General features: G+C 39.7%; 1 protein-coding gene across 1 annotated transcript; it reads left to right on the top strand.

The window, feature by feature from the left end:
- The first annotated feature begins 1,205 nt into the window (after window positions 1–1,205).
- On the top strand, window positions 1,206–33,232 carry GPBP1 (GC-rich promoter binding protein 1). Its single transcript, XM_042825861.1, has 11 exons — window positions 1,206–1,275; window positions 12,570–12,689; window positions 17,892–18,015; window positions 18,456–18,679; window positions 19,365–19,431; window positions 20,218–20,402; window positions 21,212–21,352; window positions 21,769–21,930; window positions 24,452–24,636; window positions 30,377–30,479; window positions 32,759–33,232. Exons 2-11 carry the CDS (start codon window positions 12,627–12,629, stop codon window positions 32,915–32,917), a joined length of 1,413 nt encoding a protein of 470 aa, XP_042681795.1. The 5' UTR covers window positions 1,206–1,275; window positions 12,570–12,626; the 3' UTR covers window positions 32,918–33,232.
- Window positions 33,233–60,961: the final 27,729 nt, after the last annotated feature.

Here is a 60,961-nt window from a genome sequence, read left to right as displayed (position 1 = left end):
ATCCTTTTTTCTTTTTTATTTTATTTAATATTTTGGGAAAATGCTGTTTCCAATAAGCAATATGGCGGTATCTAGATAGCTGTTGTTTACAGATGCTTCTGTTACCTGGAATGAAGATGTGTTCCTCAGTTCAGATGTGAAATTTGGATTGTTCGTGTTCAATTTGTGACATAAAAAGTATTTATTTCACTTGGAGCTGATGGTTCTCATAGTGATACGTTCATGGAGTAGACAGCAGAAGAAGCTTTTGAAGAAAAAACAAACTTTTTGAGTGAGAGACTTGGTGGATTTTGAAATCTGTAAGCAAGAAGGATGGGTAGCTGATTCCTGTGAGGTCAAATCTATGTCAAACAGTTACAAATGTAGTATCAACAAGAACTTGGGATATTATCTCAAGGAAAACAAACTGGAAAAATATAAATCACGTGGAGCTAACACCTTGTGCAGTCCTCTTGGATTAGGCAAGTATTGTTTGTACATCAATTGTACACCTTACCAGTAGAATGTTTAAATCAGTGGCATTAACTGTCTGGAAGATGCAGTTATATTGTTTTTTCAATGTTGAAATAAGCTAGCAGAATCTAGTTTTTATTTGCCATTTTTTATAATTATTTTAATGTCTTTAAAGATTGAAGAATACCTGCCCTACTACCACAAGAACAATTTGTAAGTAGGAGTGTGATTTTTTTTTTTTTTTTTTTTATTCTTTCTGTGAGATTAAAATATATATACTTCTAGATAGAATCTAGTAAGTTAACACCTCCTAAACTTGAAAATGAGCTATTACACTTCTTGAACAAATCTGCTGGGTAGCTTGTCTTGCAGTTTTCTTTAGACATGTTTACAGTATGAAGGTAACTATGATGTAGTTTTGCTTTTTTGATAGTTTTCCACTACTTTTTAACTATGGAAGCCAATTCTTTACTACCTGTGCAATCTGGTATTTTAATGTATTGTTATGTTAAGGTTGTGTTCAGAGTAGTTGCCTGCTTTGAAATGGGAATGAATCTGATTTGAAATTGTAACATAACAAAAAAAGTAAACCCACTTTGGAAGGATTCAAAACTGAGATATATTGGCTAGCTAACAAATTTTACATGTTACTGTTAGATGTCCTGCTGCCGTCTTCCCCTCTACTAATTGTTTCTTATTGTAGGTGCAGTTTAAGTGTGGAAATTAATATATGTTCACTGTATTTTCTTTGCAGGTTTGCGTTCGGCTGAATTGATACTACTTAAAAGAAAATTAAGATGGACAGAACAACTTAATTCAAAAGTTAGTGGTAATTTTACTAAATAAAACTCCTCTTTCCTTCCCTGGTTAATTTTAAAGCTTGAAATAATTTAGGTAGGCTATAAACTCGGTGTCTGGTACAAGTGACAGATTTATTGTAGTCATTACCTTTTCAAAAGTTTGTCAGAGCTTCTGCAGTGCTGAAGTATTACTAATATTGAGCTCATAAAATGCCCTCAGTAAGGGCATTGCAAAGGTGTTTGAAAGATGACATCTTATAGGTGGTAGAGAAGTAGTTTTAAGCTTGGGAAATTGTGCCTCAGAATTGCCAGATTTTTTTTTTCCTGTAGCTTTTTATTTTGACCACGAATGAAAGGCTTGCATCTAAACAGTGTTCTCAGTATCACTTTAGTAGTTCTGTTTCTGTGTGATGTCTTCAGGATATCAAAAGTTGATTGAGCTTCAGCATTTTGTATTCTTTTTTGAATGGTGTTGCTGTTCTAATATTTTAACTTTTATTTCAGTTATGCTGTTTGAAAATACATAAACTTTGGAGATGAATAGGATTCTGTTTCAGTAATCTCTTGTGACTGGGGCTTTTCTGCATTGAGTCTTTAGTGTGTCTACCGATTGAGAGAAGGAATTGAGCCACGTGTGAAGGAACCAAACCAACAGAGAAGAATTTTGTTCGTTCTTTTAGTTGAAGTAATCTATGTTTTGCTTGAAATGATTTGGTGAATGGAAAGGGTTCAGGCTTAAGTGGCTGTTTCATTATATTTTGTCTATTATATGCCCACAAGCATAGCAGTACAAGTGGTTATTCTTAAGTAATACAATAAGTGATTTCTGTTTTATTTTTCAGGCTATTAATTTTCAGTTGTATGATAAACTTTTACCTCTTAATGGAGGGGTGTCACTGAAATTAAGGAGCTGTATCTTACCTCTTAGTATTTGCATCTTTATATTCTGGATGTTTAGAAGATTTAGCTTTTTAGCTTTATTAAATAATACCTCCACATCTTTCTGGGTGCTGGTAGGGCTGTTTTTCACAGTGTTAATGCTTGAAAAGTGCAGTTGGTCTAATTTGCTTGCGTGTATATTTGACGTAAATTCATGTGTGCTTTATAACTATGCCCTCGTAGTCTGAACTAAATTTGTACGAGGGCTGCTCAGAAGGTGGTTCCTCCCATTTTATTGTGTTGACTCGTGATGTCAGAGGTGGATTTTGGTGTTATGGCAGGAGAAGTTGAACCTTCAGTCTGAAAATCCATTCCACGTTGTTGCTGTGTGACACATGGCAGCAGAGGGGCAGTCTGACAGAATGGCATCTGACATGGGAACGGGTATGAAGCAAAGTGTTCTGGTGAAATCCTGTGTGTGGAAAAATGGCATTTGTCCCATCGGCATTCATCTACACTTACTGAATGTTGATGGAGCCCAAATAATGGATGTGAGGGTGATGTGTTTTAACAGTGGTGGTCATGTCCAGTGGTGCAGGGTTTTGTGAGGGTGGTGTGCAGGCTCTTTGTTCATGGCTGGTGAAAGGCATAGCTAATGGTGGTGACTGTTTTGTGGTAAAGAACTTGTTCTATCAAGTAGTGTTACTATGCTTTTTGTGTCTATTGTAGTTTAGAAGACATCAGTTTCAGAATGCCCTGCGTAGTCGGGTGAGGCCCATTGAAGAGACCATACTTAGCATGCTGGTCCACTCTAATACCTTCTTTAGGTTATTATTTGTGTAGTGCTGACAGTCTATTAAGTGGTTTGCAGGTGAATATGAAGTTAAGGTCTTTGCCTCAGGGAGATTATACTTTGAGCCTTGGCGTAAATGTAATTTTTGTACTAGAATAATTCTGAGCAGTTTGGCTTTTTTTATTCTGGTAGAATCCTGAGATTATTTGGTTTCTGTTGAGAATTTCTGTCAACAGTGGAGGCTGCTCTGCTATGTGGGGAAAAAAAAATGCTTCTTATGGGAGCTTTTAAGTGTAAGCAGAGTTGAAATGTGCAGCAGCACTTAAGTGGAGTTAAATGTGTAAAATGTCATAGGAGAACCGTGCAGATAATGTGCTTTTTTAGTACAGTGCAAGGTTGATGAGCAGTAATGTTATACAGTGACTGGTAATAATGCTATATATGGTGCTAACAGCTTTTTCACAATCATTGCCTTTATTTTTGGTAGAGGGTAAGCAAAGCAGCTGAAGGATTGGTTTCTGGATTTATTTTGCTCAGGTATTTTAAAAATGCTGTCTTTTACAACTTCTTTTTCTTCAGACTCCAAAGTGCAAAACCGTTCCAGTGATTTTATTATATTATATATGCTGTACTGAAAGGTGGTGTAACTGCTGTTAACATTTCTGCTTTTGGATTTTGAACCTTGCAGAGGGCAAGAGATCAGTGTTTACCTGAATTTCCACTGAATGGTACTGCAAGTATAGGATTTAAAGCAAAAGGAACCTGATTGCAGTTTACCTCCAAATAACGAAGTTAATCTGTGTGTGTATGCATATATAGCTACATATATTAGCTACAGGATGTGTATTGTGATAGGTGGATGGTTGTAGTTGGCTCTGCTTAAGTGGGCTGTGTTTAACATAGTGACAGTTAAAAAGCATAGTATTTTAGTAAATTATATTCTTAAATTCCAGATGTTTGACTGTTTTTGCTATAATTTTGACCAGCTTTTTCTATACGATAGGGGTTTCGCTGCTTTTATCTGTTTCATTCTGCTAGGACATTACAAAAAGTCAAAACTGTTTTTATTTATGGTGAAGTTGTTCTAGACTCAAATGTTTCTCACCAGCAATGGTGAAACCTTTTTCAGTATTGAAGGGAAGGGAAATATTTTTGCTTTGTGTACCAAGCAGACCTCCTGCAAGCTGGATCTCTTCAGTACCAGTGGGATGGACTGTTTTCTCTGCTTGCTAAATACTGGTTAGACAAGTTAAACAGGGCGCTCTTAAAATTGGGTGGGGAAGGTCTCTGATCTCATGCCCTATTCATTACAGTTCTGCTGAAGTTTTTTTCTCTGCCTTTATTAGAGAAGGTAGGAGAAAACTTAAAGTGAGCTTACTGTGGGACTGACTGGATGTACCTGCAAATACTGAGGGAGCTGGCAGATGTTGTTGCAAGGCTCTTTAATAATTATATTTGAAAAGTTATGGTGATGGGAGAGGTTCTCACAGAGAGCAGTGTTAATCCTCTTGTCAGAAAGAGGATCCAGGGAGCTACACGCTGGTCAGCCTCTCTTCAGCCCAGAGGATGATGGTGGATCAACTCATATTTCCAAACATACAAATGACCAAGAGATAACTGGAAGAAACGAGCATGAATTTATGTAGGGAAAGTCATGCTTACTCAAGCTAATAGTTTTGATGGGGTGACCAGCTTGGTGGGTGAAAGGAGGAGCAGTAGATTTTGTTTGTGTCTTTTGAGATGGTTCTTCCATTACATCCTCAAAGAGAGGTTGAAAAAGTATGTTAGGTAAGTGAATAATTAGGCGTATCTTTTGGATACGGGCTGAATGTGTAAGCCCATCCCATCAGGGCTGTGATCAGTGGCATGAAATCCATTTGAAAGAATTTATTAGCGTTATACCTTAGAGTTCAGTAATGGAGCCAATAATCCCTAACACATCCATTAATGACCTGGATGACAAGGCAGAATTTACCTCAGCAAATTTGCAGACAGTAGAAAACTGGGAAGAGTAGCTGTTAAAGTCAGTGTTTGGGCAGGCAGGAGAACTGGAGAGAAGAACCTCAGGAGGATCATGAAGGGAAAATGCTCTAGAAAAGAGTTGCAATGATGATAAAGGGATTGGAGTGTCTTTCATAAGAGGAGAGGGCTGAGAGTGCTGTAACTATTCAGCCTGGAGAAGAGAGGCTCATAGTCATCTCACCCATATGTCTAGTACTCAGTGGGAGAGGATGAAGAAAGGGGAACTAGATCCCAGCAGGGACCTGACAGAACAAGAGGCAACGAGGATAAGTAAACATTGAAAATTCAGTCTGACCACAAGAAAAAGCTTGAACTGTGAAGGTGGTCAAACACTGGAATGGAGTGTTCAGAAAGGTTGTTGCAGACTCAGTGGGTGGGCATGTTCTGAATGCAACTGGACATAGTCCTGTTTTGGATTACTTGTGAAAATTTATGTTCCAGGATAAAACATTTTGATGTTCAAAGGAAGTGCAACTCGATCAGTCTTTAGAACGCTGCGTGGTAGGATTTTTCAGAAAATACTTTCTAGATTCAGAACTACTAAGCCATTAAACTCATTCTTTTCCATTCAAAATTGTGTGAAGATGAAAGTATTGAGAGAGACCCACCTTGGTTAATGCTATCGAAAGGTCTACAGCCTTGTGAAACAAGGATTAAGGCAGCATGGCCTGTGTTGTTTCAAGTTGAAGTTCATAACTGTTCAAATAGACTGAAGAGTTGTGCTTTTCATCTGGGCACTTCTCTGGTCTATAATGGGTGCAGACCTGGGGAAACAAAAGGTAGCATTATATGTTTTAAAAGCTTGATTCCAGTGAGTCACAGAGTTGTTATAGTGTTCATAGTTAATTGTATTAAAAATGTGGTACTATGCATTTTGCTTGTTAGAGCTACTTAGACCATTCAGAAATAGTATCAAAATAGTTTCAAAAACTCCAAGCAGTTAAAATATTGTGTTATTTTCCACAGTCTTTTCAGGATTCTGTATCTTAATAATCATGCTTATTTTTTTTTCTTATTTAGCCTGTTTATTGGAAACAAGAGATAAGCAGGATATCTGTGCTTCAAAGCAATCAAATGGTGCTTCAATTACAACTGCTTCCTCTGCTCATTGCCCATCCACTTATGCAGCCAGTGCTTGAGAGGAATTTTCATGGGAGTCACTCTTCCAACTCCTAAAGTGCATTATGCACTTCCAGAGATGCCATTTAGCTGCTTCTGATGTTGTGTAATTAGGCAAATGAAGGAAAGAGGATTTCTTCCAGCTTCGTTTCCATTCAGCAGATACTTGTAGTACCAGAAATTCTGAATAAAGGATTATCTTTATGGTAGAGCCAGAATTATTTCAGTCCTCACTATCCTTTGCTACCTTGACATTTTTAAGGCCAAGTTAGCAGCTATGGTAAAGAAAATTATTTTTCTACGGTGTTATCAGGTGCAGTGTTAGACAGTATGAATTTCTAACACATGGAGAAACTCAGGCTATATCATAAAGGTTCCAGCATTTTGAGATTTACATTTTCACTTTAAAGCTTTGTTTAAGTTGCTTGCAGACTTTTATAGATGCCTGGCATGTCAGACCTTATTAGGCCTGCCTGCATGACTTACCCTTGTGCTCTGTGGCTTTTGCTGGTACGTTTGTTTTCTGGTTTGGCACTTCAGCTAAGTGAGTTTGTAAATCCACCCAATTCTGCCTGTAGTGACTGGTTGCCAGTGTATGGTTGCTCTGTGCTATTTGTCTGCACTATATTCCCGTTTTTGTTGTATTGTGTAGGGGTATGAGCTGGTCTAGCATGTGCTTACTGCGGTTCTGCACTGTGGGTAGTCTTTAATGCTCTAATGCTTTGTACTTAGAACTTTCTGCCATGTATTGCCGTCTGCCTGCCTATTTAGTGACATCATTCAGAAAAGAAGGAGAGTGAAGTCTCTAACCAGCATAGTTCTGGTGGAAGGAGTCTCTAATTAGGACGAATGGTATGAGAATGAGTAAGCATTCCACGTTTTTTTTTTTTTCCCACCAGTGTAAGGCGGAAATATAAGTATTTTTTTAAACTGCAAGAAATGAAACAAATTTTGTTAAAATATGAGAGCCTGTGTTAAACGTGTAGTGCCTATTTTGGATAGTTTGTTCAATTGGATTTCCACAGTCTGTATGTTCTGTGTTCTTGTTCTATGTGTTGACTGCTTGGAAGCTTTTAGATAAGAAGCAAGCTTTGGGAGCAAAATTAAAATGTTAGTAATTTTGACTGTTGGATAATTTTTTCTCAGTAATATGAAGTTAGAAGTTCCACATAGTGTGAAAATTGTAAGATGAAGCTCAAAGTATATATGTTGATCTGAAAGTTTTTAAGTATAGGCTGTCTTGTTTTTGTGCTATGATGAACTCTGCTATTGCAGAAGAAGAAATATGAATTTGTTTTGTATGCTGGTTGCACTCTCTTGTCTTCACATTTAGAAAAAGTATTTTTTAAATGCTATTGATTTGAAATAGCATTTTCAGACAGGAGAAGGTAAAAGCTTCCTGCAGGAGCTTTATTGTGATTACTGCCCAAGAAGGGAAAAATTGGCTTAATTATTACAAGGTTATGTCTGTGTACATGCATTGTGTAATTATGCAGTTAACGTATAACAGTTATTAGTGTCTGACTTCTAAACATAATAAGAATGGGCAGATTTAAATGTGTATCCGAATTCTCCTGTTTTTCTGGTCTTCAGAACTTTGTTTCCAGACTAAATTTATCATGACTGTTCTCCCTTGTACTCTTATTATGTTTTGGAATAAAACACCTTTTCTCTCAGTGGAATTTACTTGTTAGATATTCATGACCAAGTGCATCTTAGGTCTTTGTTTTATGAGGCAGAGAAAGCCAGGAAGTTTTTAAAAAGACTCTTGTCTGTTATGGCTGTATCTTGTTCTGTGATGACTTTAAAAGAAAGAAGAAAAAAAAACTAGTAGTTTAGATAAGACTGAGTATGCTGTTTTAAGATTTGATTTCTTTATTTAATTTGGTAAGCACAGGCTAATGATAGTTTTTTAGCTCTGTTATTTATTTACTTCTTCCCCTTCTCTCATGCAGAGTTGTGGTAATTGCTCTAGATGGTTTGGGGTTTTCTTTAGCCTTCTCAGAGAAGTCTTGACTTGGGATTTGCGCAGTTGCTTTTTGCTTCCCTTTTCTCAATGTGCGTTGCCTCTTCAAGCTTTCCTGAACATTGGTATAAGAGAAATTAGTTTTCCTAAAAAGTGTGTGTTTCCAGTTACTTTAAAACTGGAGAAAAATACTTTGTCAACAAAGGACGACTGTTTGTCAACTGTAATAACAACCAACCAAACAGAAACATTAGCAACAAAAAAACAAAACATCAGACCATTCCATCTTTTTTGGCTGTTTGTAGTTTACACTGGATACAGTTTGCTCATTTTGGCTGCTCACACTGCTCGGATTGGCTCCTGTAGGGAGCTTGCTTTAGCAGTTGGATTAGGTGGTCTCCAGAGATCCCTTCCAGCCCCTACAATTCTGTGATTGTTATTGACAATCAGTCCTCATATGTGTGGCAAAATGTAAGTTTTACAAGGTCTGGAATTCTGAATTTATGAGCTGCCTGTGGAAGGTTTCTTTTTTTTTTCCCCTGAATTCACTGTGTGGTTTGGATGTGATATCAGAAATTGTTGCTGATGTGACTAGATATTTTGAGCAGTCTGATTAAAGAAACTTGAATGTGTTTGAAAGTTAAAAGTATGATGATAACAGTATTTCAATATTTCTTTCTTTTTAAAATTGTTCAGCATTGCATTTGTGGTGGTCAACCAAAGCCAAGTTAGCCTTCATAGTACTGCTGTTAAAAGCAATGTTGTGTTGTGTTTGTGCTACCAGGAAATGATGAATTCATCACTGTGATCAATTTTGGGCCTAATTTTTTTGTTAGCTGAGGAAGTTCTGAAAGCTGTGGAATCACTATGTTCACGTTTGTGGAGCTTACCACATACATCTGCTGTCTAGTTAAAGTTGGGAGTACAACAGCTGTTTTGTCTGTGCAGGTGAGCTGTGGTTGATCTGCTGTGTGGTGTGTACATGTGGTGTGCTAGTTAGAGTTATTCATTGTCTGTCAGGGTAAGTAAAGCAGATCCTTGCTAATGCTTTTGTGGGTGTGTACCATTTATTTTAATTCTGTTTAAGTAATGAGTATTTTTAGTTGAAGGTAGAACAAATCCTGTATTTCTGAAATGTTACTGAAAAGTGAATGGAGTATCAGTGCTATTTACCTTAGAGGCTCCTGAGGCTTCGTAAATAAGCTCTTGAACAATGTTAAGCTGAAAGTATAAATCAAGTGAATTAGATCTCATAGGCCAAATATGTCTCTTCAGTATTTTTATTGATAACTGCAATAATGAAATATTGTATGCTTATTAAATTTATAAGTAGCACAACTCTAAATAGAGGTTGTAACTACCATGGAGGATATGGATTGCAGAAATATCTCTGACCACTGGGAACAGATTAAATTGTAACGGATTTGAATAGCAAGAGGAAAAAAAATAATATCTTGTCTGATCTTGTAGAAGAGCCATTTTAAATGATGGAAGAGCATCTCAGTGCTGGGGCATGTTACAGAAGAAAGTGTTAATCTTTCTCAGTTGTTGGTTTAACTTGTGAAAAAGCAACCTGCAATTGAATGTGAAAGCAACCTGAAATCAAATTGTTCGGCAACTGAAGTGATTATAAATCATGGAATCGCAGAATATCTTAGGTTGGGAGGATCTGATGGACCAGCCAGTTCCAATCTCCCTGCCATGGCAGGATTGCCAGCTGCTAAGTCAGACTGCTCAGGGGACCATCAGCCTGGCCTTGAACACCTCCAGGGATGGGGCATCACCAACTTCTTCCAGCAGCTCTGTCAGCACCTCACCACTCTGAGTAAAGAATTTCTTCCTAACTACTATCCTGAACTTCCTTTCTTTTAGTTTAAAACCACTCCACTTTGTTTTGTCACTATCAGACCACATGCAGAGTTGGTCCTCCTCCTGATTATAATACCCCTCCAAATAGTGGAATGCGACAAACAGATTTCCCTGGAGCCTTCTTTTCTCCAGACAGAGTAAGCCCAGCTCCTTTAACATTTCTTCATAGGAGAGGTGCTGGCAGCCCTCTGTCAACTCTGTGTCCCTCCTACCCCAACAGCTCTACTTCTTTCTTGTGCTGGGGGCCCCAGGCCTGAATGTGGTAAGGCCACATCTAGAATACAAGGGCAGAGCAGGGAGGGTCAGTCACCTTCCTTGCTACTGGCCACCACTCTTTTGATGCAGCCTAGGATACTAGGATACTGGCCTGGGCTGCATATGCACGCTGTTGTCTCATGTCAAGCTTTTAATTCACCAGTGTCCCCAAGTCATTCTCTACAGGGCTGCCATAAGTGGTTTAAGCATTGCAAGTTCTGCCTGAATCACCAGAGTAGTCTTTCTGGCTTTCCATTCACACTTTGAGATCTGTTTTCAGCTTAGCAGGAGTATCTTCCTGAAAAGTATCCTAAAGCTATTGAATATTTGCTTGATCATCTAAACAGAGTTCCTGCTTCTAATGAAAACTGGGTTGTCAAAGCTGGGCAGCTAGGAATGTTACTGAATTAAGCACAAATTCTTTTCATGGCAGTTGATTAAATAGTAATGTTTGACTTATGCTTGACTACTTTTCTAAAAACAGTTGCAATTATTTATTAAGAAAGAACAGTGTTAGTGCCTTTGTCCCACACCTAATGTCCGACTCACCAAAAAATTGGTAACACTTTCTGGATCCTTTTATATGTACTAACTGGTTTGTACTGAATCTCTTCTTGTTTCTTAAGACAGTAATTTTCTTGTCTGAAAATTATTTTGTTGTTTTTGTTGTCCTGATCTTCCAGGACTGATACCTCTTCTGATCCTTTCAAAAGATTTCACAATTCTGCATGTTGGAGTAGAAAGCTATATCTCAGGAAAGAAGGGGGAGATTTTTTTTTTCTTAGCCCGTTCATATTAGTTTGCTATTAATTTAGCTTGTTTTGTCTTTTATAACGTACACTATTTTTTGTTTTCTGTGTGGTTACTGATCATGATTAATTAGTATAAGTTAAAAAGATAAGCCATTTTTTGTAATGGTTCTGTGACTCTAGAACTTCATTGTTTTGTAGTCATACGTAATTGGATTTTTTATAATTTTTTAATGAAATTTCTGTTGAGGTTAATTTAGGAGAACACATTGGATGACTTCAGTACATTAATCCAAGACAAGTTAAGTGAGTGACACATACTTTCATACTTGTTTTTATTGTAGTCTAGTTGATTTGGAGCATCCTGCTTTATAATTTAACTATGATATCATAGAAACACCAAGGTTGGAAAAGTTCTCAGTTCTCACTAAGCCATATCCCTCAGTACAGCATCTAAATATTTCTTGAGCATAGATACCTAAATAAGGTTAGTATAAGGTCATGACATAAAATAGAATCAGCAACTCAACTTAGTGCAGTTAAACACTTAAAGGCTGCTAAGCTTCTTTTAGATGTTGGAATGCTCTCCTTTTTCTCTGAAAGTCTGAAATAGCCCAGTTCAGGCCAGAATGCAACAATAATTATTGGTTATTGTTGGTTACAAAGTTCAGATTCCACAGCTTTTAGTAAAGTTTACTCAAATTACAGCAGTGTTAAGTAACACAGGTCTGTGCATGCTGATCCACACTTTCTTATGCGTAGACATGAAATGCGTATCTCTGTGCAATACCTTGTCTCTCCCTGTTGTTACAGTTGCATTTGGATGTTAATCCTTTTTACTAGCTGAATTTCTAGTACTGCTTATCTGATACTTGAAACGCATTTTAATCATTGACAGTTTTACAGTATCTAGCTGAAGAGCCTGATTCAGTTAACTCTGTAATCCTGTCAGCATTTCATCCATTTCTTTCAGTGCTATAGTTCAGCTTTAAGTACTGTAATTTGTATTAACTTGCATTCTTCTATTTACTGAGAGATTATTTTTTTTTTTGCTTTTAGGTGGAAAAAGTACTCTTGGGTTTTGACTTAAGTCGTTATCTTGTCCATTTTCAAACTAGACAACCCTACTGGATTTTGACAGAATCTCTAGATACTTTGGCTGTGTTTCCATTCAGTCTTGAGAAAATACAGGGTTCTTGGTGACCATAGGCATTTTAGTCTTTTCTTGAGGAATCTTGACATGGTGGCTGATACTAATTTTGGGGGGCTAATTTGAAAAATCAGCTTCTTCTAGGAAGCTAATAAAGAAGCTCCTGCTGTCTGTTCTGGGCAGTACTAGAAAGTATTCTAATGTGATAATTTTTCGTATCTCTCTAATCAGACCTTACACAAAATCCTTTATCCTGTTTTTAGGGGAAAATGAAGGAATGTTATATTTTTATGACCTTTATGAAGAATTTCCTTAGTGTGACTCTTCAGTAATAACAGGATAAATATGATGTAATGAAGTAAAGCTAAGTAAGACTTCAAACCACATCTGTCTGAGAAAATAATACAAGAAAACATAGGAAAATTAATGATCAAAACACCACAGGTGTGATATTCATGTAAGATAAACATCTGAAAAGCACTCATTTCCTGTTTCCTTTTTTTCCCAATTACAGGGACTTGCCATGAGGTGCTAAAGCCTTGTTTCATTGATTTGGAGAGACTGGACCTAAATGGCGCAGCATGACTTTGCTCCAGCCTGGCTTAATTTTCCTACTCCACCATCGTCAACAAAGGTATGTCTTTCTGTAGTTCTGATCCAACAGTTTCATTAATAAACAGGTCTAAATCTCATAGCATTGGTCATTACGAAAATGTGTCTGTTCATGAATGTGGGAAGAGTGATAACAGGGTAATTCCTGGAAAGTCTTACTGTTGTAATTTAAATAGTTGAACCTTGGTTATCAAGTTTATACCTCTGGAGTTTCTGCTTGAATAGTGGAGTTCAAGGAATGAAGCATGTGCACAGATTATCAGAGCTGTTCTTGGGTTAAAATTTTTTTTATTGATAGTTTGAAATGAATGTATTGCTAGAGGAAATGAGATCAAGGCATGTCCTTGATGATCTTGCTGTTGGTTTTGCTTTGTGTCATATACATTTTAGAGAGTACTTTTTCTTATTTGATTAGTCAAGTGATTAAAAAAAATGATTTTGAAATAGATTTTCTGTAATGCCTCTTCAGTTGTTGATGGTAATTGTGCATCCTCGCTATGCCTGTTCCACCTAGGCTATGACTACTCAGTTAAAAAAATGCAGAAGTTAGCTTGAGAATAAGAAATAGCAATCCCTGAATCATTATGGTTTTTAGCTATTCTTGAATATATGGCACTCATATAAATGTTTCTTTTTTTCTGGCCTATCTTTCTATCCTTTCAAACTAGTGTTTATGCAGAAGTAAAGGCAGCACTGAGCATTTTAACCTCCTGTCATTTATTTTGTATTTCTATCTGTAGACCTGCCTTTCTTTTAATCTTTTGAAAGTAATGTCTGTGTCTGCATGAGAATGATAGTGCTTTGTTTTAATGTGTAAATTTTTTTTAGTATTTCATTTTCATGAAAATTTTAGCCTTTTTCAAATATGGAAATAGGCCTTTGCACAGTCAGCACTCAGCACTGGTTATGTCTCCATTGTGTTACTTAAGTACCTACACACATGTGCACACATGCATTTTCTTTTCTTTTCCTTTTTTTTTAAATTCTGTGTCCTTAACTTATGCCTCTTTGTATTATTTTTTTTCTACACAGAACTAGCAACTTCTTTGAGTAGTCTAGCAGCAGCTTTCAGTTGCTGTTAAAGGAACATCAGGCTTATCAGTTTTCAGATGTTCCTGTAATGTTTGTTTTTATTCAGCTTGATTACTGAAGTTAACTCTGTAATTTATTCTTTCCAGTGTCTGTATTTTCCACAGAAGTAATTAACAGAGCTTAGTTTAATGTCACCACAATAAAGCACTTAATCTCCACTTATTCCAAGAATGTACTGGAAGAGATTTACTTGCATGCTTACATTTATACCGCTGTATTGACATTATCGACTGGGGTTCCAGCAGCACACCAGTACTACGAAATCTATGTAATTATGGAATGGGTTGTCTTTTGTCAACTCCTTCCTCAGCTGTGTGTTCTGTATAGTTCTATACTATGAGAGTGGTGAGGTGCTGGAACAGGCTGCCCAGAGAGGCTGTGGATGTCCCATTCCTGGAGATGTTCATGGCCAGGTCGGATGGAGCCCTGAGCAGCCTGGTCTAATATTAAATGGGGAGGTTGGTGGCCCTGCCTGTGGCGAGGGGGTTGGAGTTTGATGCTTGAGGTCCCTACCAACCCGGGCCATTCTGTGGTTCTGTTTCTAAAAACTTGGTAGCTGTATGTTTTTTCTATTATGGTACTTCTGCTCCGATGTCTGCTGTGTTAGCCCTTCCTTCAGTGAAGAACATTTTGTGATATGTGATCCCTTTGGTTACTAAACACTTGAACAGTCTTATTTGTTCTACCCATGTGTAGTGTTTCATAATTTATATAATCAGGTTTATTCTGTCACTTCTATATAAGAGGGATTGCAGATGTGACCTGTATGGATTTTCCACCCCCAGTAATTCCTTGAATAGATGTTTTTGATGTTTCCTGTATCTGAACAAGGCAACTGCAGAGAAGAACAAATAAGAGAGATGAAAGATGGGATGAAATAGGAAGCGTCTCATGCAGAGATGAAGGATGGGATGAAATAGGAAGTGTCTCATGCAAAGTGGAGCAAGGATGAGGCAACAGTATCAGTAGACTTGAAAAGAAGGAACTGAGCTCTGCCCTTTCAGCTTATATTTCCCAGAAGAGGCATTGTGAGAAACTGTTTCTTGGGGAGGTTTGGGTCCTGCTGCAGCCTGGATTGCTAGGGCTGTTTCCTCATGCCGGTAAATGCTAGAGTTAGAAAAGTCAATGGAATGAAATTGGGAATATGAGTGTGCTTTCTGTCAACGGTTTATGGGCTGGTTTGGCCCAGTTCCATGAATGGGATTTCATGAACCCGCGCCTCCAGGAAAGGGAAACTGGGGACCCCAAAATAATTAAAAGCAGTAGGAATGATCTGAGGAGAAACAAACTAATTTACTAAATATGGTACTGGAATGCAAGGTAACACACTATTATACAATATAATTAGAATCCAAGCTAATAAATATGATAAGAGTGTCCGAAAGGTGGATAGGCCTCACCATAGCACTAAGGTGAGATGTGCAGTCTGGTTGAGCAGCAGGGAGGAGAGCAGATGAAGAAGGTGGCATCAGGTGACCTTGCCAGGGGTTATATCTGCTCTCTGACTGCACAGCCCCCTGGGGAATGTGGTGGTTCTTCTCTTCCAGACTGGTGCCCGGAACTGGAGCATTAACAGTTTGACTCCCAGAGCACTACATGGTGTTATGATGTGGAATACCGATAACCAAAAATCGTAAAACCAAAACAACTTCATTAATATGACTGATACAGCTCACATTCTGACTGAAATCCACTTCATCTGTTGATACTGATTTCTTCTGAATGATAATTTTTACATCATTTTCCTGTTACTTACATAGCAAAGTATACTTAGCTAAGTAGTCAACTACTGAAAAGCCTTAGTTCAGGCCTGGAAATAATATGTTTGCATCAGTGCAGTACTGTAATTGGGCTGACGTGAATAGTGAAGCCATCTTGAAATACAAACAAAGTTTTTCTGGAAGGATTTCTGTAAAATGCATCTGAGGCGATTGCAGACAGAAGGGTGACGTTTTTAATTTTTTTTTCCCAAGGTTAACTGTTAACTTTGTGTTAAAGCAGTAAGACTTACGCTTCAGAAATTTGTTTTGCTTTCTTTCTTGCCCGGCTGAATTGAGTCAGATAATTTCTCAGTTTACAGAAATTGCTGATAAATTTCCTTTTGATTACAAAGTTTATTGTGTTCTTTGCAACAGGAGTTTTGATAGATTGATATCTCCATCTTGTGGGGAAAATGCAAACTGCATGATCTTTGCACATAGCAGCTCCAGATGAATTGTATCAAGTATGACTTGAACAGTATGTATGAAGTGTTATCACTTATACTTTGAGTGTGATTGTTCTTCAAGGTTATTAAAAGAAATGAAACTCCGAAGGCGATATTAGTAGGTTATGTTATGTAAATTGACATGCAAAGCTATAGTCTAAAATGTTACCTACCGTCAGCAAGTGTGGAGCTTTTAGATTTGTAGTGGCTAATTCAAAGCTTGCTTATAACTGATAATGAGATTCCTTATCATTTACTAACCACATAAATCACTTGACAATTTTTTGTGGCTTTTTGACTGGGTGGTTGTTTTTTCCCTTCTTTTCTCTCCCACCTCCAAGTTTGCGAAGTTTCCAGGTCTCAAATGGAGATGGACTTCTATAAAATTTGATAATGCATGCTTCATATTTAAATATATTTATTGTTTATTTGAGATTGAATTTCAAATAGTGGATTTTGAACAGCGCCTTGAGTACTGCAATTGGTATTAATGGAAGAACTAGTGAATTTTTGTGTGCTGGTCCCTTGATAGAGTTAGTGGTGGGGAAAAAGTTCTTCAGGATACTTTCCAGAGTAGCAAAATCTCTTACTGTGGCTTCCTTTTTTTTTTTTTTTTTTTTTTTTTTTTTTTTTTTTTTCCCTACTTATTTTGATCAGTGGAATAATTAAAATGTTACTAGAACATGTTTAATGTTAATGGATAACAACTGAATTTAACTTTGGGGCTTACATTTTCACTCATGTTCATTCATGGCTGTATTATGATGATATTTTCAGTGTTTATCTTTGTAGTTACAAAAGTTGCACGCCATTTGTAAGTGATGCATCATATGGGTTAATGGTAAAAAGCAGAGCTGCGTTTGCTATTAGTCTGAATTCTGTAGTGTCAGTGTTAATGTTGTAATGCTCCTTTTGAAGTAATGACTCCTATTTTATTATGTTGGTTCATGATGTCAGAGGTGGATGTTGGTGGTATGGCAGTAGAGGTTGAACCTTCCTCCAGTATCCAGTTACATTTATGCTGTGTGACAGGTGGCAGCAGAGGGGCAATCTGATACAGTGATGTCTGATGTGGAAGTGTGGATGAAGCGAAGGTGTGTCATTGAATTTCCCCATGTGGAAAAAAGTGGTACCACTGGCATTCATTGATACTTGCTGAAGTTGATGGAGACCAAGCAGTGGACATGAGCACAGCGTGGCAGTAGGTGGTGTGTTTTAGCAGTGGTGATGGTGGCAGTGGGTCATTTCTGTTGGAGCAGATTTTTGTCAGTGTGGCTCTCATTAATGGCTGGTGAAACTGCATAGCTAATGGTGGTGACTGTTGAAAGAGATTGTTTTGTAGCAGAGGGTTTTCTCTAATAGTGTTCTTTTGGTCTTTGTATCTCTTGTGGATCTAGTGGCATATGGCAAGTGGTTACCATGACGAGAACTTCTTGTATTTATAAAGCCTTGCAGATTATGCTTTTTTCTTTTTCTTCACGTGCTTTCATCATCTCCTCAAATGTGTCACTCCCACTCTTGTCTAAGGCAGTGCTCAATTTTGCTTCAGTTCTTTCAGGTTATAAATTTTAATGTTTGCCTTCCATTCCCAACTATGATCTTGCATCCTTCCTTAATTTTTTAAAATTTTTCCTCTACTGTAACACATCACTTGTCTCCATTCTGCTGCCAAATTTAAATAAACACTTGCATTTTTGCTTTGTGTCACAATCGTGGTCCTTAGTGTTTTTTGGTATCCTGGAGTGGAAAACATATCTTCTGATTCTACTGGTTTAAAGGGTGATGACATAACTTTGAACATGCTTATACTTGAGAATTTTTGTATCATCTCCCAAAATCTTTTTTAAAATTGTATGTACTGTATAATACGTATGTTAGAGTTCTGATAATTCATCTCTTGTTATTAATCATATATTTTCTTTACAGTCATCGTTGAACTTTGAGAAGCATTCTGAGCATTGTTCATGGACAGAGAATCGTTATGAAGCAAATCGCAGAAGGCACAACTCTTCTGATGGGTTTGATGCTAACACTGGACGAGCTAATGGAGGTATAATTCAGATTTCATGAAATGTTTTAAATGCATTTACATCATTGCTTTCTAGCATTCTGACTAGAAAAAAATATCTTAGCTCTGTGTTAAGCGCTGTGTTCTGTAGTAAAACAGAGGCAACAGAAAGTTGGAGTTGCTGGTTGGAGTAGTCCATTTCTTTTAAGAAGGCTGTGGAGTTAATTCTTCGGCCAACAACATGTAAATGAAAAGCCAAGAAAGGAGGCTGAGTGATCATTACATTGGACTTCTGTCATCTTTTTCCATCACTGTTATATGAGTCTTTCCTGCTGGTTATGGTGAATGAAAGCTTAAGTTCACTATGCAGTTATGTCCCATAGTATAGATAGAGTTGCTTGCTTAAATTCTCTAACAGTTTTGCAGAAGAGGATTTGTTTTTCCAAAACTACTTATGTTTCTTTTAAATTCAAAAATCTAAGGGCATTTTGGGAGAAAAGAGAAGAATGGTTGGCGTTCGCAAGGCAGAAATGGTACAGAAAATATAAACCATCGTGGGGGATACCATGGCGGAGGTTCCCGCTCTCGTACCAGCACTTTCCACTGTGGAAAAAGCCAGGGACTGCATGAGAACAATGTACCTGATAATGACCCTGGGAAAAAAGAAGACAAGGAAGCACCCAAACAATTTGAGGCTGAGGATTTTGTAAGTTAATTCTAATTATAATACACAAGGTTACGTTGTTTCTGCAAGTGCCATTTTGTCCATTACAAGCTACTTCATGAGATTTCACCAGTTACAGATCATCATATAAGGGATCACCCTTCCCATAGGAAAGGGGATATGAGTCATTTGTCCACTTACTTGTTTCTCTTCTTACTCTCCCATTTTTATCATTGCATTTTTTTTATTATAGAGTGAAACTACAGCTGGGTAGTTTCTGAATTTATAGTCTTTTGCCGTGGTTTACTGTGGCATATGTATGTATTAAGGTCTATGAAATTACCTTACTTGATAATGTAAAGTACTAACAATGTGGTCTTTCTGACCATTTGGAATTATGTGTTTCAAGCTAGAATTCTAAGGTGTAAGAGGAAAGCAGAGCTTTCTCTTTGAAGAGCAATACACCTTTTTTTTTTTTTTTTTTTTTTTTTTGGATTTTGCATTGTTTTATTTTGTTTTCCGTGGGTAGTTAGTATAATGGTATTGACTGTTGCTTGAATGTTGGAGAATAGAAACAAGTGAGCATTGATAAATCTGGTGCTCAGAGGAAATATTCTGTCTCCATTTAAAAATCTTGGGCAGCAGATACTGTCATGATTATTTAATTGGTCCTAAGATTCAAGGCTTTTAAAATTTCATTTTAAATAATGATATCTTTTCCTTTCAGCCATCTTTGAATCCTGAATATGAGAGGGAGCCAAGCCAGAATAAATCTTCAGCAGCAGGTGTGTGGGGTGAGTATTTTTGATGTTGAATACAAAAATGTAAAAAAAATGCTTTATTCAAAATATGGGAATTTCTTTTAGGATATTACAAAAATGTGGATTGAAATTGAGGAAGTTTCAGTATTATTGCAGTGTGAGAATCTTCCTGTAGGAGAGGTAACACTTCCGTTTGGATATAAATCTGCTGGTCTCTAGATGCAGCCACAGCTGATATTCTTAGCCCAGAATGAGTGTGCATCTTTTTGTAAGGATGTCAAGAATTTGTCTCCCAAGAGGAAATGTGCTAAAAGTAGGTCACTGGTATTAGTGGTGTGATTTCTAGCTTTGTGAAGGAATGCTTCTTACTGATTAGAACTGTTGAAAAGATTGACGAGAAACCATGACATGGAGGTCATAAACTGGCTGGTGCTGTGTCTGGAGCAGTTTGCATGTACTCCTGTCGTGTTTATAGAGGCCTCAGTTTGGTATGTTTGGCTCTAAACTGAGCTGTTAATATGCAAATACTAATTCTTTGGTAATCTTAGAGGAAAATATAAAAGCCATACTTTCTTTTGAAGATGTGACGAAGAGGGCAAACTGTATTTTGAGGTACATCAAACACAACATAATCAGTTATTAAGAGGTGATTGTCCTTCTATATTCAGTGTTGGTGCACCCTAACCTTGAAGACTGCTTTCATGCCTATGGACCATATGGCTATCCAGTAACCTGTGAACTAGAAATTTAACACTGTGTATACATGCACGAGAATTTTTGTTTGTTTGTTTTTTTATTTTTGTTTTTTGTTTTTTTTAGAGTATCCTTTGAACCCTAAATCCAGATCTTCAAGGATGCTTGTCATTAAAAAGAGCAGTACAAAAGAACTGCAGATATCTGGATTCCCTGTAGTAGGAAATCTTCATTCACAGCCAGTAAAAAATGGTACTGGCACAAATGTTTATAAAGGATTGGTCCCTAAACCTGCCACTCCATCTGCAAAGGTGAGTCTTTGATGTGTTGGCATGAATTACATGTAATTCATGCTGGGAGGGGAAAAAAAGAGCACATTCAGAATTAGAGCTGTTTCACCCCTGAGAATTTTGTGGCTAAAGCATACTTTCAAGTATTGAAAGTATTGAATACTTGAAGAGCCATGTAGCCTAGAAGTAACTCGAAATGCTTTTTTTTTTTTTTTTTTTTTTTTAAATTCTACTGTAATTGAATTTCCATTTATTTCTCATTCACATTTTTTGAGAAGCCTGAGATTTGTCCACACGAGAATGATATTTTTAATTTATGAAATAGCATTGCTTTTTGCATGTATAATTTTAACAGAAAAGGAGAGCAATAACTGGCTTAAAAATACCTTCAGAATTTAATCCAATTCTTGATGTGGGTATCTGGTGTCATTCCAAAAGCATTTTTCCAGGTTCATCTTTCGGCTTTTGTCTGGGAATTTCTGTATTCCTGAGAGCATCTTTTGGAAAATGGATGGAAATGTTCTTGACTGTGCAGACTTAATGCATTAAAAACATTGATTGCAGCTGTTGAAGACTCTCATATTTCTTATCTTAATACATCAGATATGAGGGTTTTAATTATTTTTAGATCTAACTCTTTATATGAACAGCATAAACAGCATTTGTGAGAAGTTGAATTGCTCATAAACAGTCTCTGTTCTACAAGAAAACACGTTTATGTGAAGTTACGGTTGTAAACAGTTGTAATAGTTTTGCTTTTGCTTAGTCATTTTTTTGAGATTTTTAAAAATAATCCTCTTGTATTTAATGATTCCTTATATATTTTTAAGCATGCACAGTGGAAAAGCCAAGCAAAAGAAAATAAACTTGTGAATCCATTTCCTCATGAATCTTCGTGTGGTAGTGGCAATTTCAGTCCTTTCAAATCAGCTGCCAAAGCATTTCCTGTATCCCAGAATGCAGTGAGAGAGGTAAAGCAATGGCTGTAATTTTAATCGCGTGTATATAATTTTTAACTTGTTTGGTTAAATAAATGGATAAATAGATTTTATATTGAACTGTATTAAATAAATATATTTTTTGGAGTAAATGTGAGAGTGGGTATTGTGGAAGGTATCTTGATGGTCTTCAGATACTGCATGGTTTGTAGGTTTGGTTTGGAGTGAACATAGTGAAGTAACTCAACTATTAGCAGTGCTCTGTAAACTTGAGTCCCTTTGTCTGTGTGTGACGAGCATAAACACTAAAATAAAAGTATTTTCCCTCTGCTTTGGACTCTGGCTATACATGCGGTACTAGTTCCTGAGAAGCTTTGTGTCTTTTGTTCAGTCTTTTATAAATGATTGTACTTCTAATAGTACTGTTATTATTTCACTCCCTACATTAGTGTAATTGGTCAAATTCTTCATCCCCTGTTGACAAAGTTGGTCAGCCTCGTTTAACAAAATTGACAAGAATGCGGACTGATAAGAAGAGTGAATTTTTGAAAGCACTGAAACGAGATAGAGTGGAAGAAGAACAGGAGGATGAGAGTGCTGGGCAAGAGAAGGTAATTTTCTTCATACCTTGTATACCCAGCAGTAATGGGTTCAGACTGAAAGTAACCTGTATTTTTTTCCTCTGAGCGGTTGTTCAGTTGTGATCCTGGATCTCTGGGTGCAGGAAGGGACTTAGCTTTAGATGGATTTGCTCTGAATTCTACTTTCTCCACTGAGTCTTAGTGATTTGTTTTTTCTACTGCCAGATTTGTTGATAGATGTAAAAATCCCAAGGACATTTTAGCCTTTAGCAGCAATAGGATCATTAATGTTGGAAGAGACCACTAATACTACCTCCCTAGGCCAAACATCAATCCATGTGTCCGCTAAACATTGTCACTTATTGTGACATCTAGCCTTTTCTTGTAAACTTTCTGAGGTGATAACTGCCATCTCCCTGGGCAACCTATTTCAATAAAAAGAATAAAGAAACTTAATACACTAACCTAATCTTTCAGGAGGGCAGTATCTTGCATCTTGGCTGTTAATAATCCTAGAAAAATAATTAATGGAAAAACTTGGTTTTGCTTTTCAGATTATTTCCTTTTTAACAAGAATTCTTACATACCCAGAAGCTCTCTCTGTTCCTAATGTAGACATAGGAGCAGTATTTTTATTTATGTGCATTATAAGGGGCCTGTTTCTGCTTCCCAATTGATACCTAGGAAACCTATGCTGTATATGTTAATTTGTCAGGTTTCTTTCATGTAGGATCACTCCATGTAGTGCCTGGCTGGCATTGAGAATATTCATGTCTCAGCTACCAGGAAGTAACAAGCCGTAAGCAGGGTTAGCTTATGTAGTATGGGTATTAGTAAGTAATATGTTATTTAGGGTGAAGTGATTATGTGAGCAATAAAACAAAAACTGGTTTTGAAAAAGAATTATTTTGATTCAGAGATATGAAAGAAAAAGAAAATGTGCAACTGTGCTTTCCTCCTGAAAGTGAAACTGACTTTTCTGACATTGTTTTGATCTTGGGCAAAATAAAACTTGGCTGTATGTATCAGCTGTATCTTTTCATTAGACATTCTGTTTCTGTGCACTCTAGGACATCTGATGCAGTGGTGTTTAAGAAATGCAAAGAATTTTTGATTGAAGCTTAGAAAGATCTCGGGAAACAGTGTGAAATAGTGGAAATTACTGTGTGAACATGATAGGAGTTTGAGTTCCTAGAATTGCTTTGAGTTCTTAATATTTTCGTGGTACTTGAAGTTCAAATGTGTTTGATTGTCCCACTGTACACAGCTGTTATTCAGAGACAGTTTATTTGAGTGGAAAAAAAAATGTTTTTAGCAGTAGAAGTCATAACATCCTTGGACATTTGTATGTTACACACAGGTTGGAGTATTTAGTAATTACAGGTATCTTGTTGCCATTGATGTTTAACTAAGAAAGAAAGAAGTTGAAGTTAAAAAATCCAAAACAAACAATCATGTGCCAGTAAAACTTGTCCTACTTTCCACAGTGATGGGGACTGAAATAACGTGGCAGATGGTGATTGGCAGCTGAGTCATGTTTGGAGGAAGCTCTGTTGCCCCAGTACATTTAATACATTAGAGTTCTTTAATGTTCTCTGATAATCTGAGTTAAATTCTCCATGTTTATGATTCAACAGCTGACTATGTATTTACTGGGATATCTTTTAAATTTTAAGAAATCTTGGGTGTGCATTCTGAAGTTTCTGGAAGCAGCTATCACTGAGTGAAAGGGAAATGCTGCTTATGGTCTCAATCCTATATTCAGAAATAGGATTACTTACAATGCGAAGCTTGCTGATTGAGTGATTACCTGCTGCTGTGGATAGTGGTGTTTTATGCCAGCTCTGAGGCTTTTGTTGTCAAAAAGGGGCTAGCTTAGATAATGATCATGCTCTGTTCTTATAGTTGCTAAGACTTCTGAGGCTGTTTGGCTAATTACTGAGTAAGAGTTAGAAATTGCTGGAAGAGTAGAATACGAAGAAGCATTTTAGGTTTGTAGGATTGAAGAACTTCAACAAGCCATGTGAACCCTAACAATTCGTTTTCTTAACAAACTCTCTTCCAAGTTCGTATGTCATGGCTAGTAAGTTACCACTGTAGTAACAGAGTGAGAAGTATTGTGGGTGTAGTCTGAATGTAGGGAGTCTGAACATGCAGAAGGTGAGTTTTCTGGTTGATACGTGGTGGCTGTGACCTACCCTTTAAACCAAGTCCTTTGTGCTTTCAAACTCTGCCGACTCGCACAATATTTATTAAGTTAGGAACCCTATTTTTAAGTTCAACAGATAACTTTCATACATTTACAAATAAGCTTGAGTTTTTAAGACATGTTTAAAACTTTGTAGAAAAGCTTGAGGCAGAGCATGGGACTTGCTTTCTACTTTACTAGTTCAGTGATATAACCTAAGAGTTGTGTAGTGTCCATGTATTGTAGTGCTATTGAAATGTAATTCTCCATTTAAATTCAGCAGAATCACTCAACTGCAGCACTTTCAGAATGCAATTTACTTTTGAACTATGCAATACAAATATATATATTATATTTTAACAGGATGGCGACTCCCTTAACTTGCATAAAAGCAACAGTACTCATCACAAGAGAGATATAAACCAAAACTTTGAAAATGAAATTTCACAACAGAATGGCAATGCTTCAATTACATCTCAACAGGTCATTCGATCTTCAGCTTTTCCTCAGGCAAATATTCTTTCAAGCTCGCTTGAGGCAGAGCATAGGTATGTGCTTCTTACATAAAATGTTTTTTCGTCGTAAGTAATCATGCCTTGAATTCTTACTAGCTTAGAATTCAGAATCTGATAATTGAGAATACAAAATGTATTTTAAGCATACTGTGAAAGATTTAATTTTAGTAATACTAATTTAGCATGGAATTACTTTATTTCTACTAGGCCTTATATATATTGTCATCTTTAACCTGCTTTACTAAGAATTTATTTCCTTGTAAAAAAAATAAAGCAAATGGATCTGCTTATCTCTGAGGAACAGTGCATGTCATTCCTATCTCTTCTAATGATGCTTTAAATGCTGCATATTATATAAAACTCCTTGTCACTAAATAAAAGATTATTTTTATAGCTGTTATGATGCAGTTAGTGGGATTGTAAGACAGTGCAGTGGAAAGGGAAAAAACTTCAGAGGATTGAAGTTAATAGTAACATGAGAGAGATGAGAATAGCCCTGCTGGAAAGTCATAGCACAAGTCTGGAGATGAGCTGGTTGTGAGCTCTTTTAAACTGCTTCTGGTAACTAATGAAATACACAGTCTTTTTACAGTGACTGTATGTTATTCCTCTCCCACCCATTGGCTATGGAGACAGAAAACTTGGGCTGCTAATGGCTGCTGGCAGTAATTTTTGACTAGAAGATTGAAGTTGTAACTTCAATCCGAAGTAACTCTTACTGGTTAATTTAAATTACTTTGAATTGCCTTCATAAGTTTTCTAGGCAAGCCTCTCTGTGATATTCCAGAGATATTGTGCCTCTGTACTCTGTACTAGGCTCTTGACTGTGACCTGTGGAATGTAAACAGGTATTACAGTAAGCCTTTTTAGAGGAAATCTGAATTTGAAGTGACCAACTCACTGGAATCTTACGCATGTCTAATAATGAATTGGCACATGTGCAAAATGTGTTTTGGGTTTTCCTTCTGCTACAGAAGGCTTCACAGTGCTCTGATTATCCTGCTTATCCTGCTGGTGCGAAGTTTACTAAACTGAAGTGTAGTTTTTTAAGTGTAGTTCCTAATGTTGCTTTAAAGATGCAGTGGTCCTGTCAGCTTTAGATGATGTTGCTTAAGTTAATTAACTACTGTCCTGAACTTTACTTTTATTAACAGAAGCAGTGTAGCTATCCACTTAATTATACATAATACTGCTAACATTCTAGCATGCTTGCAGTAAGACTTTATAACAAATTATTGTTGCTAAAATGATATCACTGAAAGTATTTTTTTGTATGTGTATACAAGTGGATATATTCTGTCATAAAAGTTTCAGATGACATATGTATTATTTGTTCTGCTTTCTGATGGTATCACTTTTCCTAGCAGTCACATTGTCTAATTGCCTCTAAACAATACAGAGGATGCGACTTCCATTATTGTCTTGTTAACTTCTTTAAGCAGATTCAGTAGTGCTGTTCTCTCCCTCTTCTACAGTTCTGGACTTTTAATGTGGTTTTAATAATGGTTAGTGATATCATTTTAGTCACTTGCGCATTTATTCACTGCACTTGTGTTGTATTTGGAGCTGGAACTTTTTCTAGGCAGGGTTTTACATCACGCATCAACTTGAATCATCTTACAACCTCTGTTTTAATATATTCACTGTTATCCAACTAAGAGTGTCAGTTTCCTGCACCAGTTCTGGCATATGGTATTAGAATCCTTTTTACTTTTTGTGAAACAGTGTTTATTTCCTTTAAGATACAAGGTTTACATGTGTTTGGTTTGCCTGAAGAAGCTGCTTATCCTTTTGGCAGAATCTTTTCAGTGAGAAAATATGTGAACATCATTAAATGCCACAGTGTCTTCACCGTAAGATAAACCATGGGTGTCCAACCTTTCAGCTTGCCTGAACCACACATATTGAAGAGGAATTGTCTTGGGCTGCATATACGTGGGTTGCTCGAAATGTAATGTCTCCTATCTATTTCCATGGAAACTGCAGCAGATACAATGAGCACAGCAACTCTGTTTGATAAAGATCTCAGCTACAAAACATATTTTTTTAAATGTAGTCACCATGATTAGCTATGTGTTTTTGCCAGTATGGCATGCTTGTCAAAACCTGCACCAGAGCAGATGGTCGTTGTTGTCACTGCTGAAAAGCACCACCTACTGCCTCATTGTGCTCACATCCACTGTTTGGTCTCCAGAAATATCGCAGAATCAAAGAACTGTAGGGGCTGGAAGGGGATCTCTAGAGATCGTCAAGTCCACCCCCCTGCCAAAGCAGGCTCCCTAGACCAGGTTGTGTGGATGGTCCAGGCGGATCTTGAATATCTCTAAAGAAGGAGACTCCACAACTCCGCTGGGCAGCCTCTTCCCATTCTCCATCACCCTTACTATGAAGAGTTTGTACGCACATTTGTGCAGAATTTCCTATGCTTCAGTTTGTGTCCATTTCCCCTTGTCTTGTCTCCACTTGCTGCTGAAAAAAGTCTGGCCTTGTCCTTTTGCCTTCCACGCTTTAGGTGTTTATAGACATTGATCAGATCCCCTCTGAGTCTTCTTTTCTCAAGGCTGAACAGATCCGGGTTGCTCAGCCTTTCCTCAGTGAAGGGGAGATGCTCCAGGCCCTTTATCATCTTCCTGGACCTCTGCTGGTCTCTTTCCAGGAGATCCCTGTCCTTTTTGTACTGAGGAGCCCAGAATAGGACTCAGTACTCCAGGTGAGGCCTCAACAGGGCAGAATAGATTGGGAAGATCACCTTCCTTGACCTACTAGCCATGCTCTTTTTAATGCACCCCAGGATGCCATTGGCTTTCTTGACCACTGGGACACACTGCTGGCTCTTGGCCAACCTGTTGTCTACCAGGACACCCAGGTCCTGTTTTGAAGAGTGCCTCCGCAGCAGGTCATCCCCTGACCTGCACTGGTGCGTGTGGATATTCCTTCCTGGGTGCAAGACTCTGCACTTGTTTTGTTAAATCTCATTTGATTCCTTCCGCCCAGCTCTTCAGCCTGTCTAGGCCTTGCTGAATGGCAGCATGGTCTTCTGGTGTATCAGCCATTCCTCCTAGCTTCGCATCATCAGCAAGATTGCTGAGGGTGGACACTATCCCCTCATTAATGACATTGAGATGTTGAGCAAGACCGGACACAGCGTTGACTCCTGGAGAGCACTGCTAAATACAGGCTTCCAACTGGACTCTGTGCCACTGATCACCACCCTCTGTGCTCTGCCAGTCAGCCAGTTCTCAATCCCTCTCACTGTCCACTCATCTATCCCACAGTTCCTCAGCTTTATTATAAGGGTGTTGTGGGAGGCAGTATCAAATACCTTGCTGAAATCAAGGTAGACTACATCCACTGCACCCTCTCCCTATCTACCCAGCCCTTAATGACATTGTAGATGGCTACCAGGTTGGTCAGGCATGACCTCCCCCTGGTGAACCCATCAGTGGGTGCTGCTGTTTCTGTGTGGAGGAATTCAGTGACACGCCTTAGCTTCATTCGCATTTCCATGACATCATTTTGTCAGACTGTCCCTCTACTGCCATCTGTCACATGGCAACAAAATGTAACAGAATATTGGTGGGAAGGTGGTTCAATCTCTACTGCCATACCATTCACATCTGCTTGTGGTGTTATGGCCAAGTATAAAAAAATATGAGGCATTACTTTTGGAGCAGCCAAAATATGTATTTGTATATATAATATATAAAAATATTTTCTTACTATATATATGTATATAGAGAGAGAAACAGTAAGAAAATAATTTATAATATTTTTTTTATCAAAACATTATGGAAAAAAAGAGGAGTGAAACCTTAAAACAAGTGGAATATTGAATCCTGTTTATGTAAAACTAATGCATCAGGCTGGTTGATGGAAGTGGTTGCAATTCTTTGTCAGTTCTCAAGGTCTTCGTCAGAGATTTTTGATGAAATTTTACTCTTCCAGTGCGTTGTCCTTAAAAATAACTGTTCATAAATGTGTGCACTACCGAAGAGCAATGACTGAGTAAGGCATGACTCTGAAGTGAGGGAGATTTTTCTTTGTTAAGATAGAACTTAGAGGAAAGCCTAATAATGAGACATGATCCAATTTTTGAGTGGAATATTTGATTGCAACTCTATGTAGTTTATTTGAAAATTAAAGGTAGTCTATTTCTGCTGGCTGAAAATGGGGTCACAAACATAAATTGATGATTGTTTTGGCAATCTTGAAACTGCTTTCAGATTCCTTTCACTAATCAAGAAACATCTGCATACTTCTTGCTGTTCACTGTGTTTAGCCAGTGTATAAAAATGCATTATTTTGTGTAACTTGAGTTGGCATTGCACTGCACCCCTCCATGCCCTCGTTTCAGCCCAGACAGCGCTGACCGCACACTGTTGTTTTCTTGTTGCTGGGCAGTGGGTGTGTGCCTGGGGTTAGGCTGGCCTACTCAGCAGGGAAGGGCTGCCACTGTGATGGCCTGGGGCAGGGAGCAGGCCACATGCAGCCTGTGGGTTGGACATGCCTGTGATCAACCCTGTTTCCACAATACATTCACATCTAAATGCATTTTCTATGTGCATGGTTACTCTTGTCCCATTTTTGGCACTGGCTGAAACGTTTGATTATTTCATCCTTGGATGCCTCAAATGAAGGCACACTCTGAAGTGTGTCTCTATTTCTTTTCCTCCCCGCATCCCAAAACTTGTTCGTAGTTGTAGTCACGTGGAAGGACATCAGCAGCACTTCTCATAGCTGTTCTGTTATCCAGGAAGGAAGTCTGCAGACTGTGCCTCAGTGTGAATCTTCTCTTAACACTATTTTTGAGGAGGTACACTACTGTTCCACCAGAAATATTTTTTTTCTTTTCTATCTTAGGTAGATGTCTCGCCTTAAAATGAAGGTATCACTTTCTTCCATCTTGAATCTTAGGAATATGATGAATATGATAGTGGTAGCCAAGGTCACTTGGTTGTACTCAAGTCATTTCCCTTGGATAACGTATCTTGAGAACACAGATTGTAGTTTGATGTGCTGTGAAGTCCACAGTGTGCCAACAATGGATAAGCATTCAAGAGAAACCCCATGCATCAACAGCTGAATTTGTGCATGTTCCAAATTGTTTTCTCTTTTGCTGTATTTATTGCTGCAGTTCTGGTGAACACCCATCCAATTGAAACAGAATAGGAAAATACATAAATAAATATCTGTTTTTATGTGTGTATATATATATATATATATAAATATAATATATAGGTATATATATATGTTTATATTTTAATGCCTGATTTCCATTAGAGTTTACTTGGAAATTTTGTCATCTTATGCTAAGTGCAGCTATGTCTGGGAGCGTTGTCATTGATTAGAAATGATCCCGGAGTGAGGACATTTGACTTCTGTGCCAGCATGTTCACTAGGTTTATTGAGGGAGCTGCATTTATTTGACACGTGAAACCTAATGGCAGGAAGTGTAGTGCTTGACACATGCAAGTGATGGAGAAGATATTCACTTGAAATTAATATTTTATCTATAAAACACATTCTTAATGCTTAGTTTTTGCAGCTTTTATACCCGAACATACAGTGGCATAACAGAATCAATTGTGAAGAATCTGGTAACTTCATGCTTATAGTACTTACCTTAAATTTTTACATAAAATTGGGTTAGAAATCTGTTTTAAAAAATGGTGAACTAATACATTCATTACACATTTTTACACTGGTATAGGAAGAGCTTGAACTGTTTTTGTGTGTGTAGAAATTTCCTCATGTTTCTTATTTTATTTCTAAGGTTGTTAAAGGAAATGGGCTGGCAGGAAGATAGTGAAAATGATGAAATTTATGCTCCACTAACAGAAGACGAGATGAGGGAATTCCAAGTCATTAGTGAACAGGTAATGGTACACTAATGTCCCGTTATGAACTTACAGTTGCCCACTCTAAGTACCTAATCTTGAGGAGAATCTCTAGTAGTTCTGATGGTTAGAGATGATGCCATTTCAGCACCCTTTTTCTTTCTTTTCTTGCTTCCTTTGCCCTTTCAGAAGTTGGTTTAAAAAGATAGGGAAAGCAGTACTTATTTTCAACATTGCAAGTTGCAGGCTTGCACAGGACTTCTAGCTCTTCAGCTCAATCTGAGGAAAAGAAATTTTCAGTCGTGGTTTTTGTGCAGCTTCCTTGTCTTGCTTCACTGGAAATTGCCCAATGAATTGCATTTTCCTCAATCTAGACATTCTACTTTTTTTTTCCTGAAAAAAGGACTGTGGTCACAGGAGGGGCCCTACAGGAGGGGCTGCTGGGGAAAACATCTGAGGAAGTGGATGGGAAGAGGGTATACTTGATCACTGCAGGAGCTTGGCTTAGTGCAATTGAAGAAGTTCTTGGTTAGCTGGTACTTCCGTCTTCAGTGAAAAGGCTCTCCCTCAGGTTTCCCACACCCTGGTCTGGGGAATGGGGGACTTCCCTTTAGTCAGGAACGAGGAGGTGCATGAGTGCCTAGGCAGTACTAAGCTTCCGCAAGTCCATGGGACCTGATGGGGTGCATCCACATGTGCTGAGGGAGCTGGCGGAGGTCATTGTTGAACCACTCTCCATCATTTTTAGATAATAGATAGTCTTAGATAACAGGGGAGGTCCCTGAAGACTGGAGGATAGCCAGCGTCACTCCAGTCTTCAAAAAGGGCAAGAAGGAAGACCTGGGTAATTATAGGCCAGTCAGCCTCACCTCTGTGCCTGGAAAGGTGATGGAACAGCTTGTGCTGGATGCCATCTCCAGACAACTGGGAGAAAAGGAGGTTATCAGGAGTAGTCAGCATAGGTTCACCAAGGGTTCACTATGATGTTGTCACATGCTGGGTGGATGGGGGAAGAGCGGTAGATGTAGTCTACCTTGATTTCAGCAAGGCTTTTGTTACTGTCTCCCACGACATCCTTATAACAAAGCTGAGGAAGTGTGGGATAGATAAGTGGACAGTGAGGTGGGTTGAGAACTGGCTGACTGGCAGAGCACAGAGGGTCGTCGTTGGTGGTGCAGAGTCTGGTTGGAGGCCTGTAACCAGCGGTGTTCCTCAGGGGTTGGTGCTGGGTCTGGTCTTGTTCAACATCTTCATCAATGACCTTGATGAGGGGATAGTGGCCACCCTCAGCAAGTTTGCTGATGATACGAAGTTGGGAGGATTGGCTGACATGCCTGAAGGCCGTGCTGCCATTCAGCGAGACCTGGACAGGCTGGAGAGCTGGGCAGTAAGAAACCGGATGGGATTCAACAAAAGCAAGTGTAGAGTCTTGCATCTGGGGAGGAATAATTGCATGCAGCGGTACAGGTTGGGGGATGAGCTGCTGGAGAGGAGCTCTGCGGAGAGGAACCTGGGTGTCCTGGTGGACGACAGGTTGGCCATGAGCCAGCAGTGTGCCCTAGTGGCCAAAAAGGCCAATGGCATCCTGGGGTGCATTAAAAAGAGCGTGGCCAGCAGGTCGAGGGAGGTGATCCTCCCCCTCTACTCTGCCCTGGTAAGGCCTCATGTGGAGCACTGCGTCCAGTTCTGGGCTCCCCAGTACAAAAAAGACAGGGATCTCTTGGAAAGAGTCCAGCGGAGGGCCACAAAGATGGTGAGGGGCCTGGAGCATCTCTCCTATGAGGAAAGGCTGAGTGAACTGGGTCTGTTCAGCCTTGAGAAAAGAAGACTGAGAGGAGACCTGATCCAGGTCTATGAATATCTAAGGTGTGGGGGGCAGAATGGCGAGGCCGGACTCTTTTCAGTGGTGAGTGGAGACAGGACAAGGGGAAATGGCCAGAAACTGCAGCATAGGAAGTTCTGCACAAATGTGCACAAGAACTTCTTTACAGTGAGGTGACGGAGCACTGGAACAGGCTGCCCAGGGAGGTGGTGGAGTCTCCTTCTCTGGAGATGTTCAAGACCTGCCTGGATGCCTACCTGTGCGACCTGCTGTAGGGAACCTGCTTTGGCAGGGGGTTGGTCTCATTGATCTCTGGAGGTCCCTTCCAACCCCTACAATTCTGTGATTCTGTGAATTTTTCTTTATATGCGTGTATAACCAATAATGCTCTGGATGCAATGTAGCCTATAGATTGGATACAGAGAATGCTGAAATTCAGTGGATTGTTGTGTTTAGTTCATCCTTTCCCTAAAAACATTTTATTTTCCCATTTTAGTTACGAAAAAATGGACTACGGAAAAATGGCATTTTGAAAAATGGCCTCATCTGTAATTTTAAGTTTAGCCCCTGGAAAAACAGCACTTTCAAATCTGCTCTGGAAAATGAAGATTCTGAGACAAGCAGCAGTGATACATCAGATGATGATGATGTATGAAGATTTCTGTAACATCTCTAGAAGCTTTTTTTGATACCAGGAAAATATGGGGATGTGTTGTCCAAAAAAAATATATGTGTAGTAACATGCCCTGCTAGAGGAAGAATGATGGAACTGCACTCTGAAGAAAGCAAGGAATGTTGTGTTGGGTGTGTTGAACATTACTATAATCTCTTTGTAAACAGATGTTGTAGAATGAGGACTTGGGTTGACCCAGCATTGACTGTCTTCATCGCTGCAGCATTTCTGACTACCAGTGGGACAATGTAACAATTCAGACTTTCTCATTTAATAATAAAAGCAAGAATAATTGTGTAATGTCTTGCAAATCTTCTGTCTTAAAATATCCACATCTACAGAGATAAAACAGGCAGCTTGACACAGTGTTTGGCTTGCCAAATCATTTTTTTCTTATAGTGGAAATTTTTGAATTCACTTTATATGCGAAAAGGGCAAATTGCGTGTCTGGTAAAATGAGCAAGGGGCACTAAAACTCTTTTCCTTATTTTTTTTTAGTTTTATTTTTATAAGTAACCTTTAAATTGAAAGCTTTATAGGATATTGCAAGACCCAGTATTCTCACATTGAACAAACTCTTGTGGGAAAATAAGCACTTTACTATTTAAAAGCAGAAAAATTATTACACTGACTAGATTTTGTTCTCTACATGCAAAATAAACTGATATATATAGAGTATTGTCTCAGTGCTTAGCATCAAGAGTGTTGTTTTCAAGACTAGTAAACTTTGTTTGGATTTATATTAAATGTACACTAGTAGTAATCACTGCATTTCAGAATGACAAACTGTTCTTATCACTAGATCTTGCTTTTGTAGCTACAGAGGTGTGTCTTTAACACATTTTAAAGCTAGTGTTATTTCTAGTTCATGTAGTTCATTACGTTTCCTAAAAGTATTTTCTGCAAGGTGGTACAGACTTTGCAGCATTAATCCACAAGCACAACCACTCTTGGTGATGTCATGAATATTTATAACTCAATTTATGTATAGACATTTCTTCCTTAAGATATTTTTGAATTGTACTGCTTTTTATGTAAATACTTCACAGTTTTAAACTCTAAAGAATATGTATTTATGAAAATGGGATTTTTTTTTTCCTTGGTTACCCCTTTTTAGGGAAAGACATTTTATAGGGTGACATCTAACAATTCTGGGTCATGTGCTTTTAATATGTGCCTATTTAGTTAAAATAAGGTATTTATTTAGGAAGTTGTTTTCTACTTTCTTCTTTTTTTGGAACAGTCGTGCAAGTGTTGGAGTAGTCAGCTTTGGCTCAGTGTTTTTAAATAAGTTGTTTTCATGTGCAAATTTAAGAGGATAATTTTTTTGAAGAAAAAATTGCTGTATCAATAATGATATATTTGCTACTTTTATGCCTTAAGCATCTTCTTTTTCTTTCCCTTGTCCAGCGTTTTTTTAAACCAACTTTGATACCTTTGTAAAACTTACTCACTTTTTGGTTGTTGCATCTGAACAGCAGGATCTACTGTCTATCTTAGCTACTAAGTTGCATGTGAATATACTTACTTCGCTACTATTTTTTTTTACTAATTTTATGCAAATTGGTACATAGACCAATTTTAAATGTTTTCTCTACAGTTTAATGACAAACATCACTTCTATAGTTAATGCTTTCAGGAAGGAATTATTTTGGCCTTTCATGCTAGTGCAGGAGCTGTTATCAAAGATCTGCATAGCCCTTACTGTAAATAGTTAGCAGCCTGCTCTGTTAATTCAGTTTACACCTCTCTGCACTAAGAGGTGGAAGTGGGGAAGCTTTGATGTTTTCACTGAGGATTTGGGTTGTGTTATGTTCACTTGCAGTGAGTGAGTAACACATTGGCTTTCTTTTTTTGGCCCTTTAAGAAGTTCTTTTGGTAGTCTTGTCTTCTGAGGAACTCCATTTTCTATTGGTTTTACATTGTTCTGAGAAGTGTCATTTGAAACAAGATTTTTTTGTATTTTACTTTCATAAAATGCATGAAAGCATTTGTTTGCATTGCCTGCCTCCCTTTTGTGTATGAGGATATAAAGCAAAATGATATTGGATTCTCTAGTACGTAACTAGTATGTCTCTAGTATGGCTTTGTTCCTCTCCAGGGCAGCTAAACTATCCATTCCCAGGATACAGCCACTGCTTGTTTCTTTTGCTTAATTAGCTCAATGCCAGCAATAGTGTCTCCTCTAGTAGCTTAGCTGTGACTAAGTTTGTCCATTTCTTCATCAGGTTCTCTCAAGATTTGGGTATTAAAGACTTTCCACTTGAGGGTTTGTCAGCACTGGGCCTAAAATAAATCAGTGCTGCATAGAACTGCTGAATGGCTTGCTGTAATTGCCTGCCATTTCTCTGCCCAGTCCTTTCTTTATTGGCAGAAAACCTTATCTTGACACTCCACTGTTTTAAAAAGGAAGACAGTTAAATCACTCACTGTTTTTCTTATCTGTTGATGAAGGCATGCACTGTCTGCTGTTACAAAGGGTACATTTTATAGCAGGGCGCTGAAACTCCTTTACATCATCTGGAACCTGCAGACCTTCCTTACTGACTTGTACACAGCATTCTCTCAGCTAGTGAAAGAAGCTGGCATCTGAAGAGAGTGTTGTTTGCAATGAAGTAATCCACTGATACATATTGGACCCAATCAGGAATCTAAGGTAGAATTTTGCTGTTCTTTATTCCCAGTCTTTGAAAAATGTAATCAAGCGTCATGGAAATAAAATGTTATGCTTTTGTGCAATTACCTCCGGAGGGGAAAAAAGAAAGGAGTCACTTATTTGTGATGAGGTCCTTAACTTTAGTGGTTACATTTCAACTGATGGCTGCTAGAAACTGAAAAGTGTGTTAGTCAAGGCTGTCTTTGTTTTTCCGTGTTCTTGCTGCTAGGCAGTGGTTGAATCAATTTCCTCAGCTGCATGAAAGTTCTGGTCTGATTAAGGATTATAGCTGTTGAGCACCAAGAATTATTGACTCTTTAGGGTGATAAATAGGCTGAGGGTTAGTCAGGTTTCCTCATGCTGTTACAATAATCAAATGAACTGTACTGCAGCTTGAGCAAGGTTGTTTTGTTCTCTGGATTTGGGCTTGGGCTTGATCTCTGGCTTGGGGGCGGTGTGGCTGGAGGGCTGCGTAGAGGAAATGGACCTGGAGGTATTGATTGATGCTCGGCTGAACGTGAGCCGACAGTGTGCCCAGGTGGCCAAGAAGGCCAATGGCATCCTGGCCTGCATCAGAAACAGTGTTGCAAGCAGGAGCAGAGAGGTGATTGTTCCCCTGTATTCAGCACTGGTGAGGCCGCACCTCGAGTACTGTGTCCAGTTTTGGGCCCCTCACTGCAAGAAAGACATTGAGGCCCTGGAACGTGTTCAAAGGAGGGCAACAAAGCTGGTGAGGGGTCTGGAACACAGGCCATATGAGGAGAGGCTGAAGGAGCTGGGAATGTTCAGCCTGGAGAAGAGGAGGCTCAGGGGAGACCTCATTGCTCTCTATAACTTCCTGAAGGGAGGTTGTAGTGAGCTGGGGGTCGGCCTCTTCTCTCGTGTCATTAGTGATAGGACCAGGGGGAATGGCTTCAAGCTACAGCAGGGGAGATTCAGGCTGGACATGAGGAAGTATTACTTTTCAGAAAGGGTGGTCAGGCACTGGAACGGACTGCCCAGGGAGGCGGTGGAGTCACTGATCCTGGGGGTGTTCAAGGGAAGACTGGATGTTGTGTTGAGGGACATGGTTTAGTAGGAGCTATTGGGAATAGGTGAACGGTTGGACTGGGTGATCTTTTAGGTCTTTTCCAACCTTGGTGATTCTATGATTCTATGATTTCTCTGTTCAGCCTTCCCCAGATTATCTGGCTAAACTTTTGCTAGACGGATGCTTGCAGTAATTTGTAAGGTGGTCTGGCACTATGTGAAGCATTGGTAGGTATTGACAGCTTTCTTCTACCCCGGGAGAGTTTGTATTTAAAGATTTTAAAGCAACTTCTGGGGCTTGTCTTTTGGAGCTTGTGTTACCACCTAGGAAAGACCTTCAGGCAAGGATGGAAAAAAAATTAAGCCAGTTTGTCAGTGTACTGTACTGCTCCATTACAAATTCAGTGCTTACCAAAGTCTGTTGCCATTGCATAATGGAGATGTGAGATCTCCTTGAGTCTGCAATAACGTGTTTCTAAAATCAGGGACACCTGAGAGCCATCTTGCTTACTTAGGCTTGTTTCTGTATGCATGTTCTTTGGACGTTCACTTTGTACACAACTACTTAGTCGCCTGGCAATAGCTGGTTCTTACAGAGAGGTAAGGTTCCCTTCTGTACTAGGAAGGGCAAATTTTCTTTTGTTGTCTTTTTCCTATACAGATCACTGAGGACTCTGATACAGCTTTGAGATGATATGAGTGTTTTTCAGCAGCTAGTGTGTGCGTCTAGAGAAGCATTTCCATGTTAGACTGTTGGAATCTGGGTCAGTAGGAGAGTTGGAGTTTCCCTTAGGAGTTGTGAGGAGGTACACAGTTTGGCTGATGCTATGCAAGGCACTTCTGATTTCAGCTTGGGAGGCAAAGAAGTACAAACTGTCCACTTTGCCAGGAAATGGTGAAACTGACAAACTGATGCAAAATTTCCAAATGCTTGATAGATGAATTTGGAGCAAGCCGATTGCATGAAGTATTGCGTTTTTCTTTCTTACCAGACTGGCTGTGCACTGTTCTCAATTGTGTAGACATGTAAGACATAAGACATGTAGAATCACAGAATGGCTTGGGTTGGAAGGGACCTGAAGCATCATCAAGCTCCAACCCCCCCTGCTGCAGGCCACCAATCTCCATATCTAATACTAGACCAGGCTGCCCAGGGCCCCATCCAACCTGGCCTTGAACACCTTCAGGGACGAGGCATCCGCAACCTCTCTGGGCAGCCTGTTCCAGTGCCTGACCACTCTCATAGTAGAGAACTTCTGCCTGATATCCAGCCTAAATCTCCCTTCCTTCAACTTAAAACCATTTCCCCTTGCCTTGCTGTTATCTACCCTTCAACTCTGAAGAGCTGTCTCCCCTCCTGTTTGTAGGCTTCTTTTAGAAACTGGAAGGTGACAATGAGACCCCACAGTCTTCTCCAGGTTGAACAAGCCCAGCTCCCTCAGCCTGTCTTCGTAGGGAAGGTGCTGCAGCTCTTTGCTCATCTTTGTGGCCCTCCTCTGCACTCTCTCTAGCAGCTCCCCATCTTTGTTGTATTCTGGGCCCCAGGCCTGGATGCCTCCAAGAGGGGCCTCACAAGGGCTGGAGACATGCTGAAGAATTGGGTGGAAAGCAACTTCATGAGCTTCAAGATGGACAACGTGTAGAGTCCTGCACCTGTGGAGGAATAACTGCACACATCAGTACAGGTTAGGGGCAGACCTACTGAAGCTGATATCTGCAGAGGACCTGGGTGTCATGGTGGGCCACAGGTTGGCTGTGAGCCAGCAGTGTGTTCATGTGGCCAAGAAGGCCAATGGCATCCAGGGGTGCATTATAAAGAGTGTGGCCAGCAGGTCAAGGAAAGTGATCTTCCTCCTCTACTCTGTTCCAGTGAGGCCTCATTTGGAGTTCATTTAGTGTTCAGTTCTGGGCTTCTCGGTTTGAAACAGGGAACGACTAGAAGGCTGCAGTGAGAGGCTTGGAGCATTTCCCATATGAGAAAAAGCTGTGAGACATTTTTGTGAGAAGGGATCTGTCTTGCTTCTCTCACTGTAGAGTTGTATAGTATAGATCCTTGAAATTTCCCAGAGGAAATGTGATGTCTGTATAAATTCACTCAGCTTCAGCAAGATGGTGGGTTTTTTTTTCTTTTTTTCTTTTTTTTTTTTTTTTTTTTTTTCTTGAGAAATGTTTGCAGCGATATCCACCTTCCATCTGATTTCTCTTGTTCTTCAGAGTCTGCATTTAGGATTCTGTATTTGGGGAAAAAAAAAGGAGATGTGTATTATAGCATTTCCTTATGTATGAAAAATGATCTAGCTTTGAGTGACAGGATCAATACGTGCACACATGCACATGCAGTTTGAATGTAATAGAGGAGGATGCTGTAGGAAGGCTAGTGATTATTTTACACCATTTTTACCTGTTGGTGTTATTGATGTCCCTTGTGATGTTTATCATGTTCTTTACTGTCCAGACTGAAGGGCCGCTGCCTCACTCACCAGATTTGCTTATTTTCCTGTTATATTTTTTTAGGTAAAAAGAGATTCCATTTAAATGGGTATGAGCTATCTGTAAGAGCTAATTCGTACTGTAATCAGTTTACAGAATCTAGCTGCTATTTAAGTGAAAAAAGTTACCAAAAGTTGGAAAATACTTCTGTCTACATTGGAAAACTATTTCAAAAAGAAGCTTGAGAATGAAGGTAAAACACACAGATACTTCAGTGAGTCTGCCTGAGTCTCTCTGCTTTTTTTTTTTTTCTAATTTTTCCCTTCCAAATTGGGTATCCACAATAATATTTGTACAGAAGAGAGACATTTGCTTAGGTGAAGATGATGGATTAATTATTCTGAAAATGTGACTTGGAAATAGACGTGCTCCAGTTAATTAGTATGATTTCCTGATACGTTTTTTGTTTGGTGAAACTCCTGAGAAAATGTAGCCAGCATTGCAGGCAGAATGGGTGGTATTTGGTGGTGGTTGTGGTGACCTGGTGCTTCCACAGTACAAGATAGATCTGCTTCCATCCACTTTTCTGCATGATTCTCAGTTCTGTGGGACCAGTTTTCCTGTCTGACTGGGCTGCTGGGGATACAGCTGTTGTGTGGCAGAGCCCAGCATGCAGGCTGAAGGCAGCTGGAGGGAGTTCTGCAACAAAGGAGGGAAAATAAATGCCTGTGGTAACGATAAATGGGAGCAGGCACAAGCTAGTCTTCTGGGGGAGAAAAAGGTCTGAAATAGGTTTCATCCTGATTTTGTTGCTGTAGGAAAGTCTTGTTTTCTGGTGCCAGTAAAGTGTTTTTCCCTGCATTGCTAATCCTGTGTTAGATAATCACAGCCAATTTTTTCTCCTCGTATTAATCTCAAATTATGCAATTGCGTTGTAAGAAAGTCAAAATCTTGGGTGGTTTAAGTAGAGGCTTGGAGGGGTTATATTTTTTTTTTTATTAAATAAGTATATTTGGTGCTTTATATGAAAAGCACACCTGTTTTCTGATCAGCATATACCATTCTTAAATTTACCTACTTACATTTGAAACAGCTACTCCAAATGAATCTGTAGGAGACTTAAGATGGTAGTTCTTGGATTAAAGGTACTGTATGCTTAAATTCTCCCTAGGATGCATATCTGTCCTTGCCTCTGGAAGAGGTAGATTGGCTCAGAAATCTGCTCAGACCAGCTCAGTTGTCTATGTGACAATTCTGGAATGACTCTGTTGACAGCTGTAATCCAGAGCTATGAAAACTTCCTTGAACAAGTAGTTCTAGAAACTGCATTTAAAAAAAGAAGAAAAAAGAAAAAAGAAGGCAATGTCATTGATCTGAATCCTTTATTATTACCCTTAATGACTTGGTTAGAACAATGCATAATACTGTGAGCTACCCTGAAGAGTATGGAGGTAAAATGATTGGTTGGTGATAAGTGCCATAAGCATGTTTGCAAGGAGGGGAGTTGTTTTGTATTTTGTGCTCAGATAGGGTGATGCATTTAAGTTAAAAAGTAGTGAGTAAGGCAGGTCTTTTCAGGTGGATGGTATGTGCTTATGCCATTATGTCTAACCACTAACTTATGCCTGCAGGGGCTTGGAAGTTGCACAGGCTTGTGTTTCCTGGCTTTCTGTGTATTTCTTACTCTGCAGGGGTTTGACCTTAGTTTTCCTTGAGTAACTTTCTGTTACTACTTAACAGGGTTGGTCCTTGATCCTCATGTTAAACCAGTTTCCTACTGTGCAGAGGCTGCTCCAAAAATAGTACCTCATATTTTATAATGTTGGGCCACAGTGTCAGAGGCGGATGTTTGAGGTATGGCAGGTAAGGTTGAACCTTCTACCAATATTCTATTATGTGTTGTTGCTATGTGACAGACGTCAGCAGAGGGCAGTCTGACAGAATGGTGTCTGACATGGAAGCATGGTTTTGTCACTGAATTTCTCCATGTGGAAAAAATGGTGCCCTCTGACATTCACTGGCACTTCCTGACTGTTAATGGAGACCAAGCAATGGATGTGAGCATTGTGAGGCAGTAGGTGGTGCATTTCAGCAGTGGTGACAGTGAGTCACTTCTGTTGGAGTGGATTTTTGTGAGTCTGGTGCGCAGGCTCTGGTTCATGGCTGGCAAATCTTCATAGTTAATGGTGGTATCTTGTGTTGAAAAGAGTATTTTGTAGCAGAGAATTTACTTGGAAGAGTCCTAGGATTGATCTGACCTTGGCCAGGCCAGGACTGAGCTGGTGACCTTCCCCTTCCAAGTGTTTTTCTGTGTACCTCTGCATGGTAGTTTTCTGTGGGCAAACAACCCTACCTTTGCAAAAGGATGGAATTCTGCTTTGTGGGAGTTCTGGAGGGAAAAGAGCCTGATGTAGTCAGAGAGAAGAGGAAAGATGCTGCTAATTGGTTTTGGGATATCTGATCCCCAAGAGAAAGATGCTGCTCAGTGCTTTGTCACCCAAACCCCCACTACAGTTGCCACCAAGGGTGTGAAATACTAGAGTGATGGAAAGAAAAGTGTGTGGCTTCACGTAGTGCAGAAGTGGTTTTGCTTAGCCGAGAGATCACTTACCCATCAATGGTCAGGTTCCAATTTTCTTAACTTTTACGTAATATCTTCTAGTCCTTTAACAATTCTCACACTATTCCTAACTATTAACTTTTCCTGGATCTCAGAAACTGCACAGATTCTTTCCCTGTGTTTTACTGTCTCTGGCTTCTTCCTTATTTCACACGAGCTTTAAAGCCCTCTGTAATGTCACGTTCCCATCCATTGTGTCACTTTTCACTCGGATTCAAGAGGATGGCACTTGCCTTTGGCCAGTCATGCCAGTCTGCATCACTCTCACAGTCAATTTGAAAAGGGCATCCTTATGCTTTCCTCCATACTATCTCCTGAGGTCAGCAAATTTACGTCGCCGTCTTCTGTCCTCGAGGCGTTATCTGACAACCTTCCACAAACATCCCAGAAAAAAATGAAATGAAGCAAAACAAGAAGCCTTGAGGAGTCGGGCTGCTCTAACCTCCGCCTGGCTCTCAGACCATACTGCATGTTAACACTCTCTGCTTCCAGCGCTCTGCCTCCATAAAAGCAGTTCTTGCCTGAGGCTGAAGTCTGTGAAGCTTCTGGCCCGGAGCACGCAGCCTCCAAGGCTGCTGCGGCGGCGCAGCAGTGCCCGTGAGCTCGGCAACCAGCAGAGGGTGCTGGAGGCCCGCGGATGGCCCTCATCGCGCTGCCAGCATTTCGCCTCCTGCTGTTTTTCTGAACCCGTGAAAATCGACATTCTGTGGTGGTTTCTTTTCTTCTATTTTACTTTTATTTTTTGTACTCACTGTGCGGAGGTGATTGTACTGTTTAAGGAAATGCTCTACTTTGCTAAAATTATGGCTAGAGTTGTTGTTAAGCAGAGCAGCCTGCGTGCACTGGTGTGCTGTAAATCAAGGGGGCGTTACATTTCTGTTGTTTTAACTACACAAACTCTGTGCATACCTGAACATTTGTTTAAAGACAAGCTGAGGGCAAAATCAGCTGTGTTCTCCATCCCGATGTGATTTTTTTTTTCTTCAGTGCATCTGTTTAATAACTGCTGGTTGCACTCAAGTGCTGCAATGATGTTGTTTCCAAACTTTGCACTTGAGTTTCGGAAAGGCTGATGTTTTCTGATCCAAACACTTCCTACTTTCAGTAAGGCCTGTGTGTCTCATTTCACAGTAGGACAGTCACTCCTTCATTAGAAAAATGAAATGCAGAACCGAAAGGTTTATTCTGACAGTTCGGCATGGAAAGCTGATACTAGAGGAGAGCAAAGAAATAGTTGAGATGTGCTCTAATCTCCGCATTTGCAGATGGAAATTATCATGGAGCTGAGCTGAGATGGTAAATGTTTGCAACTTGCAGCTGACTTAAGAGTTCTCTCTTTCAGTGGATTGTTAGAAGATCTTTATCTCCCACAATTCTTGTTACCACTGTAGGGAAAGGGTTATTTCTCCATCTGCCCACCTCTCATTTGAGTTAAAGGTGAATATTTGCTACACCTCTGAAGCAAAACCTTCATTTTTCTCATCTAAAATACGTCTCTTGAATCAGAAAATAAACTTTCACTCTTCTAAAAACCTACCGAACAAGAAGTCAACTCACCAGCAAATGTATTTTAAAAGAAGTGCTCTACCTTCATCTATAAGTGCTTCTTCAATTGCTCCTTTCTGCCTGTGAGAAGAGCTTGAGCATTTCTGTCATCCCTTCGTATCAGCAGCGATATCATGCAGTACTTCAAATCTAAGGATCTCTCCAGATTATGACAGAAGTAGAATGGATTGCAACTTTTGCAACAACTTTTGCGCATTAGTGATCACAGTGATGATACCTGAGGAGAACTGTGCTTGGAGGATGATGTATCAGTTGTGCTGCTGCAACCGGGCGGAATCATCGTGCAGTAGGCCTTGGAGGAAGTCAAAGAACACCACTCCCTGAATATTATTTCACAGTCCGTAAGTCAGGCCTAAATCATTTGTTTTGTCTAGGAAAAAGCATCTTGTAGTATTTCTCACATTACAGGTAAAAGCAGAATACAGAGTAAGAAGGGTCAGGCTTCCAGGGCAGTATTGGGTGTGAAGGCGCTTCTGCTGGATGTGCTTGCCATTCTCTGCTTTCTGGAGGAACTGGGCAGCAGAGCAAGGAGAAGCACTGGAGCATTGAACAACCATGTTACAGCTGTGGGGTGTGTAGGATGCAATATGTTCCACAGGTGAGAGTTTTGAAGTAGGAAATGTACCTTCTGCTGAAGACTTGAGCTTTTTGCTTGTTCAACTTTTTGTAATCCTCTGTTGGAGATGGAAATCTGTTTAAACAACCTTCCAAGTATACTAAAATGCCGCTGATTTTTAACCCCACAGAAAGCTCTTTAAAGCCAGTGTGTACCTCTGTGCATCTCTGTGTGCATTCAATCATATCTGTGCAATACAAAGACTACAAGGCCAGTCCTGCTTCAATTCTTTGTTTGAACCATCTCGTTGTCCTGTAGATGTTTCATTGATAAAGGGAACATTTGTCAGATTTTTACAACCATTGCTATAAAACTCAGGCCCAGATATCCAAAGTTATGTAGGTTGCTGCAGCTGGTGGAGCCTCAGCCTGTATGGAAGGCACCCACCTGCAGTACGTGCTACTGTGTGTATGCTGGACATCTCCCTCCAGACACAGAGTGCCTCAGAAGAGTCATAACAAGTCAGAGCCACAAATGCTTGCTGCTGATTAAAACTGTCTCTTGCTGAAGCAAAATGTAGTTGCTCTAGTGGAGGCTCAGAGCTTACAGGTTGTTTTCTGAGTCTGTTGTGCGTGGACTGAAAATATCTGAGTGAGGACCTGGAAGAGCCGATAAGGGGTACTTGGGCTGCCTCCTCCCTGTGCCTCCTGTTCAATAGCCCATAGATGACACCTTCAGATCTGTTCTACAAATATTTCTTCAGTAGATGCATCTAGTGATGGTCACCTTTCTCAAGATATCAGGTCACCTATTATCTCCTGAAAATGTCAAGTAATTCCCCACAAAGCAAGGAGGGTGGTCTATTCCTCTGCTGCGTACTCCTCCAGCTAGGGAAGCACGGCAGGGCAGAAGGCTGCTGTAGGGAGCTGCTGCTTCCAAGTGCATGCGCTGTATGTGTAACAAATGGTTCTGCCTTTTATTTATTTTCCCAGGAAAATATTATTTTTTTCCTTAAGCCCGTAACTTACATCTGTGTTTGAGCAGTGAATTGGCTTACGAAGCAGGGAAATTCTGTGATTCTATGAAATCAGAAACAGTCTTTCCAAAGGTTATTTACCGTCTGTCCAAAAAGCACAATGTGTAATTTAGAAACAGAGGGCTCTTCTTGCAGCATTTGTACATACAGATTAATATATTCTGGGGTTAAAACAAACAGAGTGCAATGAACCTATCATGTTTATTTGTTGATTTTATAGATGTTACAGTGGGCATGGGGTTACCTTTGTGAAACAAAAGCAGCAATCGAGTCTTAGCTTTTGTATGTGGTATCTTTTCTAAACGGAATGCAAATACACTTCCTATTATTTAGCATTACTGCTGGTCACAGAAGAAAGAAAAGTGAAGGAAAGACAAATTACCTAACCTGTGTTGCGGTAACTCATTACCTGCAGATATTAAATCTCCATTTTGTTCCCTTTTTATTGAGCTATGAAAATAAGATACTTCACCCCTTATTGACTTTGAGCATATTTGTGTCCATATTGATTTGAGCAATTTTCACTTTTCTTCCTGCATCTCTCAGGTTATATAAGCTGCACAGCTCCTGTGCACCAGATTTGATTTTCATCCACGCAGAGACAGCTTAATTAAAACATTTTTCTTTCCCGCTCCAAAGGAGCTCAGTAGGAAAAGAGAGATTTTCTTACCAGAACCATGTATATATACAAAGTGGAGATTTTCTTGGACCTGACACCAGCTGGCAGTATTCATCTAAGCATGCTGATTTGCATTTTATGAGCTTTAAATCTCTTTATCCTGTATTCAGCTGTATTCTGATTCTACTTCCCTCAACTTGAACACTAGGTAGAGTCAGTCACATTTTAATATTCCTGAGTTTTATAGTGTAACTGAACTGAGGTTATACAGTTGTCATCAACAGGATTGGAAATGGCCAAGATTTCACAGCCACATAACGGCTGAGATTGGCAGGGACCTGTGGCTGTCACTTGTTTTAAGCTCGTCTCAGAGACACCCAGAGGAGGTTGCCAACAACTGTGTTCAGGCTGCTTTTGAATGTCTCTAAAGAGGGAGATCTTAAAGGAATGGGCAGTGGGTGCAAAACTGCCACTATGACTATTGCCTGCTGAGGCAGTGGGCTCCTGGTTCCTGGAACAGAGGTCACATCCAGGTCCATGCTCCAGAGACAATTTCTGTGGTGAGGCCCAGCACACAGACTCTGGCTGTGCCATCACGGTGTGAGGGCATCCAATTTGTGTGGCTGTGATGGGGCTGTGCATGGCCCTATGAGCTCTACATCATCATGCTGCACTGTTGTATGGCGAGTATGACACCAAAGCGCATTCCATCCTGCGCTGGACTCTGCTTTCAGAGCCTATTCCCTGCTGGAGGTAGGTGATGGTCAAATCTGCTAACTTCTTCTGATCAAAAATTTTCCCTCTTGTTGCTGCAATACGGGAAGTGTAAAAGCACGTGTATCTGAGGAATAGAGTCTTAAACTTCTGTTGACTTTGCTGCAGCAGTTTAGTTGTAGTGTCCCATTTATTATTGCACACAGAAGTCTAAAAAGCCCTCCTGACAGCTCTGGGGTGTCCACTTCATTTCCTTCTCTGCCAGAACAGAAGCCACGGAAGGGCTTGGCCTTAATACTGGATTGCTTCTGTGGAGTCTTTGATACGTGCTAGGTGCTAAATAACCACTGACAGCAGTGAGCAAGTTGTGTGTCTTCACTGCTGTCTATCCTTCTCCATGTATTCTTCCAGGCTATGGAAAAAAGAAAGCACACTAAATGAAAAGGAGAGGAAAGCAGAGGAACAAGTCTTTCTTTGTCAGAATGGAAGGTTTGTAGGAAAAGATTTTAGAGGCTGAATGCCTGATGCTTGTCTATCTCAGAGGTGGCTATTTTGCAGAAGAAACTGCTTTCTAGTGTTTATATGTCCTACAGTATTCTGCTGTTGGCAGTGGAAGAATCAGTGCTTAGTAAAGGAGGGTGAGGGAGAAATGATTTTCTGAAGGAACTGCATACCCCTATCCAGAAGGGTGGTACCAGCTACGGAGGTGGTACCTTTGTGATGATGGATGAAAGATGAGTATTTAAATTCCTGGAGATTCTTCAGAGTTTAACAGTGAACTCAGAGATGGTTTTGCTGAGACAAACAAGGATTTCCAAAACAAAAACAAAAACAAAAAACAAACAAACAAAAACTCAAATCCAAAATAAAACAAATAAAATTACCAAAGTTTTGGGAAAGGTTTGGATGACTGTAATTGGCAGCAGGTACAACATTTGAGTTGTGTGTTTAATCTTGGCATTTGAGTGGTGGCAGCACCTTAAAATCTGTAATAGTATATTTAATACTCTTAAAACAGTGGATTAGGTAGAGTTGTTGTCTTCAAAGAGCTTGCACACATTTCTTCAGGTCTTTTCTCCTGGGATTTAAGTACATAAAGGATTTTGTGTGCAAGATATGCTACTTGTTGAAAGCACCAATGCCTGACCTAAAATATTGGATATTACAGAAGACCAAAGGAAGAGTAAAAGAACAACATAGCTGACAAGCCCATTAATGCTGTTTTCTGCTGTGCCAGAGCTTGAAGAAACCAAGCCTTCCTGGCATCCCCACTTGAATGCTTTTTCCACCATTTCTCATAGATCGCACCATCGAAATGAAGTCAGCCCTAGGATACAATATTGCTTTGCAAAGACGCTGTAGGCAAATATTGGAAAGTGCAACCCAGATGATCACAGGGGGAGCTGATGGCAGAGCTGGAGGCAAAGGCTCTTCTGCTGATGAATGGGTTTTTCTGCCAGCTAAGTTCCATCTCATCTGTGGGTGTCTTGTTGTGACACTGGGGGAATGTCACCAGGTAAACTGACCTCTGAATGGCGATGTATTTGTTATTCCTGTTGTCCCTGTTCTGATGTCTTGAGCAGAACTATAGTTTTAGGTGGCTTCCTTCTGATCTTTATCTTCATTCTGGCCAGCTGCTATGTGATGATTCAGTTGGACGTTTCTGGCTCAGAAAGCTTATGAACTTCCTTTTTAGTAGTGCACGAGTACAGTTGTGATTAAGTCTTCCTACTTACTAAATGTAGACTCATAAAAGTGAAATATTTTCACATTTTTTCCTGCATGTAGTATTCGTGGTTGGGCAACGCTACTTTTAATATTGCAATGTAATGTCTCTGTTTCATGTCACAGTTGAATGGAGTGGATAACAGACAGCAAGATATTTTCCTATCCGGGCTGGCCTTTCTCTCCTTTCATGCATTATCTGAAAACAGATCAGAGTTTCCTAATCACTTTGGCTTTCTGTGAATATCTATAAAATATGATACATATATATATATATATATATATATGAATGTACTTCTGTGAAATATCTATAAAACTTGGATAGAATTACGTATAATAGTTAGCATTTATTTGGCCTCTCAGAAAAAGAGAGATCTGAGCTTTTCGCAGTTAAGATCATGGTCTAGAAAAGATGGAAAATGAACAGGCTGAAGTTCTTTGCATGGGCAATTATTCTTATGGATGTGTGTCTGGTGCCATGAGCGCTGCACAGGGGAAACTCTGCCCTGTGTAATTCTGACAGCTTCTTTTCATCGCAGTCAACCAGAAGTGCACACAAATTAATTAGGCCTTTTTAAAAAGTAAGTCCTTAATTAGGGCCTGTTGCTGTAGTAATTACATCCAGTTCCTCAAGGGCTTGTGAGGTAGTTGCTGATTTAAGGACATCTTTGTGTTGGAAGTATGTATATGAGGGAGTATTTGGAAAGCAGTAAGCAACTCTAACCTTTTCAGAGGACATGTTTATTTGATTGCAACATAAATCACTGCAGCACTGTAAAATCAGCAGTTCCAACAGCTGGGAAAGGTTGTTCCTTGTGTGTATTCTAGTATACACAAGCTATGCTTAGGTTTTGAAGAGGATACTACTTGGGAAGTTTTGCTATATTTAAGAGTTGGTGTCAGCTTCTAAACTGATAGCTTATCTGGAAGCACGTGCATGAATTTCATGTGATGTGCTCCAGTGGGAACAGGGGACAAGTGCTTCATGCATTGTTACCTGGGGTTTCACTCATGGCAAAACCACAACACAAGAGGCTGTAAATCGTGCATGTGAAAGGTGAAGTTCAGTGTTGAGATGAGATTTCTAGTAAAGATTAAATATGAATAACTCGTAGCTCATCAGAAAGAGATTAGTTCCTACCACGCTTGATGTAGTGTTTGCTGTCTTAATGCTGAAGTTAACTGCCAGATCCTGCAGGACTGCTATTTTGTGGTAGAAGGGAAAATGATTTAGATTACTTTTCTCATCTGCAGTTATTTACCCAAACAGCGACATAGCCTCCCCCAGCCTCTTTTGGCAGATGTCACTAAAGTTCATTGTTGTTTCTTTTTCCTTCACCTTGCAAGCCTGGCAGTGCTGTGTCTTCTGGAGACTTGTGGGAGATGATGCAGAAGGATTACATCTGTTGTTATTAAAGACAATCATCAGGTTTCAAAAGAAAGCTGAGTGTTTTCCATACCTTAAATTTAAGTTCCATCTACGTCAAACTCTTAATTTCCAGGAAAGATGAAGACCGCGCTCTGCATGATTATGTCAACATTGGATTTTTTAACTTAAACACTATTTGGCTAAATGCAAAAGCCCTAGAAGAAACTGCTGACCTTTTGCATGATTACAGCCTCTGCCCTGCTGAAGAGCCATAAATGAATCATCCTGCAGTGAAATGTAAACAGGATGCTACTCTTCCATTGCAGCTTTGTTTACCAACATGTGCTCATGTGAACTGCAGTGAAGTTAAACTAGATGACAACAGCAGTTTGTAGCAATGCAGGAATCCAGGGTCATAGCTGTGGGAATGGGTGTTGCTCCCCTTCTCCAACCCTTTACTCCCAGTGCAAACTAAATGCAGTTTTCATCCTCATTTGCCAGATCTGAATAGTCTTATTCTGAGGGTAGTTATGATGAGAGTTAGCAATGATGTCTGAAGTGCACAGAGCGTGTGAATTGGAGCTATTCCTCCTGTTCAGGTTTCACCTGGAGCCACAGAACCCAAACAAGTCTCACAGCAAAGTAAGAGTGGTTGTCTCTCTATTCTCCTGCCAGGATTCTTTCCCACATGAAAGAATAGCAGTAAGATGCCAAAGTAAATCCTAAAAGTTCAAAGAACACAAAACTGGGGAGCCAATATACCTGTATTGGTTTGTTTCATAGCCATACAAGTTGGCTGTGTCTCCTATATTATTTCTGTGCTTGGTGTGGGTGAAACCATGGAAATCTGGCTCTATCTTGTCTCCTGTGATTGGATAGCAACAGGGAAGCAACCAGAAAACTTGATGGCGCATTGAATCAGAGTGAGTTGCTGCTAAGCCAAAATGGATCAAGAAAGTCTTAGGCAAATTAATGGAAATAGATTGAATACACAAACTTTGCCTCTGTATATACAGAATTTAGGAAGCTGAGGTAAAGTCTTATGGAAATATCACTATAGATCAATTGTTCTTGCACCTGTGCTTCTGTTCTCAGCTGTTGGGAGAGGCAGGATTCTCAGGTGGATCTCATCTGATTATGAAATTATTCTTACATGTAGATCTAATGAGTCTTGGATTCTTGATAACTTTTTTTCTGTGCTGAGTTGACTTTATAAGGATTTTGGATTCTATTGTGCTTGTGATTAGGACTTTAGAATAGGGCACACAGGGCACTGGCTTTTTGGGCTGGTCATCCTGCCACTATTTTGGGGTCTGAGACTCTTAAAATTGTTTAGTGTGAAAGCTAGCTCCAGTATGTAGTAAAATTATAACACAGTGTGATGGCAAATAGGGAAAATATTGAGCAGTGAAGATCATGAATGAAGTTGCTTTAGAGAATGAGGACTAAAAGGGTTCAGTGATATGCTGTTGTCTGTAAAACTGGAATTCTCAATTTCAGCTGTTGTAATTCCTGGGAGTCTGGGCCCAGTTTGCTCTTTCCTTCGGAGAAAAGGAAAGTTAGAGTATCTGAGGTAGCATTAGCAAAGCTGTTCCCTGTTGTCCAAAAGGGGTTTCTGAGCAGGACTCTATTCCCAAAGTATTTTAACCCTTCTCCTTTGCTTTATGGGGAGCAACGCTACCTGAAGTTAAAATCCTAAGGATAGTGCTTTAGAATGGTAAAGTTTGTTTCCTGACTTTCCTCAGAAGAAAAAAAAAATTTGCTACAGAGATATTTACTCTAATTTACAACCAAAGCATAGAGTTAAACAGGATGGAAGAAACTGGATGCAGGAATCTGAAGTGCTCCTGGCTCCTGGCTTGGAGTACAGCATTAGGTCAGCTCATGTGAGCCAGCTCCACGTGCTGATGAGTCCTTCTCCCTCCTCCCTGATGACATCTATGTTTGCTCAGGAGACAGAAAACAAGGGAGCAGAAGCAGAGACATGGACATTTTCTACCAGATGTATACAAATGAGCAAATATCCACAGAAAGCTTTCATGTTCTCTTTTCTCCTTGGTTACAATTCTTCTTGGCATGATGGGGGGGAAAGTTCTGTGTTTTTGTGTCTTGGCTTTTTTTTCTTTATTTTTTTTTAAATGTAGGAATTTTTTTTTTTTTTTTTTTTTTTTTTTTTGGAACAGCATTGTGATCTTTGTAAAAGAGGATTTATGCTGAGGCTTGTTTGCTATCTGCAGAATGCCAGGGGTTAGCTTAAGTTCTAACTCAAATTAGGACTTTTGTACAAATCACAGTTTTCAAAGTTTGCATGCTCATATGAATGTCTATGTGCTGCAGATTCCTGAGAGAGAGAGAATACTGTTCCAGAAATGCTCATTAGGTGACTTATAATTTTCAATTACGAAGCCAACTTGGACCATGAAGAGCTAAGTATGCTAATAAAAGAATAATTTTGAAGTTTAGGATTTGAAGATTTTAAAGCCATGTCACGGGATCCATTTCAACTAACGATCATTGAGTCCTAATTTCTACAGCAGTAAGATCTGGGGAGAAAGAATTTCACAAAGATCAATGTAATTGCAGTTGCAAGGTGATCTTGTTTATGCTGCAGCAGTTGGAGTATTCTTAACGTAATCTTTCCGTAGACAGGTCCTGTGGTTCATATTCAATGCCAGTTTTTCTATTGTAACTACTGTTGTTTTACTCCAGGCTTTGTATTACCGTAACATAGAAAATTGCATCCTTAACCAGCCAGGATGATGGAAAGAAGAAAACTCTTAAACTTTCCTGTATTTGCTAGTAATCAAAGAATATTAGGATTTTATAATCACAAAATAAAAAAGAGAGTTAGGCAAAGCAGATTATGATAACAAAAGAGAATAAATAGAAGGCTTACCCCTATCCTGGGCTCACTCACAAAACACCAGCAGAGGCAACCTCCAGAAGAGATCCTTCCCTGGTGGTAGCCAGCTCTTAAATAGGTCTAGGAGAGCTGGAGCCAGGCTCCACCCCTTCTGGCAGCACAGGTGAATTGCCTTCACCTCTGCTCTTGTGGCGGACTCATTGCTCGCCTCAGGTGATCAATCAGAGGTTCAGGCCATGACTCAGCAGTTCCCATACAGCTAGCCATCTCCATATCTTAATCCAGGGTTAAGATGCAAATTGCATCTTCGTAGGACCAACAGAGCCCATTTACTACATTACTGATATTTGGTGATGGCTTTACTTCCAGGTGGGTGCCTGCTGCCTCTGTGGTACTCTGTCTGCTGAAACAACATGGGTGCAGTAAGTGCAATACCAGAACCGTTGCTCACCAAAGCAAGTGAACTGATTGCTGACATCCCAATTGGAAGCTACCTGGGCTATGGTCATTGTGCAATGATGAAGTTCACACTCCTGAGGATTATGGGACAAAGAGTAAAATCGGGATGCTAAATTTTAGGAGAGCCAGATTCCAGCTCTTCAGGGAGTTAGTCAGCAAAACCCCTTGGGAAACTGCCCTCAAGGACAAAGGAGCAGACTAGAGCTGGCAAATCCTTAGGGAAGCTTTCTTTGCAGCACATCATCTTTCCACCCCCATAGGCAGAAAGTCAGGAAAGGAAGGCAAGAAACTGGAATGGCTGAACTGAAACATACTGGTAAAACTGGAGAGTAAGAAGAAAATACAGAGGTACTGGAAGCAGGGACAGGTGGGAGGATTGTAGGGATGCTGCTAGGCTGGGTAGGGATGGGGTCATGAAGGCCAAGGCCCAACTGGAACTGAACTTAGCAAAAAGTACAAAGAATAACAGGAAAGACTTCTGCATGTACATCAACTAGAAAAGGAAAGTCCAAGAAGGCCTAATGCCCTAGTGAACCATACAGGTAGGCTGGTAATAGTGGATGAGAAGGCTGAGGTACTCAACAACACTTTTGCTTCAGTCTTCACTAGTAGTTGCTCTTTACATTGTCTTAAAGTAGGTTTGTGGAAAGGCAGGAAGAGGGGAGCAATGTCCCTCCCAGTTTAAGTGAAGGTGAGGTTTGTGACCAATCACCTGAGAAGCTATAATCTCTGGGTTCTGTTGAGATGCATCCCAGAGTACTGAGGGAGTTGGCAGTTGTAGTCACCAAGACTCTTTCAATGGTATTTGAAGAGTCATGGCAGTCAGGCGAAGTCCCTGGTGACTTCCAGGGAGGAAGTCAATGTCAATAGTCAAAAAGTCAAAAAGTCAATGTTACACCCATTTTTAATAAGGGTAGAAAGGACAAGCCAGGGAACTACTGACCTGTCATCCTCGATTCTACGCTGGGGAAGATCATGGATGAGATTATCCTGGAATATATACATATGCTTATTTATATATCTATGCACATGAAAGAGAGGGAATTGATAGAGGACCAACCTAGTGGCCTTCTATGATGCATAATTACATCAATGGATGAAGAGCCACTGATGTTGTCTGTCTGGACTTCAGTAAGGCCTTTTTCATGGTCCCCCATAACATCCTCCTGTCCATACTGGAAAGACATGGATTTGAAGAGTGGACTGTTCAATGGATGAGGATCTGGTTGTGAGATCATACAGAGAGTAATGGTCAATAACTCAATGTCCAAATGGAAATTAGTGACAAGTGATAAGCCTCAGGGCTCAGTATTGGGATCAGTGCTCTTTAACATCTTCATCACTGACAGTGACATTTCAATCGAGTGCAGCTTCAGCAAGCTGCTGAAGTGTATGACACTGAGCTCTGTGACTGACATATGTGGGGGATAGGGTGCCATTTGGAGAGACACAGGCTCAAGCAGTGGGGCTAGAAGAACATAATGAAGTTTAATGAAGTCAAGTGTGAGGTCTTGCACCTGAGTTGTGGCAACCCCCACTAAAAATACAAACTGGAGGAAGAAAGGATAGAGCGTGCTGCTGAAATGGACTTGGAGATACTGGTGGATGGCAGGCTGGACATGAGCAGGCAATGTGTTCTCACAACTCAGAAAGCCAACTGGATCCTGGGCTGTATCAAAAGAAGTGTATCAAGCACAGTGAGGAAGATGACCCTGACCCCATGCTCTGCACTGGTGAGGCCTCACCTGGAGTACTGCTCCAGATGTGGAGACCTCAGTACGTGAGCTGGAGTGTGTCCAGAGGATGGCCACAAAAATGATCCAAGGAATGGCTCACCTCCCCTGTGAGGACAGTCTGAGAGAGCTGGGACTCTTCAGCCTGGAGAAGAAAAGGCTCTGAGAAGACCTGAGAATGACCTTTCAGCATCTAAAGGGAGACTGTAAGAAAGAGGGCAACAGACTCTTCAGCAGGGTTTGTTGTGACAGAGCAAGGGGAAATAGTTTTGAACTAAAAGAGAGGAAATTTTGATCAGATATAAGGAAGCAGTTTTTCCAAAAAGGACGTTGAGACGCTGGAATAGGTTGCCAAGAGAGTTGATGGGTGTCCCATCATTGGAGACATTGAAGGTCTGGCTGGATGGGTCTCTGAACAACCTGATCTAACTGTAGGTGTCCTTGTTTATTGTAGGGCAGTTGGATGAGATGACGTTTAATGGTCCCTTACAGCTCAGATAATTCTATGATTTTGTGAGTTCTCCTTTAATTGGCTCAGATGTACCTGACTGCCTCAGTGGGGCTTAATCAGCTCATTATATAGGGAAAAAAATGTGTTCATTTTATTTTTTATATTCCTGAAAACAGAACTGAAGAATGCCTATGAGCTGTTTCCTTTCCACATCTTGTAAAATGTCATCCTGATTGTCAAGCAGAACCAATCAACTTGCATGCAATTTTTTTTTAATGAGTCTCTGCAGCTGATACTCTTCCATGCACATTTGCGTTAGCATGACCCAAAAACGTAACATCTCATAAATCATCAACGTGATCTGAAACTGGCTGAGCCAGAAGGAGGCACACTGACTGCATACAAATGGTGTGTTGTTTGCAAATCGTGAGACTGATGGAAGTGAAATGCTCTTAGTGCGTATCCTGACAAAGCTCATTGCTTGTCTGTTGTATGACATTTTGAGATAATAGATTCAAACCCAGACTTTTAAATATTACACAGTGAAGTGGTTCAGAAATGATAAACAAAACAAAGACAATGTAACTATTTTGATATGCTCTACTTTTGTTCTAAATCAGCCAGAGCTCCTTGTAATTCATGCAAACAGGATAACACATGCAAAAGCATGTGGTTGGCAGAGGAGGGGGTTCAGCACAGGCAATTTGTTAAATGTAACCATTGTTTGTTAAGAAGATGATGCAGATGAGGTGCCTTCAGCCAGAGCTCCTAGCACCTGAGACTCACCCCAAAGCTGTGCTTGGTGGGAAGGCAAGAAGATAGTAGAGGTTGCGCAGGGGCTGATGCTGGCAACAGACTCTTTTCTGGATATGAGTCTTGAACCTTGATTTCCTGGAGATTGGTGATCCGTAAAGGAGAACATTATCCTGTGAGTCCTCAGATTTAGTAGTGAAAATAAAGAATTGACAACTGTATTTCCTAGAAACTTCCTACCATGATATCAGAGAGTTTAGTCCAGAGCAAGCTGCCCATTCTTCTGAGTGTCATAGGGCTGCTCCGGAGTTGGAATCTCCATGCATGCTTCTAGAAAGCACCACCATCACAAGCATCCTCCTCTTCCTCAGCTTTGCCAAAACTAAACCAAACTTTTCCCAGGGCATTTATTTAGACATTTTGAAATAAATGTACAGAACAGAAAAAAATCCAGATAGCAAATCAAATCTCAATTTATTTAGACAGAAAACCCATCCTTCCTTCTCCTCTCCTTTCTTCTACCCTCTGAATGTTTTCAGGGACAGAAGGGACTGAAAGAATGGGAAGAAGCAGTAAAGGGGTAAAACACAGGAAAGTGCATCTAGGAAAGGAAATTAGCCTCTTGTTGCAGGAAACTTGCAGCAAAAAATTACCATTATTTATTAATACTGATTGTGCTTTCTGTTAGAAGACATTATAGCTTCTTTGTTAGGCATCAGCTGCAATCTCTTCAAATTATGGCCTCAAAAAGGCTCATGTATTTGTTTATTTTTGAAGGGCATTATTTTGCTGGAAGGTCATAGGCAGAGGACATTGGGTGGGAAATAATGAAAGTGGCGGGGAAAGAAAACCAGAGAATAAAAATTACCCTGAACTGGGGAATAAAAATACCCTTGGGGTGTGAAATGGAGATTGTAAAACGGTGCTAAAGGGAAAGGTGAAGCTGGAATGAGGTCATGTTGAGTGTGAGAAGAAGAAAGGATTACAGCTGATTGGGCAGAAGGGTCTGGGTTACCATCTCTTTACTGGGGAGTGTGGGAAGGGGCAGGGTAGACTAAATCCATGCATGCATATTTGTACTCAGGTGTTGTAATGAGGTGTGCCTCAGGAAAGCTTCTTGATGTTGAATGCAGTTTCCATAGTAGGCTACACACAAGAAATGAGGGCATGTCCTCAACAGGGAGAAGCAGAAATTATGATTGAGGAAAGCATTTGTAGGGAAAGGGTTGGCTCAACATCACCACCCTGTCAGACAGCTCTGGACAAAAGTTCGTAGTTGTCTAGAATTTCAACTCCTGACTTCTTCCATTTATGCATCTGCTCTTTCTGTAGAAGACAGAAAGAGTGAAAATGTGAAGTCTAGCTGGAAAATGCTGCACGGGAGCCTATTGTCTTGACAAGGTAAAAGAGATGCTGCTCAGCTGCTTGGCTAAGAAATAACTTCTGGAAAGGGCAAAGAGATCTGTGGAACCACGTGCAGCCTAAGCCTGAGACAGATGGGCAGACCTCTCTGATCTGGGATATCTGAGGACTTTGATTTTGCCATTACTGATTCACTGTAATATTTGGTAGCTAAACTAGTTTTGACTGAGTAGAAGCCAGTAATTTTGTGCAGCCTAATTCAACTTGTAATGAGTAATTTTATGAAATGATTTCTCTAGCTGCCAAAATACTGTTAACAAGGTCTAAAGCAAGAGTGAGGTTTGTGGTTTATTTTGTAAACCTATGTTTATATTTGCTCTCCTGAGAGGAACTTGTTTTGACATATTGAATTAGCGGTAAGAATCTAGAATAAAGGCTCACGGGTCTGAAGGATAAATCTGATATTTAAATGCAACAAGTAAATATTTGCTTTTGGAAACTTGCTAAGGTTACTCTGTTTCAGATAACACTTTGGTTTATACACTTTCATCTGCTGGGCTACAACCTTAATCCCAGGAAATCCTGAGCAGACTTAAAATTTCTACCTCCCTATGTATAATGGCTGATTTCTGCTTAACTGCATTGAATTTTACTTGTGTGGTTTCACAAAGGTCTCACACAAGCACCACGTAACTACTTGTCTATAACATACATAAATGCCACTGCACCTTGCTGATACTTAGCAATTCCTGCAAATGTGCATAGCAGGTACTTAAACTTGTATGCGAAAGGAAGTAAAGTTATAAAACTTCAGGAACAATTCTCAGAAAGGATGTGATAAATTTGTCTCTTGTATCATTCTAATGCCATTACAATGTCATTTTTATTTAAGAAAGGGATTTTGTTTGCTTTGTGGTTTTTTTGACTAAACAGAACACATCTAGGCTCAAGCTGCTGAGATGCAATAAATCCCAACATAAACAAACAATTTATGGAGTTGCTTTTCAAACCAGGACCACATCTCTGGGGAGATCTGTTGAAATTCATATTTACCCAATACATTTGGCAGTGCTGGCAAGACTTGTGGTGGCTTTTGTTGGAGATTGTTGTGAAATGTTTGCTTCACTTTTTTTCTCCTTTCCATACATTCCTTCCCAACTCCCGCTACCCCACCCTGACCTCACAACAAAGCGATGAACCTTGTCTCCACCACAAGTGCTCTGGAACAGAAAGAAAGGACATTTTTTTCTTTGTGAGGAAAGAAGGTTGGTGATGGGTTTTGGCTCTGATTTTTGCAAGCACATACAAATACAATTGGTTTCCTGGGCTTTTTGTGTCTATGAAGTTAAAAGAGTTGCTTAAGTTGGGTTAAATTAAACACATACTTTGATTTGGTTTACAGAATTGAGGCTATGCTATCAGATTTTTGAATGTTTGCTTGGTTTCAACAATTAATTTAAAATGACTGAAAACTGCTTTTAATGTGTCATTAGACAAAAAGTTATTAGATTTGATAATCTACAGTAGGCATTCAGGTCCCAGATAATTTCCAGACTGAAATTCGTCTTGCAGCGTTTTAATCACTGTGTCTCCAGTGTACTTTCTGGCAATTCTAATAATTATATTGGGGTTTTTCTGTGTCAGAAAAAGACTTTTAGAGTGATCACAGGTGATGCCATGTGGACAAAGCTCTACTGATGTGTTCTGTGGGTCACTGATGTAGCAGATGGCAAAATTATTTATTTTCCAGTAGCAGAATAATGGGCATGGGAACAAATAACTCCTTCTCAGTAATCTTACATTTAATAGATACTCTACCGTTCTGCTATTTACAAGATATTTTTTCCTGGATAGCCAGGGAGAGATGTAAGACAAAACACTGTTGTTCTATTGGGTAACTACAGAGAAGTTTGAAACACAGAGTGCTTCTAAACTGCATGTGGTAAGAACTGAACATGCTGGGCTGTAAATCAAAGAGGATGCAATCTGAGTGTATGGTGCAGATGAGAGCTACGATTTCCTATGGATCAGTCAGGCTGCATTGCTTCCTTATCAGCCTGTAATGCAACGGCATGAGTAGATGCCCTGACACTTCTGTAGTTAACATCACCTACATGTACGTCTTGCACCAGGAAAAAACCTGTATGCATGTCTTGTTATCTTTACCCTATCAAGCACTACCATTACAGTGCAAAGCACACTCCCTGTGGCTTTTTTTTCTTTTTTTTTTTTTTTTCCCCCTGTAAATCTGAGTGGTACACTGAGACTCAGTGAGAATTAATGGTTCCTTGCAATGACCAGCGTTCATGCTAATGTAGGAGCCTCAGGGATACAAAATGTTGAAGTGTCCTCACAGTGTCTCTAACATATTCAAAGAGAACAGTGTATAATATATTAATGAAGAGCAGCATATCACCTCCATGCTTCCCGTATGAAACAAATAAGTTTACTGTAGGTTAGGGTCTCCGTTCTCTTCTTTATCCTAGTAGCCAGTCTGTTCCAGATTTACATATACCGCAAAGATTTATAAATCTTGGATGTGTACAGGGACATAGTGATGTTCATGGCTTTATTTTTTGTTCCTCTTAATGTTCAGTTTGCTTTTTTGACTGCTACCAAGTATTAGGCCATTTATTTATGGAAGTACTTATCATAACCTCAGAATTTTGCTCTCAAGTGGTAATGGTCAGCTTGGAAACCATCAACTGACATTTAAAATCAGGATAAATTTTTTTTCCATGTGGGGATAACTTTATGTTTGTTTGCCCTGAATTTAACCTATGTGATAGTATCCAGTTGTTCAGTCTCATGAGGTCCTCTTGAAATTGTTGAGGATTGGCCTTTTCGACCACCCTGAATAAATAAGCATCAGTAAGTTTTATCACCACATTACTTTTTCCAGGTAACTCTGAATTTGTTAAACAGTGGAAGTTCTAGGGCAGACCCTTGCAGAACACCACTTGTCACCTCCCTCTGCAGCATAACCCTACTAATTGCCAATATTGTGGTCACTAAGTTTCTCTGGAGTCCTTGGTACACAACCTTACTGAAAGGGTTAGAAAACCAGACACATTATCTATCCATCGACATCTCATCCATGCACTTGCTGGTCCATTCAGAGGACTCAAATAGGTCTGCAGAGGAAGACTTGCCTTCACAAAACTGCTGTCACTCTCCAAGTCTGCCTCTTTCTTTCTATGTTCAGCTAATGTACTCACATTCTTCTTGATTCCAGTTCTTTGGCTCCCAGCACCAGAGCATACTGCCTTATGTTTTGAATTACTGAATATAATGATCTGTTTTGACTACTTCCATCATCTGAGTGGCTCAAGGTCAGGTTAGATTCTTCCAGACTGACAGTTATCCTTACAGCACAGCTTGCAGTCAACAATTCTGTAGCTGCCTGCAGGCTTACTCAAGTGCAACAATCCTTTCATTGACTGAGCAAATAACCCTCCACAAGATACTAACTGGTGTTCATCAGAGTTTGTTTCCTTTGCTTACTTTTCAAGAAGCTTGCTTTTCTTTATGAAGAAAGATAAGTTTAGCCTGGCATATCCTTTGGTATGCTTACATTGTGTTTTCTTCCAGTTTGTTTCATTCTGTCTTTCATTAGGCTGTCTTTTCTGATTTGCTTTGAAACCTTAAATGTCATTGAAGTTCGGCTAATGTATGTCTCTTGTCTAGTTCACTTTATTTATCTGGTCTTTGAATATGGATATTATTTTCATATTAGCCAGTAATCATTTACCTCCATTGATGGGAGAGATTTATGGCAAACATTTGCTACCACAGCTGAAATTTCAGAGGAGAAGCACAAGAATTTTGAAATGGAGTTGCTTTAGTGAAGTATATATTAAATCTTTAGTTTTGCTTCCCCTTTATTTGAAGTAAGTTTCATTTTCAGATCCTTCCTAGCATCTTACTTGTTTCCTGTTTTAACATCTCCCTTAGAGAATACGTCTGATTTCAATTAGTTTCATTTCTTATTTATCTGTCCTTGTGGTAGCGGAGCCATTCTGAATTATGTAGTTGAAGGTAGTCAATTGTTTTAATCACTCTAATCTTCATTTCAAAAGATTTCA

This window comes from Centrocercus urophasianus, unplaced genomic scaffold (assembly GCF_019232065.1).
Source record: "Centrocercus urophasianus isolate 14NV4802_14NV808 unplaced genomic scaffold, USGS_Curo_1.0 seq_25, whole genome shotgun sequence".
Taxonomy (NCBI): Eukaryota; Metazoa; Chordata; class Aves; order Galliformes; family Phasianidae; genus Centrocercus; species Centrocercus urophasianus.
The sequence above is the reverse complement of the archived record's forward strand: the minus strand, read 5'-3'. Positions and strand labels throughout refer to the sequence as shown.

Excerpts from the sequence above, each read along its gene's own strand:
- GPBP1 (XM_042825861.1), top strand. The coding sequence starts at position 12,627 with ATGGCGCAGCATGACTTTGCTCCAGCCTGGCTTAATTTTCCTACTCCA. Across the intron at positions 18,016-18,455 it reads CACTGGACGAGCTAATGGAG|GGCATTTTGGGAGAAAAGAG; the intron begins GTATAATTCAGA and ends CAAAAATCTAAG. Across the intron at positions 24,637-30,376 it reads TCGCTTGAGGCAGAGCATAG|GTTGTTAAAGGAAATGGGCT; the intron begins GTATGTGCTTCT and ends TTTATTTCTAAG.